The sequence below is a fragment of the Phaethon aethereus genome, assembly GCF_964289735.1.
Source record: "Phaethon aethereus genome assembly, chromosome: 2".
Taxonomy (NCBI): domain Eukaryota; kingdom Metazoa; phylum Chordata; class Aves; order Phaethontiformes; family Phaethontidae; genus Phaethon; species Phaethon aethereus.
In genome coordinates, this window is record NC_138582.1 from 121466531 (window position 1) to 121538619 (window position 72089).

The 72089-nt window shown below is 38.9% G+C and overlaps 3 protein-coding genes across 3 annotated transcripts in view; 1 reads left to right on the top strand and 2 right to left on the bottom strand.

Annotated features, from left to right (window-relative positions):
- Nucleotides 1–5028, bottom strand: part of TMEM42 (transmembrane protein 42) — a gene marked incomplete at its 3' end in the record, with an annotated part of 6150 nt that extends 1122 nt beyond the window's left edge. Inside the window, exons 1-2 of the mRNA XM_081996475.1 lie at nt 4719–5028; nt 1–22 (exon numbers count right to left, since the gene is read on the bottom strand). The exon at nt 1–22 is cut by the window's left edge and continues 125 nt beyond it. Coding sequence (XP_081852601.1) covers nt 1–22; nt 4719–4859 — 163 coding nt within the window. The 5' untranslated portion in view covers nt 4860–5028. The remainder of the gene's footprint in view (nt 23–4718) is intronic.
- A 1414-nt stretch (nt 5029–6442) lies between these two features.
- Nucleotides 6443–45299, bottom strand: KIF15 (kinesin family member 15; the record flags this gene model as incomplete). The annotated part of the gene is made up of 35 exons (XM_082015146.1): nt 6443–6526; nt 6819–6950; nt 7665–7830; nt 9441–9478; nt 10093–10165; nt 12926–13032; nt 13484–13648; nt 13934–14038; nt 15025–15171; nt 16635–16757; nt 17619–17723; nt 18703–18789; nt 19070–19145; nt 19583–19668; nt 20686–20836; nt 22224–22389; nt 22932–23037; nt 23850–23957; nt 25016–25213; nt 25546–25687; nt 28081–28222; nt 28674–28851; nt 29957–30166; nt 32792–32883; nt 34604–34727; nt 35446–35568; nt 36949–37074; nt 37167–37376; nt 37989–38168; nt 38567–38664; nt 39621–39658; nt 40796–40872; nt 41932–42115; nt 43435–43477; nt 45281–45299. 35 exons carry the CDS (start codon nt 45297–45299, stop codon nt 6443–6445), a joined length of 4209 nt encoding a protein of 1402 aa, XP_081871272.1.
- A 254-nt stretch (nt 45300–45553) lies between these two features.
- Nucleotides 45554–54844, top strand: KIAA1143 (the record flags this gene model as incomplete). The annotated part of the gene is made up of 3 exons (XM_082014603.1): nt 45554–45743; nt 47665–47824; nt 54633–54844. The coding sequence occupies exons 1-3, from the start codon at nt 45636–45638 to the stop codon at nt 54842–54844; spliced, it is 480 nt and encodes a 159-aa protein (XP_081870729.1). The 5' UTR covers nt 45554–45635.
- Between the last annotated feature and the right edge of the window lie 17245 nt (nt 54845–72089).

A 72089-nucleotide genomic window follows, 5' to 3' on the forward strand; every position in this document is an offset into this window, starting at 1 on the left:
TGATGCGAAGCAGCACAGGCAGCTGGAGGATGAAAGGGAAAAACCCATGTATTTTAACCACCCGCTCATTCACCCTCACCATTTCACAGGCACTTTGGAGCAAAACCTAATGGTGTGGGCTGGTATTACATGAAGATGAATATATTACATCACAGAAGGAAACAGAAGTGAGGAAACAGCCCTGGGTGGAGTGTGACCCTGACGTTCTGCTGTGAGTCCAGGCTCAAACCTCATACAGCAGCTGCCATGCCAGAAGCCAAACTCCAGAAAGCTCTCCAGCTCACAACATGGTACACACACAATGCAGTGAAATGCCCTTCACCCTTAGCTAGATGTACGGAAAAGGGTCGAGTTAATCCCTGCCAGAGAGGAATGCCAAAGTTGTACACGCTGGTGCTGTGTGTGGTCCAGGACCCACCTGTTGTGAATCTGGGCTGAGACCAGTGTGGTCCCAAACCACTGGTCCTCACCACCTCCCGTGGCCTAGCCTGCCTTACTGCTGCAGCAAGGGCAGAGTGGGGTCGTCTGGGACAAAATGAGAGCTGAGGGGCTTCTGCTCAATAAAGAGCAGAGGTACTGAGAGCTCTCTGCTCCAGCGCTTAGCGGCAACAAAATCACCTGTGAAGAGCCTTCAAGGCCAACCAGGTTCTCAGGAAAGATCTCCCTCCTTACCCAGTCTGATAAGACATGTAACAGCCTCAGCCTGGAAAAAGGGCAGCGTTTTGCCTAAAAAGCCTTCGCTATTCAGTCTCTCCCCATACCCATAGTCTTAGCTGCTGCGGACATCTCCTTAGCCCCTGGGTGTTTGTGTACTTGAGGTGAAGACACCAAGGGAGGAAATTACAGGCAGATCATGACTCTTGCAAACACTCAGGGAGCACATGAGGGCAAAGGAAAGCAAGGCTTTGTCTAAGCTCATAGCGATCATGCCTTCCATGGCCCATAACCTCTCTCAGTCCACGGTAGGATCCGTCTTGAAGCAGACAGAAATGTTAAGTGTGAAGCCACCAACAAACGGAGCTGAGAGGTGGCACCTGCCCCACGGGAACGGTTGCACCAACCACCCAAATCAATGGGGGCCACCCACCTTGTTCCCACTCAGAAGAAATTACTAACTGCAAGCTATGGGAGGCCACGGGGATTTCCAAAGCAAACTATGTAGCAAGTACGAGGTTAAAAGGAAAAAAAAAAATGAAGCAAATCCCTGGTTGAAGGCTGGTGCGAGCTCTTGGAGGTTAACCCCATGCCACAGAGGGACAGTTCTAGTGTTCAGCCTCATTTTGCCCCACTTGTGGCAAAGGTCTCCAAACTTTATCAGGGCAAGGGTAAATGATCCAAAATGATTCCCATCAGTAAAGCACTTTGCTTTCCCACCGCTGCCCTGGCAAACCATGCCCAGCTGCTACTGGTCCTCTGAGGAAGAAACCTGCTGTGCTACAGCTCACAGCGGGATGGGGTTTGCCTCCCGGCTTCACCCTCTGCCTGTGTGACCAGACAGTTTTAACTTGCTCAGGGCAGTTGTGTACATCCACACACACCTCTCGTGGCTAGGCAGATTTAGGAGTAAAGAGATGAGAGGCGAAAAGAATTCTCTGTGTCTCACCTAAATTCAGTATATATCTGGATCAGAAAGAGCCTACCAAGGTATGCTCCTAGGGGAAAAAAGCCTTAAGAAAAAGAGATCTTGTTACTGTCTTCAACCATCTGCCCAAGGATGTAGAGAGGATGGAGCCCAGCCTCCTCTCCAAGGTGCATTGGAATATGACAAAAAGCAGCAAGTAAAGTTTGGAACAAGTGAAATTTTTATCTGATACAAGGAAAAACAAAGGTGATCAAGCACTGGAACAGAGGTCACAGGCTCTCCTGTGGAGGTATTCAAAACCTTGGAGGTATTCCAAACTTGATTGGAAAAGGTCATGAGCAACCTGTTGCAGAACAGGGGTTGGACTGAGATTTCCAGAGGTCCTGCCCAACTTTCATTCACCTGTGTGTATATCACTGGTGGAGCAAAGCTGGTTCCCACCATCACAACAGCTATGCTATCTTCAAAAGTGACCCTGAACCCATGGGTTCTTCTGATCTTCTTCTATCGCAGAGCAGGGAAATCATCCATCCGCAGTGTGCTCTGCAGGTGACATATGCCTAGAAGGAAGGTTTTCCACATAGAGGTCAAGTCCCTCCGTGTCCTGGGCAGAGAAGTGGTCACCGCAATGGCACACAGGCAGAGAGATAGGAACATGCTCAGGTGCTCCCCACAAGGAAGGAGGGAGATAAATTCCTCCCTTGCCAAGGTTTCAGCCGAGCCACCCCAGTGAGTCAAGGATTACTGTTTCGATTGCTTTTCTAAGGGGAGATTAATTTCAGTGTACATTTCAGATAATCCAGAATCCCTCCTGAAGTGGCAGAAGTAATTTTAGATGAAGTTTGGCAGGGGAGGGGGGGAAAGTAAAGTAAAACTTTTGTTCAAGTGAAATGACCCCTCCTGGTCAGGCCACTCTCAGGCTGGACCATGACAACACATCCTTCTGGCCAGGAAATCCATCTTTGTGCTGCTGTCGAGTATCCTGCTACCCTACATCATAACCTCTTAGAACCGTCAATAGACTTTTAACATTTGCTGCCACTTTCCATGCTGCACAAGAGATGGCTGCTCTCTTATACTCATTTTTAGATTCCTGTAGTTCTTCCTCAAACACAAAACTCCTTGAATCTCTGTTGCCTTGTGGCTGCTCTGCAGAAATGCCTTTGCAGCAAGCATGCAGGATTCAAAGGGAGCCCTCTGAAACACACAAGTGTCTACGGTCCTGTGGAACCTAAAGCTAATAGGAAGATTACGGCATTTAGTTAAAATTTGGTTAGTTTTACAGCTAAACCGATTCATTTAGCTCATAATTACCACCTAGACTGGACATGAAAAAAGTAACCGAAGGAACCATTTGTGCAGAAAACAGAAACACAGTTACAGAATCACAGCATGGCTGACGTTGGAAGGGACCTCTGGAGATCATCTGGTCCAACCCTGCCACTCCTAGAAGCAGGTTGCCCAGATCCATGTCCAGACAGTGTTTGAATATCTCCAAGGGTTGAGACTCCACAACCTCTCTGGGCAACCTATGCCAGTGCTCAGTCACCCTCACAGTGAGAAAGTGTTTCCTGATGTTCAGGGGAAATCTCCTGTGTTTCAGTTGGTGCCCATCACCTCTGGTCCTGTCACTGGCACCACTGGAGCGAGCCTGCCTCCGTCCTCTGTGCGTCCTCCCTTCAGGCATTTGTACATGGTGATGAGGTTCCCCCTGAGCCTTCTCTTCCCCTGGCTGAACAGTCCCAGCTCTCTCAGCCTCTCCTCATAGGAGAGACTTTCTGGTCCCTTCATCATCTTTGTGGTCCTTTGCTGGACTCTCTCCAACAGCTCCATCTCTTTTTTGTACTGGGAAGCCCAGGTGCTGACCCCTCACCAGTGCCGAGTTGAAGGGAAGGATCGCCTCCCTCGACCTGCTGGCAACACTCCACCTCAATGATGCGGCACTTTGTCATAACACCTTCAAAAAAAATCCCAACAAATGGGCAATATTGCTATAAATTTCAAAGGAGAAAAATACTCAGAAAAGACGCTGTCAACATTTTCCGTAATGCCATGCTCTGCTTTTCTGTCAGTGCAGAGCACAATCCTTTTTTTGGGGAAGACTGGGAAGAGTATCAAGGTTTAAATTTTTTTATTCTTCTTCCTGCCACCCTTTCTGATATATGGGAAAGGATCAACAGGACTGTCAAGTACTAAGTTTCTGCTTTTTTAACCACCTCTAATAATCAAACAAGTCGATTTTCTTTTTTCCTGATGCAAGGCTGGATTTTTTCACATGTAATTTCTCTTGCGGGTTCTCCTTTGTATTTCACGTCCAAATGTACATTGGGCACACAAATAACAGCCCCTGCTCTACACCTGTATGAGCCTCCACAACGAGGTTTTAGGATAGGTGTATGCTGCCCACCTCAGCATCGCCCCATTCACAGGCAGTCTTGTGGACGTCTCCACCTCTGCCCTGCCTGTGCGAGCGTTCACCTCTGCAGGTAAGGACACTGTATTCCTGAGGTGAAAGGCCAGCAGTCCCATGTAACCTGAAGCACGAGGAGGTTTGAGAAACACAACCGAGATAAAGATCATCCCCTACGAACACCCAAAAAGGAGAGCTCGCTGGGTAAGCACATCAGCTCAGCAGAAATGAACGGCTCCACCTCTCCGCTCTTATCAGTAGTGAACAGAAACAGGAGACAGAGAGAGGCCAACGTTATTAGCAGAGGGCCGAGAACAAGCGTTTGATCCTCAAGCGTACCAACATGCTGCTTTCAAAGGAAAACTGCCACTAAAACCACTGCAAGCGGGCCTTCAGCGCCGGGCCCGGCTGCAGGCGCTCCTGTACCGTGCTTGCTCTTCTCCCCGACAGCGCTCCAGGCTGCGTGCTGCCTGTTCGCGTTGCCGCCACGCACTAACCGGCCCTGCAGCAGCTCAAGGGGCGCGTCACGGCAAATCCCTCTGAAAACAAGAGCAGGGCACCCCCCGGGGGAGCATGCGGAACAACCAGCGTGTTTCTTCCCCGTCACGGAGGCAGTAAAAAAAAGCAGCCCCAAGGGCTGCGTAACGCCGCTCAGGGGAGGCCACACGCAGAACACCCCTTCACTCATGGAAGTCGCTTCCCTGCACCGACTTCCTCCTTCCTTACCCAGCCTCCAGCCGCCTCCCCGCCCGGCCCCAGCGCCAGCTTCGCCGCCGCGGCCGCCGCGGCCCCCAGCAGCCCCGCGGCCGCCGCGGCCCCCAGCAGCCCCGCGCCCACGGCCGCCGCCGCCCCGCCGCCCGCCCGCATGCCGAGGCCTCGGCCGAGGCCTTCCGGGGCCCGCCCCGCCGCAGCACCGCCCCTGGGCGGGCAGGGGAGGGACGGGACGGCCACCCCGGGGGTAAAGAGGGAAAGGAAAATGCGTGCGCAGTGCTGGGGTATGTTCAAAGGCTTTATTTTTATTTTCTTTTTTAAAAGGAGGGAATACGAGAACAACGCAAAGCCCTACTGTAGACACGGAGAAAGGCTCACGATAAGCAGGCGTGCAGCCAGGACCGTGCCTCCCCGCCCAGGGAGAGGCGGGAGCCCCTGCCTGCGTGGAAACGGTCACGCAGGACAGACAGGTGCGCTGAGGAACCTAGAACATGGCAGTAACAATTAAAGCCCACAGGGGACAACAGCTTCGTGGCCCAAGGGCAACCGCTCTGGGCCTGATCGCTAGCTGTTGTTGTTACTTCTGATTTCTACTATTACGTGTCTGCAGAAAAAACCCCAAACCTGCCCAGTTTGAGGTCAGGTTTTTTTCCTTCTATACTTCACAGCAAAGTTCAAGGGGAACGGTTTAGGCAACTTTACCATTCAGAGATAAGCTGGGGGAAATTCTTCTTCCCCTCAGCCAAATACTGAAGAAACTCAAGCAGTATCCTGCCCTTCACTTGACACACATCTTTCTCTTTGTTCCCTTTTGCCCCATCACTTCTGGGCAAAAGTAGTACTGCACAAAGTAGCCAAAAGTAGAATGCGAGGATTACTGACAGTAAAAAACACCACCACCCACACACAACTGTTTAATATTGGTATATAAAAATTGGTGTTTTGTATTCCACTAAATAAAAACTTCAGTTATTTGCAATAAATCTTAAGTGCGATTAAATGACCTTATGCTATGCTCCTAAAACGTTCTGCATATTTTCAGATCTTGTTTCTTAACATTTCTAACTTTTGTTTGATAAGAAAACGGTTGCAAAATACCTAAAGAATTTCCTACAATTCTAATATAGAAGTCTGCTGTAAGTTTATACTGCGGAAAAAAGATTTAAAAAGCATTTCAATTTCAAAATAGAAAAGAATACAAAGCCAAAAGATATTTATAGTACTATATACAAGTCTACTACTAAATTCACATTCATGCTTTATTCTACAAACTTCAATATAAAAATTATATTTAAGCAACCCTGTAAAAACACCCTATGTTTAGCTAAAAAAAAAAAAAAATCACAAAGACATTGTGCTTTTTAAAATCCAGCTCTGGTGGAAAATGTAGCATTTCAGAAGAGGTAGGAACCTGAATAAAAGCACAAAAGGAAGCAAAAATCCAGATGTGTTCCCAGCGAGAATGCTTTTCCTTCACAAGCTACAAAAGTTTCAAGGAAGTATCTTCCAGCACCTATACAAAATCAGTTTTTGAAAAATTACAGGAAGGTGTTAAGATGTCATTGAAAGCTGCCCATGTAACTGGAATAAAATTCTTCACTAAAAGTTGTTACCAGCACAAAATACAGGAACTGAAATACTTGATTATTCTGGGACCACAGCAAGAGTCATGTCTGACAACTGTCTTTTGCTTATTCTGTACACTTTAAAAACATGGCTTTGCAGTTTTATTTGTGTCATTATAGCTGATCATGATGTCTGCATGTGTCACATTTTTTTGATTCTTTCAAAAAAGCATTTTCAACTCGTAGTTTTTCAGTCTCCTGTAAAACAGAAGAAACATTAGTGTATTAAGGAAGTTATACTCACTTCTTTCCTATTTCTAAGTAAGTGGTATAGACACTTGTTCAAGTGTTTTATCCATGATGTACTTGAGGAAATAAAATGGGGTGATTCTTCTCTGGGGCCTGTTAGGAGACAGACCAGCCATGACCTACACAACTGCATAAAATCAGAGGTGTCTATTTATTAGTCTCCAACAGAAGAGAAGAATTTTAGTTTTCATTCTCTCTATGTCAGGACATTACTTCATCTGTATTCTACTCTGCAGCTTACCTCAGTAAGTTTAGCATAATCTTTCTTCAGTTTCACAAGATACTGAATCTTCTGGTTTAGGTTTTGATGACCAAGTAATTTCCCATTCTCCTCAGCAAGAGAATCAACTTGCTTCCTCAGCAAGTCCATTTCCTGTAATTCATAAATACATTGTGTGACTCTTAACTGTAGCCCCTTCTCTTTTCAGAAGAAATAGCTTCTTTAAAGCTATTAACATACTAACATTTAAATTTGTTGTAACATGTTGTAACATCTTCTCCCAAGTAACTAGTGATAGGACAAGAGGAAATGGCCTCAAGTTGCGCCAGGGGAGGTTTAGATTGGATATTAGGAAAAATTTCTTCACTGAGAGGGTGGTCAGGCATTGGAACAGGCTGCCCGGGGAGGTGGTGGAGTCGCCATCCCTGGAAGTGTTCAAAAAACGTGTGGATGTGGCGCTTCAGGACATGGTTTAGGGGACATGGTGGTTCTGGATTAATGGTTGGACTTGATGATCTTAAAGGTCCTTTCCAACCTAGTGATTCTGTGATTCTGTGATGTGATGCAAGAGTTGGTTCGTTCAGGAAAACATATATTTCCTTAGGTACTACCTTAGATCCTTCTAAAGGGCAAAAAAAAGCACCATTTGATTTGTATTAGTAATTGCAACCATGATTTCCGTACCCAGAGTTCCAGTAGTGTAGGAAACAGCATTACAAATACAACTAAACTGCCAGAGAAAGTATTTTCAGAGGCAGTCTTTGATTGCTAATTAATTCAGAATATTGTCCAATTAGCAACAGCTCTACCTCTGCTGACTAAGATTCTATTGTAAAGACAACAACAAAAAAATCCCAACATAATAACCTTTCCAATTCTGTCTCTCTCTTCATACGTTTCCTCCAGTTTGGATCTAATTTCTTCTTTTTCGTGAAATGCTTTTAGCTCCAAAGCTCTTGTTCGTTCCATCTCCAGAGTAATTTCCAGACAAGTATTCTCTTTGATTTTGAGGGCATTTTTGGTCTCTTCTAATCTGCCAATATAAAAGAAACATAAAATATTAAAAAAACCCATAAATGGCATAAAACTGAATTACTGAGTTAGCCTCGGACATGGAGACAGGCTCCTTTAAAAGCATCCTTTTGAGACAGTGTATTTTCCCTAGAACTCTGTGCTAAGAGAAGGATATACTTCATTTTGCTTCACAGCTCTTGTGTTTGATACTACCTCTTAACTAGGCAGTGGTTTGGAGTTGCTCTTCTTTTTGGGAAGTATGCTGTTTCCAATCCAGGACATAGAGCTCCACCCATGAAAGAAAATAGAAGTTTCAGCTATAAGAACGCTTAGATTTAATTCATCTAAGGCATGTAAATTGCCAGATGAACTCCGCTGCTCCTCAAGTTTCCCCTAAATTGCCTGTTTCTATATGGCTTTTCCCTAATAGCCCTGTTGCTCAGAAACATCTCTGAGCAGCTCAGAGATGGTCTGAGCTTGCTTGGCCTGCTAACAGAAGGACCACCACTTTGGACAGATGTCTGCTGAAAATGTTTTAATTCTGTCAGGCTCACAGAGTATTAAACTATGCCATCAAACTTCACAGCCGGTCTACTGATTATATGAACTTTAGTTGTTTTGCATGTTTATTCAAATATTGCATAAACTATTTTTGTCATCGGTTTTGTTTCACTGAAGCCTGGCATTCAAGACCTACTGTATGAAAGCAGTGTTCATTTGCTGCATTTGTCAAGGCATTTTCTTGATGACAAAAGAATCTTTTTCCTCTTTGTACATTATGTTTGTATGAGACATTGTAGCACTGCTTTAAAGTGTATTTCAGAGACCAGACAGGTATGAAAAACCAATGCACCAAATAGTGAAACAGCCCCTAATCAAGACTAGGTTTCTGGAAAACTTAATATAAATTACTTTTGAAATGACCATGTGTATAAAAACTTATCTTTATCCCTAAAAGAAGTTACTTACACAGAAAGTGTTCCATTAAATATAAATAACTCAAATATTAGGAGATCCAGCCATTATGAATCCTGAAGCAATACAGATTAGGAAAAGAATAACAGGAGCAATATTTTTAAACTAATTTTTGTCTACTAATTCAGTATTTTATTTCTTGACTACTGTTCATCCAAGGTGCAAAACACTTGAATATTGAGGCCTACTTGCACAATAGTGCAAGCACAGTCTAGGAATTCTCTAACAATAAACAATTAAAAGCAAAGAATTAGATTATGTTTAAAATTATAAAGTATTTATGATATTAATAAAGAAATGAACAGTATTTCAATTTAATTTGAAAAGGAATGTGCCTAGAATTCACTGCATATAAAATAATTCAAAACATAGATAATTTTAAACAATTCAATACGTCCCTTCCAATTTAAGTTTTTCTATGGTTCCACCTATTTCAGAGTATTTTCCTGATATAATGCTACCCTTTTTGAAATTTAGTAATAGGTGCTACTACCACCTACTGGTGAGAAAGAGTAAGAACACAGTGTGTCTTTCAGAAGTGTAAACATTTCCAAATTACATCTTTTATAGTTTCAGATCGTGGACTTCTATTGCTTAAATGTACCTTTTTGGTATTAATGAGTTTACACTTCAATTAACAATATTGAAACTTACTCTGCTCTGATTTTCAGCATCTCCTCCACTGCTTTATTCTGTAAAAGTTCAAAAATATTAGTTACATTCTTAATGTTTAATATACATATATATGCATTTAAAATTATTTGTCACATAATTTATGCTATGTATCTCATTCTAGATCCTACCAAAATCATCCTACTGCCCAGTAACTCACATCTCTAATATTTGCTATAAGTTCATCTCTTTTCTATATGGACATATTTCCAATTTCATGCCAGCACAAAGGACCCACAGCAATATCTCTGCCCATTCTACACAGCAGAGCTCTAACAGGGTGTTCTTCTGTCTGCGAGATCCATGGCAACCTCTGCAACATTAACTTCCCTTTCCCAGAGCCTTGACATTAGCAAGTGATACAGTCTTCACTCTCCAACTCCAACAAAGTGGAGATGAGTCACATTTAGTGATCTGAATCTGTTTTTGCTTATTGTGCAATCTGACATACAATTCATTGGTGTTAGACCCAGACAGAAACCTTAAGAGAGAAGTACCAGGCTCTGTGTCTGTTAGAATAGACTAGAAATCACACTGATTTCTAGTCACTAGAATTCACTGCTGTGAAATAGAAGAGAACACGTTAATAATTCACAGCAGGGAAACAGCAACTGACATGAGGAGGGTAATATACCTTGGCAAGTCGTTCTTCAGCAATCTCCTCCTCTTTCTCTTTGAGGTACTGAACGTCAGGACGTTTCTGATCACTAGGAAATCCAAGAATGAAGAAAGTTTCTCACAAAGAGGAAACCAGTTGTAAAACCAACCTCTTATCCAGATTAAACCAGTAAATGTGTGTACACATGTACACATGTTCGTACTCAGAATACTGAATGTCATGAAACAACTCTAGAAACAATATAAAAAAGTTCAAACCCAAGATCATCACATTTTCCTTTGTTAGAGTATAGAGAATCTAATGTTTTAATGAAAACAATTAAAAATGTAATAACTATGCAACAGTATGTTAGACAGCTTCGGGATGGAGGTAAATGTTCTATTAGTTCATGATGTTCACGTGCATATAGGCTGCACAAAGCAACTTGTTCCTACAAGACAGTTGCTCAGTGGTCTTGCCAAGTTAAGAAGGTAAAAGATTCCTGTATTCAGAGGACTTGGAAACTTTTTATTTTGTTATTTTTTAATAAGCATGACATTGGATGGAAGTAAGCAAATGCCGTAGAATTAAAATAACCCCAAAACCAACACATCATTGGGAACCACTTCATTCTTGTAGTGTGCCAAAAAGAACGAACTTTATTGATTAACAGTTATTGTAATTTGATGTGCTTATAAAAGATGGTTATTTTCAGTAACTTAAAATCTTTGTCAACATACCTAGCTAGGATGATTTATTTTTCATATCTGGTATAAACAGCCTCAGTGAGAGTAATTGTGTGTATGTGTGGGTGGTTTTTTTTGTTAATGTTAATTAAATGCCAGCTTAAAAAGTCTAACAACTTCTGAGAACTAAAATAAAAATAATATATTTTCCTTGTTAAATTTTGGTACCACCCACTTCCAAAATCCCCCCAAACTCCCAAGCTTATAAGTGGTTGGACAAAACTGCCACACATTTTGTTTACTTATTCTTAGTGGATACTTACATGAACTTAGAAACCTCCAAGTTCAGAATCATTGGTTATGCTTAAGCCTTTCAAATTCTAGTACTGGTGAGCCTGTACCAGCTCCAAAGTAATGAACTGAGCCTGCTCCAGCTTAACATTACAGAGGTGAAGGCTGACATTTCCTGTACAGCTTGTTCTTCACTGCCCTAACACTAAATATCAAAAGAGCAGGCACTTGGTCTCATTTTGTATTCTCAAACATCCTCCAATGCAGTTCAAGATGTCCCATCTCATTACTTTGTCACAGGTGACCCTATGATCAAATCATCTCATTCTCTAACTCTGGGCCATGGGCCACACAAAACATAACTACTACCTGCTGCTGCTATCAGGTGCTCCCATAATGTATGAGGTCTGTGTCTGCTGTGAATGTCTCCACCTGAGACACCTAAACCTGATTTTTCAGAGAGCATGCAATATACGGTTAGCCTTCAATCTATTCAGACCACAACTCCCATCAACTAACAGCAGCTGGGAATTGTTAGTGCATATCCAAATTATATCCCAAGGTCCCAAGTTGTGAATCCAGCAAGTCAGGAACATAAAAGTAATGCTTTCCTGGGAAAAATTGAGTCCAAGTAACCTACTCCATAAACTGTGTGAAAAACAAAGCCACAGAATCCAGTTTTCCATGGGAAGGTAACCGCTTTTTTTTTTTCCTGTGATTCCTGTTTCAATTCACAACACACTTTCAAATGTCTGTTGCAAACTAAGCAGAAGGCCCTAGAGACAACATCATCATTCAATATCCCACCTGATCTATTCCCACTTGTGCACAGAATGTTTTCGACAAATGAATCCCTTCGTAATTGAAGATTACTGCATAATACATACAATGCAAGGACAAATAGGGAGTTGCACAGGCACCTGCAATTACAGCATCTTCTAACTGGAATACTTATTTTCAAAAATTTAATAGTGTTCTTTTATGTTAAACAATTATCTTCCCAAAAAGTCTGTTCTAAAACTGACAACACTGGTAATTCATTGAATAGAGCTAAAAGTTCTGGAATTTTTTCATTTTTAATTTTTATACTTAATAGGCAAAAAAAGATTAAACTCCTGCTTAGCTTTAAGTTACTGTTCACTAAATTGCCCTTAAAAATGAATTGTCATTAAATATCTGAGCAACCTGAGCTAACTGAAGATGTCTCTGCAGGGGGTTGGGCTAGATGACCTTTAAAGGTCCCTTCCAACCCAAACTACTCTATGATTCTGTAAGTATCAACAGAATTAATTGCTGCCAGTTAAGATTTCTTTTCACAAGATGTAAAACAGAAGATTATTTAATTATTTACAAAATTGAAAACAAAGAAAAAACAAAAAAGTTAGCCATGGAACAAAGTATTTTCTGTCCAAAACTAAGCTATACAGATTACAGTTCAAACCAAACTTCGGGATATCTCCAATGTAAGGTGTACAGTAGCATACCATCTTTTCAGAGGAAGTTCATTCATTACCCTCAAAAACACAAGATGGAGAACTGGTTCCATTTGTGTCTATGTTAAAACTTGTGTTGAATTCATCTGGACATTTCCTATCTGCTGAATCCACAACTGCACAAGTGATACGGCAATATATAATACACAGAAATGGCTATGCATGTAATTATCTTATCTTCTATTTCCATTTCCTTTAGAAAACTTGGTTGTATTTAACAATTTGGGATTTAAAGGGAATAAAGTTTACAAGCCAGTAAACAATTTTCATAGAAAAGGCTGAGTCAATTTTAATTATATGAACAATATGTAAGATTGTATTTCAAATAAAAACTGCAATTTATTTACCTTAATTACTTCCTAAGTTAAAACAGGTTTTTCTTGTTTTATTTTACTTTACCTGTTCTTGCTTAGTCTCTGAGCTTCTACAAGGCTCTGTAAATTCCTGTTGTTCTCCACCAATACCTGCATTTCCAAACGCAAGTTCTCCAACTCATTTAATTGTTCCTAAGCAAGTGAAATTTGAAACATTTTATTTGAAGACCAAATTGCAGTTCCTCTTTTAATGTCCAGTTAAACATATTTTTGAGTAAAATAGAAGACACAACTATTTCTTAGAAAACAAGCACAGTTCTCTGGCAAAGATCTACATCACTCTTCCACTTACAGTTTCATTAGAAATGTGATTTAGAGTAAGTCACAACAGTTTCATCAGCAAAAATGATGTTACCATTTGATATTAATGGACATGAAACAACTCAGTCCTTGGGAAAATGAGTTATATGGACATCTCAAGCAAGTTGTCACCATTTGTTACCAGCCTAGGTAAAGAGAAGACCAAGGACCACCTTCCTGCTTTGCTGGACAGACTACTAAGCAGAACTCATTAAAAATCTGAACTCTGTATTCTGTCTTATTTTAACCTTACAAATTGCCTGTAGAGATTAACTCATAGTACCTTCAGCCTCAGAATTTCATAATTTTTAGCTCTTCGTTCTTCATTCAGTTCATGTACAAGGTGCTCCAGATTTATTGCAGAAGCTCTCCGATCAGCTATTTCTTGCTCATGAGTTTCCAAGAGCTTTGCCAAATTTACATCAAAATTAGGGGGAGTTTTTGGACACTGGCAAGTTAAAAGAAATAAAACCCACAAACTATTAGTAAAGACCTGTTTCCTCTATGTATTGGTTACATGTTTTAATACTTAGAGACATACGTTAATAAATTCCTGGGAGCCAAATCATCAAGAATACATTTAAGTTACAAACAAGGTGAATGGGATTTGACCACTCTTGATACATTGTCATTTCTGGTCCCAGCCTGAAGCCATGCCATAAAGTTTATTAGTCCTTTTCAATGAGTTTTAACCGTCATTACAATGAAAATGTTTCTCTCTCAGATGCCATACCTGAGGAAATATTACTGAAGACGAGTCTACAAAGCAATCTATTTGCTTCATTTTTAGTTCATATTCATTCTTCCTCTTCTCCAGCTCTTCTGTCATTTTGTCCAACTATTAGAAATGCCAATTAGAATTAAATTAACTCATAATACACAGAAATATTAAAGAAAAAAGCAGCCAGATCTCTATTTTGAGCAAGCTTAAGTACATCCCAAGTTATTTTAGATTACCTTGGACTTCACTTTCATACTTGTTTTCTGTATTTACCCAATAAGTGTTAATCATTCAATAGTTGCATGTAACAGGCATTTTTTGAAAGCATATATACACTATATACTGTATACTGCGTAGTTAATCTGAATTTTGTTCTTGTCGGTATTTGATTTTTTTTTGCCTTGCTAACACAATCTACCTTTCAAAGGGCTTGCTAGCAAAGGAAAACTTTGTTGGTAAACATTACTGGTCAAAGCATGATTTGATACAAACAAAGATTTTACTACTATGGATTTAATCAGTTTCCTCAGAGACAATAGGCTAACATGACAAGAGGACTCTTCTTTCCAAAATAACTTATCCTTATTAGAGTTTTTGCCAACACAAATCTATTACTTAGCACTATGACAGTTGTGATAACTAGAGCTAAAATTTGGACAAAAACGTAAGATAGCTATTTGGTCTGCCAAAGCTCCAAATGACTCTCAGACTGCATAATTTATAGAGCTTAACAATTATCTCTGTTGCATAATGATATCATTTGCGGGTAAATGTTAAGCAGAATAAAAAGTAATGCCTTAGTTTACACTGCTTATAACCTCAGACTGCTCTGTTATTACAAGTACTGATAATTTTACTCTGCTTTCAGAGTAAACATTTTTGTGATCTCTAGACACCATTTCCAAAGTATTTAAAAGTTATCTAGCCTTTGTTCAGAAGCTTTTGAACTACTGCTTTGCTTTTACAGGAAGAAGCATTGCTCTTCACCAAGAGTACTGTGTACAAGATGCTCTAAAATGACAAGAAAAACCTTTTCCAGAAGCTACAATTATCCACAGCTCCCTCCCAAGTAGCTAATAATCAGAAAAATTTCCTTGTTTTACCTGTTCCCTGAGTTCCTGGATTAGAGCTTCTTTCTTTTTTATGTCTTCTTGCGCACACTGAAGCAATGAATCATGTTTCTTAGAGGCCTCTGTCAGTCTTATCAGCTGTTCAGTGGTATGATGCAAATCTTCACACAGAAGGTCTCTCTATTTTAAGTCATTGGATGAGTAAAGAAAGAAACATTGAAGTTACTCTAAAGCAGCTGTTTTAAGATGTTTTGTCATTGGTGCTAAGATTGCTAATAGCTACAAGCATCTCCCTTCTCCCTCCACTTCATCATGAATGTAGCAAGCATTAATATATAAATTTCTTATTTGAGCATGTTTTCCATATCCCTTGTCTTGGTTGCAAAACAAAAATGAGAACTTTCCCACAATACAGTTACAAATTAGATACTTGTGGGAGATATTTGGAGTCAACCACTGGTTTAAAGTATAATGTATACTTAAAGAGATACAATTCTTTAAATAAGAAACAGGAAAAGAATGTATAGATTTTAATCCATGCTGAATTAATGATTACAGCTTTTTTTAGTACACTGCTATTCTGTAGATACCTCTGGATTTATTCTAGGATCTAGACTCCTACCCTACCCTAACCCCCCTCCTACACAAGGTGTGTTAACATAAAAGGAGAAACAGTATTTTAAATGCCACCTTGGATTAGTAGTTCTTGTCCAGTCAAGAAAGCATGAAGGAAATTAGTAACCGATGTACAAAGTTGAAGGAGAAACACTTGTGATTTTATCAGGAGCCAGATACACCCAAGGATAACACTGTGGTAAGAACTGGTACTTCAGTTTAAAAAAAACCAAACCAAACCAAAAAGTGATCCATTTGGCAGATGATTCAGTTTCGGGTTCCAGAATGTCCAATTTAGGTATGATTATTAGTGAAGACAGTATGTTTATTAAACATAGTGGAAAGCTATCTAAGAATGGTTTTTGAGAGGCAGACACTATTCTGGAAGACTTTATTGGTGCTATATGATTGAACTAAGCATATCTAATATGACAGATGACCTTGCAGAAATCACTTGTAAGGAGAGGCTAGTGGTTTTGACTGATGGACACATTCACCAAAATAATGGTGAGAGCAGTAACTGGAAAAACAGAGTTAAAAAAAAAGAAAGATACAATTTTAAAAAGCAAAACTGCAGTTGACTCAACAATGCATCCTAAAGCTGTTTCCAGCAGGTGGAGCTTTTAGTTAAAATTATGAATAAAGAAAAGCTGTTACTAAATATAGTAGCAGTGGGGAAAGAGATAATGTTAAACATAATATATTCTTCTACCTATTTTAATTTTTCATCTGCATCATCTAATGCTGCCATTAAATTCAGCTGATGATTCCTTAGTGGCCTTAACAAAATTAAACCAGGCTTTTAGCGTAGGTTTTTATGAAGTAGCTTATAAAATATTTATGTCAAGTAACGTGACAATTTAACAGAATTTGTCAGGTATCTCATGAAAAATTCCTTTAAGAACAGCTTAACTAGATATAGTTTGAGCTAAAACGACGTTAAGTTTTACACAAGTATTTTAAGCAAAACCACATCCAATTGGTCTGTTAAACAAATAATCATAATACACCAACATTAATGTTTTTACCTCAATGTTATCGGCTATTTGTCTTCTCTCCAAGGCTTCCCTCAGTTCTTCAATCTTCTTTTCCTGATCCTCTATGATTCCTTTGCTTTCTTCTTTTGCAGCCAGAACAAGATTATACTTGCACTAAAAAAAGCATTAAATTTTAGAATATTTTATGAAAACATGTTGTCAATGAAAGTTGGCAAACATAATACAAATAAATGTATACCACAAATCTTATGACAACAACAAGTGTTTAAAATGTAATTGTCAATGACTAAAATCAGAATGATATATCATACTTGCTAAATTGTACAAATTATGTTATTAGAAATGAGTTGTCAGAACAATGGAAAAAGATTATTAATATAATTCATACTAGTCACCACAGTACATATTAACCAGTAAAACCGCTATTAAAAAAAACAGACAACCATAAGTAGAAATCTGTCTCATGAACATTTTGTCTGTAGGACCTTTTGAATTCATAGTTCACATGTATACATTATCTATAGCATTCTGCATGTTACTCTGTCAGTCTGCAAACCAGACCTATTTTAATAAAGAAGATACATCATATTTATTCATAGTTATTCAAATACATAGTTTTAGTTCTTTATACTTGTTTTCAGATGTAGAACATAGTAATATCAGCAACATAAAAATTCACTCCCTCAAAAATAATTTACAATTGAGCAGCAATCATTGAGGTCTTAAATTGCCAATTTCTGAGAAAATCTAAATGTGACTGTCAGCTGAGCGTAGTTTACAGGATGTGAATAGGTCCCTTTAGAGACACTGCTTTTTACCCACCACGTGGAGAGAGTTCAGTTTTCAAGACAGCCTTAGGCATAAAATGTTCAGAAGATTTCAACATGTCAAAACAAAGAAGTTTCTTTCTAAAATGCTACGGCAAGTTATGTTGTTTGAGACCGATGGCAAGACATATCATTGCCTTCCATTTCTGAAAAACTATACCATGTCCTTCAAAATGACAGAACATACATTTATATCCTCGAGCTCTCTTGTCAGCCCATCTATGGACTCAGTTTTATGATTAATTGAAGACCTCAGCTCCTGGATCTGTCTCATCAAGTCAGTTACAACTTCCTGCAACACAAAAAAAGTTAATCCTGATATGCAGTATATATTTAATATATATTTTATTACTGGACTTTTTTTGGTGTATAATTTGTCAATCCCAAATTTCAAGCAGTCATTTGAAAATGAGGCCTCAGTATGCACATGTAAATGAGTAAAAGGAAATTTGTTGTTCATTCATTGGCTTTTTTTCCAAGCACTTACATAAAAAATTAAATAACCTGCTGTGTTCATTAGACAAGATGACTAGCCCTCTGATTTAGTCTTAGGCTGTAATGGTTTTCTAATATGAGAGTAGAAGTTCCATTGTTTGAGGTTACATTTGTAATGGAAAAAGGCATGTTCAAGAACCACCACTGCACAGACACTACCCACATTCTTCTGACATTATACATGTAAAATTTTTGGTTTTCACATGGAAAAAGCAAGACTTATCATCGCATCATGCTAGATAGTAAACACACTATGTGATTTCTTATGCCTCTTTTAACATACAGCATAAATGCTTGTTCTATGGGAACTTTTACTATTTAAACTTTCAAAACACTGGAGCAGTCTTTTCATGTAAAAGTGCTTTGATTTTTTTAATAAAGATACCTAACAGCCACATTCTTACATCACCTTTCTTACCTTTTCTACTAGCCCATAAGAACATGACACTGACCGGAAGGCCCTATTAATCATCAGGTGAATTTTGCATCATTTATGCATTGGATGTTTTGTCCAGCAGACAGCTTTACCTTGATTTTTTTTTTTTTTTTGTTAAACCTTCAGTTATCTTGTGTTTTCTCTGAATGCATACCAGTTTCCTACCACCCTGCAAACTCCATGCCAGTAAAAGGTAGGATTTATTTTACCTAGATACACAGCCAAGGCTGCCTAGAAGCACAGAATTACTAAGTATCACAGAAAGGCTCTGGGCTTTCAACTCTACTACAGAACATCATTACCTGCAAACTGGGTATCAGTAACAGAAATAAGCCCAAACCTTATCCGTATCATTTGTTTTCTTCAAAGAAACAATAATCTCATCAGCAGCAGCCAGCTCCTGTTCCAATTTCTGCAGTTTTGCTTCCTAGAAGAAATAATAATTGTGAAGGAGAGACTTAATTACTTTTGAAGTATGTTTTGTAAAGCACAAAGCCATGGGAAAAAAAAAAAAAACAGGAAGGAACTAAGTTGTTTACCTTACCAGAAAAATTAAGCAGTAGCTTAATAAAACAATCTGAAACTTGAGAACTCTACATTTATTTTGCTGGTTATCAACAGAACAGTCAGTTCACCAATAAAATTTCTATTAATGCACAAGGAAATGTATGAACACATGCTTTAGACATCCAATTCTGCTGTTGTACCTGCTGCTCATACCATGTCACCATTTCAGAGGATGGTTTCTCCACCTGTGCTTTTTCAAGTACTTTCAAGAGCTCCCTGGAGAAGAAAACATATTTCTAGTGAGAAATATAATCAGAACACAAGTGAGCTTTAACAAGAATCAGGTCATATAAGTTTATTCTTATTTGCACTTCATTTTTTTTTTTAAGAGTTCTTTAACTATCACCTTCTCAGTGCCATACAAGACAAATAATTTAGTTACTAGCCATACACTGCTATCAGTAATGGAACTTTATCTTTGACATGAAGAACTATACTTGGAATTAAATTACATTTGTCATGTTAATTGAATACATTGAAATGAAGTGTTGCTCTAAGTTGGATAAAATAAAAAAGCCCATTATGTAATTATCTCCACCCAGCTGGGGAAAAACACCTCTGCAAACAGGATCCCCATCTGAATACAAAACCTAGCGTAGGACAAAACCAATGAAGTCAGATGAAAATAAATCCCACCACTAATTAAAACTTACTTTGAATTGTTTTCTTTGTCTTCTTGTAATTGTAATGTTAGTTTTTCATTATGTTCTTTTTCTGTTTTCAGAAGTTTCAAAAGGTTCTAGAATATCAAAATATATGTTGTTATAAGAAATTACAATAAGGTCTTTAGAACAATATAAATGAAAATAAAAATCTAAACAAACTCCCAAGATGATTGGAAAAAAACCCCCACCACAAATCCTTAAATGAAAACAGAAAGATCTTTAGCATTGTCCTGGTCAAGTTCAAAAGTAAACTCTTATTCATATTAAGCAATCAGCTGTTTTCACCTGCCATTGATATTAATTTCATATAGCTATAATGTTCCTCAATATCCAAGGATTAGAAGGGAGAAATTAGAATTTTCAACTGTAGATTAGTTTGGGGGATTTTTCAACTTCTAACCAGCAGTTCAAGATATTAGACTATAAGGAATTAAAAATAATAATTTTCAATCTGTCAGTATTCCTTTAAACACTAAAAAGAAAAACTTACAGCAAACTTGCTGAGCAGGCACAGTGTACACTGCAGAAAAGCAGGCAAAATCATTTGCAAAAGCCCTTGAGCAACCTTAATGCTGTTTTGCAGTCACTGCAGTCTGACAGGCTTTCAAGGACAGCATCAACTAAATTGCAGGACAGCGATCCACCACAAAAAGCCATAGATCATTTTAACAAGATCACATCCACTACGAAATTTTTTAAGAAACTGCTTTGTAAAGATAGAATAAGTAAGCTAGTCTTACCGAGCACTGACGTGAAAGGTCATCAGCATTTTGCTGTCAGGATTCTTTTCCAAAGCAGTTTCTTATTCCTTTACTAAATTAACCCATCTCCTTCCACATTTCCAGAGCAATTTATTCAGCTGAAAAACCTACTACTACATCATGCTATTGGATATTTCTTGTAGCCTCTGGTTGCAAAAATCTTGCACTAAGTTTTAAAAAAAGATTCTGAGTACATCTTCCACATGAAATCACCAGGAAACCTATTATTGCTGTGGAATCTATTATCGATGATACAATAACAGGAATTAAACAATCTGGCTACATGAGTAATTATGTTATAAAGTTCTTTAAAAGCCTTGACTGTCTTACACAAAGCTCAGTTTTCATTGCTTCTGCTTCTTGTTTTCTGTCCTCAAGTTGTTGCTTCAGTTGATCTGTCTCAAACTTTGCTACTTCCTGCAAATTGTCATAATCATCCTGCAGGCTTGCTTTTTCTTCAAGAATCTTTTCGTGTTCTAGCCTTTATTAAAAAAAAAAACAACAAACAACAAATACCACAAAACCCACCACAATATTAATAAAAGGGTTTGTTTCATTATAAAAATATTCCAATCAATTGTATTTTATAATATTCAGATAATATACAGAGTACAGTTATTTTAGAAAGCAGTGACTGACCTAAATGGTAATTTCTTTTTTAAGTAAGAAACCCCAAATTTATGAAGGGCCCAGGAAATTTAAGTGGCATTGGTGGAGAAGGCAGAGTACTCTTTCTGATCCCTAGAAATAATTTACTTCTTACAAAATTCTATAGAAATTTCAGTCAATGTGTCTTGATAATGGCATTCACACTTTTTTTTTTTTTAACCAGTTGTTGGACAAAAGACTCTGCTAGAATGATCCTCAGTACCTACATCTGCATAGTTGATATCTAGGTTATTTATCCCATATAAAATCTTTATATATTCTGGGAAAGTCTGGGTTATTTCCCTCTAAATTGTTGCCCTGAAAACTTACTTCATTTGATTATTCACAAAAGGGAAAAGCAAAGCAGAGTAAAAGAGTTGCTAGACAAGTACCATGAATCATGTTATTAACAGAGAGTCTACTATAGAGAGAATAGCCTCCAAATAGTCAGCACTTCTCCTAACACAGAAAGCATCAATGAAACCACAACATTTAATTTCAATTCCAGGATGCCAGTCTCACAACGGATCACTCAAAAAATGACTTCACCTAAGACATGACCTGTTATAATGCAATAACATAGTTAAGCTTTCCAGGGAAAAAACCTCACAAAACCAAAACCCAACAAAACAAACAAAAACCAATAACAAACCCCAACATAATTAAGTTACGCTAATGATTAAAAACCTCACTGATTTTCATCGGCCAATAATGGCAATTATTGCATACAACATAGTGAGCTTTTCAGGCTTCAATAATGAAACTTCAGTTTATTTTTATGGTTTCTTTCTGCTTTTATTTTTAGAGCAGCATCATTATGTCATCTGCTTCCTGTGACTAGACTGAGAGTAACAGTTAAATTTTAAGACTAAATTAGAAAAAAATCAAAACACCCCAAACAAACTATACCTTTTCAGCCACTTAACTTTTAGAGATCAGTAAGTTTATAGGCATATCCTATTTAATGGGAAAATGCTATAACACACCAAAATTAAAGAAGCCTCATTTTATTTTCTTTCTGCCAATTTCACCATGTGCCCCCTTATGGCTCTGAAATAAGGCATGGAAAGAACTGAGAAGAAAAAAAAAGCAAAGTACATAAAGACAAAATGGCAGCTTTAAATAAGAGATGTAAAGTGCAAGTCACATGCAGAAAAGAACTGCATCACTGGATGCATCCAGAAGGGAGGTTAAGGCATTTTACTACACTGTCAACATACCTGACGCTGTCCAGCTGGAACTGAACATCCATATGTCTAGCAGAGAGCTGACTCATTTCTTTCTCTTGCTTTTCCCTAAAGACATTATATTCCAATTTTACAGCAGACAGCTCCTTGTCTGCAGACTGCAGGACAATGCGCAAGTCATAGACCTCACTTTTTAATACTGTCAAAAACCAAACAAATATTTTACATGTTATTTCGAAAACTGTGCTAGATACCGGGCACATAATACTACAGAATGTCCTGGAAAAGTCTCACGAAACTTTACTTATTTTCAGTGGAATTAACCTTAAAGGTCACACACAAGAAGGACTTTTAAATGGAAAAGGTCAACAAAACACTGACTTTAAGAACTAAAGAGTATAGGCAGAAATAAAAACATTCCAGACAATATTGCTGCATTTCCATATACCAATAGAGGATTTTCCCTTTTAGTTAATATTTTCTTTTTAAAAATGCTATATCCTGTAGTCCCTTCACATTCAGAGTGAATAGACAATTTTGAATATTGTATTCTGTGCAAAACTGGGCAGAGAAAAGCTATTCTGCAAGTATGAGAGATCTTTTTCTATAGAAAAAGATTAAAAAAAAGTCAAACCAGTATGACTAACAACCTAAACAGTTACTCAGCATGTGCTGTTTTTGATTCAAAACATTAAGACACCTCAAAACTTCGCATGGAATTTCAGTGTTACATAGACTTACTATCAGTCTTGCTTTGACTGTCTTGAAATTGTTTTTCAAGTGACTTTATCTGTTCAAGGAGCTCCTGGCGCTCTTTACTCCAGTCATTCCTTTCAGATGAAAGAAGCTTGAGAAGAGAAGTAAAAATTTTAAATGAAAGAAAATGTAGGAGTGGCTAAGTCAGAGCTGTAACAGTAATGTAATAACATATTAGAGCATAACATATTTCATCAGGTGATTACAAATACAAGACGCATTTGTCTTGTGCATTCAGTGTTTGGTGAATCTGAAATCTATAGGATTCCAGAAAAAAAAAAATTGATATAACTGAAGACATTACCTTATCTAAGAAGTTCACTTAGAAGCAACCCACAGCTTAGCAGCTGAGATCTACTTCAGAACAGAGCTAATAGAAATGAGACCGATCTGGGAAGAATACAGGCCTTATTTACTTTTCTATGTTAAATCAAACCTAGCGATTAAAGATGACCTGTAAATATTTTATGGAGTAAGAACATTTCAGTTCCAACTGAGGCAAGGAATATTTTCAGCATTCCAAAGTTTAAAGTTTCCTTGTGACTACTGCTATTTTCCAGAAATCATGAACTTGTCCAAAACCAAGCACAGACATCTTGAGTGCTTATTTGTTTATAGTTAAGATCAAGGAGGCTCAGAATCACAACACTCAAAACAACAAAAACAAAAAAACACCCAAACCTGCTGTGTTAAAAAATTGTTAAAAAAATCTGTGTTAAAAAAAGTTAAATGGTGTCCTTTCCTTCCTGCACAGCCCTGAGCTATGATGCTATGTAAATTTTTCAAAAGTCAAAATGCAAATAACACTGCAGAGCTCAGTAGGCAACACAGTAGTATGAGTGTGGTAGATACCACCTTGTTATATACACTCATATATAGCCCTCTATTATATTGTTCTCTCACCTCCTGTATTTGTGCAGAATGATGCTCCAGTTTATTAATATGCTGCTGGAGTCTTATATTCTTGCTTTCCTCTTCATCCAGCTTTGTCTGGATTGTGCTCAGTTGCTCCTGTGACACAACAGACACTCAAAATTAGAGCACCCTTCTTCCAGTTATTCTCACATGCCATATGGCAGTCTGTGCATATTAAATATAAAAGTGTCAACTACTTACTTTTTTTTTTTTATGACCTGAACCAACAGAAAACAGAACATTCAAAAATAAGCTGGTATTTTAAGTAGCTGATTTCTCCTATAGCTAACTAAACTGCCAGAACACAAGAAAATCTGTCAGGGAATACAAGGACTGAATCCAATAAACACTTAGTTTTCAGACACATGTTTATCCTGGAGAAATAAGGCTTTAAAAAGAAGTTATTCAAAATATACAGTAGCTAAATTCCTTATAAGATCTCTGCACTATGGTAAGCATCAAAGAGGGGGTTTGGCTGTTTTTGCCAGGGTTCGCCAGTTGAACCATCTGTCCATAGCAAACAGCCAGTTCTCCAAAATGATAAATCATAGTTTTATTTAAAAAATAATTCATTGGAAAAATAAATCTGCATAAACATACGTAGTTATTGCTAAGTAGAAGCATTAGATAGTATAGAACAACTTATTAGAACTGCCATGCACTGAAGTTAGTTCCAGCTTCTAGAGAGTAGTTCAGATAACTTTGGAGCACTCTGTGACAAAAGACCTTCCCTGCCCTTAGGAAAGATACATGACAATTAAGGTATAATAGTGGACAAGCATTATTTGGCAGGTTTCTTCAAATAATGTGGTATTATATATTAAGCTTGGGTATTGTTCCAAATGTAGCTGTCACAGGGACTTATAAAGAAATTTCCTCAGAAACAAGTTATCAGGTTAAAATAGTAAAAGTTTAAGTGCCCTTAAACTACTTAAAATATTAAACTCTTAAAACCCTTTCCATATTTTCATTTTAAATCCTCTTAAGTACAATCTATAATTAGAGAACTGTTTAGTGAAGCCTTAAGTATTCATCAAGTGCTTCAGTTTCCCATGCAAATTAAAATATATTTAGTGAGGGGGAAGTATTTCATGCCAAAAGCCACTTTATTAGAAAGTTACACATACACTTCAGCTTTTATTCAGAGCATTCACCTGTGCCACTTTGAGCTCCTCAGCAATGGCCTCATATGCTTGTTCATTCATCTCTGGGGGAACTGGCTCTTTCAAAATGTCATCCATCATCTCTTCGGAACACTGAAAATCTTCAGAATTATAATCTAAGATTTCTGGGCTTATTCGCGGCACTAAGCGAGATCTTAGCTGGTAAGCTTTTGTTGGTGTGGTTATGTTCTGTGATAAAGATTACAAAGTAGTCTTTATTTTAACTGTAAAAGGAATGAAGACTTCGTCTGGTATTGTTTTTCATAGTTCTATAAGCAGAATAATGAAATCAAATGCTCAAAGTGGTTAGTTCTAAACCACTACACTTTTTCAGATTTGTCATCTGATTACAGCAGCAGTCATCCATTAAGTATTTCAGAACAAAAAAGCAGCGTATCTGGTTTATCACATATGGATTACATACCAGAACACTAGTTAGGTTAAGGGATCATACAAATGAACGTCTATGTTCTCACACAACTCGGGAGTATTTGTGGTTTTAAATAAACTTATTCTCATACCTTAAGAGTTTCTCTATGTAGCTTATGTAACTGAGACACTTCTCGGCGCTTGTGTGCTTTGGTTGCCTCCAGAATGTTTTCAAGATGTTGGTTTGCTTTCCGAAGAGATTGAAGTTCTGATTCCAGTTCCATATGCTTTTTCCTGTTTAGGAAGTATTTTACTACTGTCAAAACCACTCCGTCAGTATGCCCTCCCATCAGTAAGAATAAGCTGCAGTATTGCCAGCGAGCAAACTTAAGCTGAACTCTTGCCCAAACATTGAAATACATTATTTTGAGAAGAAAGCCACCACTGCTGTATTAAAAAGTTAAAAAAAAAAATAAAATTGAAAAGCTAAGAAGCTTATTTGTGCTTGCATAATGAAGCAAGTAGATGGATAACTAAATGTGTCAGAAAAAAAAAAAAAAATCCATTACATGGTAAGGAATAAGCCGAGAGCTCTGCAATTCCTTTTATGAGAAAGTGATATCACCCATACCAATATGGTTTTAAGCTTTAAAAATGTTATCCAGTTATATGAGAAGTCTGAACTGGTGCTTGCCAGGATTAAAGGAAATCCTTTATTTTTTTTTTTTCTGAAAGTGCTGCTCTGTTAAATTTATTTTGTCCTCTAAGAGTACTTTAACTGAAATCCAACAGCTGAGCAGAAATTTAGGAATAATTTTCATTTGGTATTTTGCAGAGCTACAAGCTGTTACTGTGATAGTTAGCCTTACTGACATAACTGTAGGGTCAAATCTACAGACAAAAGTAAATATACTATTTAATCTTTTGGCATTTTAATGCTATCATTTTCCCTTACATTTTTAGCATCTGCAACAAAATTTATGGAACAGAGTAGAACTTTAGTTCTGACTGCTATTGGACCACAGAAAAATTAGCATACATTGATTTTGTGAAATTGTTACATTTTGCTCTACTTATTCACTTACAGCATATAGTTACAGTTGCATGTAAAATTAAGCATACAGTGACTCTGAAACCGGAAACAAGTTTAAAATTTAGTGAACTCCACAGGTGAATCCAGAGGCTGAAATGCACAATTCTGTTTGACTGCACTCCACTAAGAAAATGTCAGTAATTAATAATAAAATTGCATACATATAAAGACAGACATGCACAAAACATGGAATACATAAGATAGAAATACATTGAATGGACAGGAAAATAGGGAATTAATATATGAAGTTATAAATAAACCATTGTAACTAATGTTACAGGACAATAGATGGATTGCTGAATTGATAAACTCAGTAGATCCTAAGATTATGATTTATAAAGTGGATAGGATTTAGATATTATTGAATAGAAATCTGAGAATAAAAATACAGATTTGTACAGTTGCTTGAAGGAGCAAAAAGGACATTACAAAGTTACTTTGCCAAAAAAAAAAGTGGGGAGGCAAAAATGGAACTATCTTGTGCCCAGTGCTTCTAGAATTACACTCTAGGTTCACTGAAATCAATAAAAAGCAGCAATGTTAGGTACAAGCTAAAAATAAATGTAATAAAAAAAAAAAAAAAAATCAGGTCCCTTTCGCCTTCCAGGTTTACATTACATTAGCTGGAAATGCAATTGCTTTTCTTGTATCTCCAGTAACAGGACCTGGATTTTTCAGAAATAGGGTTGATGAAGTAAAGCCATGTGTTAATCACTTGCAAATTAATATATATACACTGAAGGGTATTTCGTATTACCTTGTGCTGCCCTCAAGAACAAGGGCAGTAAATTCTTCACTACATTAGTAAGGACAAAGTAGACCCTTATGTCATGTTTCGATGCCATAGCAAATGGACATGAATGAACTATTGACACCATATCTTTGCTCTAATTTGAATTAAATCTCTGTGCTAATAACAAGTCTCAAGGTAGTGGTATTATTGCCTTCTTAAAAATCTTTGAAGTGGCAAGAAAAATTTAACCAACAGGTTAGCCAAAATTTTCTGGGGTGCTTGGATCCTACATTTATGGTGATTCAAACTTGCAACCTTAAAGAGGTTACATTAAAAACTACTGTTGTACTAAAATAAAAACAAACCCTAAAATACCACCCCCAAAACCCACCAACTCTTAGTTGCTGTCACTGCTTCCATCTCTAATATTTCAGTTACGGAAAAATACTTGCTCAACGTGCAAACTAAGCCAAACTCTCCCTGTCCCATCAAACTAAGCCAAACTCTCCCTGTCCCATTAAGGAGGTGACTATCAGAATTCCAGGGTATGTGCATCTCCTGCATGTTGTGAAGCACTGTTTTGCATCTTAGCATAAAGAGCTTTCGGAAGGACAAAGAAGTCTGCAGGAGTACAGACATGCCTTCAGATTGTGTCATGGTTGTTTCCTAGTCTGGGAGTAGCTGAGTTCAACAGGAACATATTCTGTGTGCATGGCATTTTTCTTAACTTGTCCCTCTCTTACATACAAAGAACATACTTAGACTGCATATTCAGGATCTGAGACTAACTTTTAAAAATCAATAGAAGTAATTATTTAAAAGACATTGAATTAAAGACATTTGTATACTGTTTTGTCTCACTTTGTTAACTCTTTAAATTCTTCATATTCTTGTTTTGAACTTGCCAGTTCACTTTGAGTCTGTAAAAGCCGTGCTTTCAGCCTTTCAACAGATGCCAGTGAGTTGCCTTCCACTGATATGGTGGTGGAATATAAATGATGACCTAAAGAACAAACAAATACCATCTGAAATCACAGTGTAGCTCAAATATCTTAAGTTTTTACTAAGTTTTAACTTTTTTTTCTTAAAATGAAAGTATTTGTACACTTTTGAACAGCATAGCAGCAATTGAGATTGAAGAAAATGGGTATTAGCAACAGTTCACATGAAAGCCAGTAAAATAATTAATATTACTGCTCTGCATGACAACTAAAGGACAACAAAATGAGATTATGGATGGTGTGCACAAGATGCACAAGAATCCAAATTCCCTACTGCTGTATTTGCTTGAAGGCCAACATGAATAAAATGAAGTAAACCTGTTTTATCAGTTTTCAGGTACCACTTTGAAGAAGGCAAAAATACATTAAGACAGACAACATTTTCAACACTACACTGCACACAACAGGAATACAGTAAGCTTATTTGTCTGAAAAACATTAGTATATTTTTACCTCCAGTATTCTTCTCTGTGGCTGAAGCTTCCAAAAAAACTTTTTCTAGTTCTGCAATGGTCTGAGCATCAATTTCTTGAGCCTTTTTAACTGACTGTAAAGAACGAAGTTTTTTATTCTCCTCTCTGAGGTTGTGGTTCTCCATGGCATATTTTGCAATTCGTGGGTGTTGTTCCATCTGTGATAAGCAGTATTTTATTCAACAGTTTTTTCCAGACAATGCTATACATATCTCGTTGTTGCTCTACTACATTTAATAAGCATTAAATTGTAATGGTATAAGAAAAAAGGTATTCCCTACAGTGGTTAAAACTGCCCTGATTTTTTTTTTTTGTTAGTTTTCTTACTCTCTTGGAATCTGCTCAGAAAAAAGACAGTGGTTTTACATTTCATGTGTTCACTCTTTTGCTGGTAATAAAGCAGTAAAGCTTTCCTTGCTGCTCTTGACATCCCTTTTCAGTTTCAACTTTGAGCTTTGGCTTTCTTAACACTGTCCCTGCATGCCATAGTAATGTTTCTGTAATCCTTTAATGACTGTCCGAGCTTCTGTAACTTCCTCCACACACTTTGGAGCTCAGTTATGAGCTACAGATTCAAGCTGGTCTTCTAATAAGTCTGCTCCTTTTTTCCTACTTGTACTGGGAGGAAATTGTTTTTAAAGAATCTGCCTTCTCCCTCGAGCTTCTTTGTTCTTCAAAACTGCCTCACAAATGATACCACACCTACCAGATATCTGAATAGCCCAAAGCTTCCTCTCCTAAAGCCTTAGGCATGTACTTTGCTACTTGCCTTCCTCAAACAGCTCCAGGACCCTGTTACCCCTGATTGGCCCATCTAGCATCTGTGTTGTTAACCTTCAGAAACCTGCTGTATCACTTGCATCCTGTCTTTCCCTTTCAACAGATGTCATTGAGGTTAAAGTCTCCCACAAGAATGAGGACTTGTGATTTGGAGACTTCCTTGAGTTGCTTAAAGGAGACTTAGTCCTCTACCTAAGCCAGATTCAGGTTGCCTGTAGCAAGCTCCCACCATGCCATCACCCTTACTAGCCCCTCCTCTTATACACACTCACAAGCTCTAAACCCACCCATTGTCCCTTCCATAGGTAAACTCCACACATTTGAGATGCTTCTATAAAGGAACCCACCACCCATGCTCTTCTCTCCTGCCTGTCTTTCCTAAAATGCCTGTAACCACCCATCACAGAACTCCATCACATGAGCTATTCTCACAAAAGAAAATTGTTCTAGAAAGGAAAAAAAAAAAAAAAAAAAAAGACTTACCTGTTCTCTGAGTGTCTGCAATTCTTCCCTCAATTCACTGAGGAGATCATCTTGCTCTTTTGGCAATAAACTTCCACCAGCCTCTTTATGCAATCTCTCCAAGCGAACAATGTGGTCTTCACGGAATTTAACTATCATTTTATTAGACTGAATAAATTTCTCCTTCTTGGCACACAGATCTTCTAGTTGAGCAATTTTTTCTAATAGATTCTTAGGAAGTACATATACAGATTGTTGGAAAAACGACTGTTAGACTAGATAAATTTTAAGGTGCACATATCACATACATATGCACACATAGACACATCATGCAAAAACTCAGTTAACAGTAATTTTGTGTATACACAGACTATCATTTGGAGCAGATTCGTATAGAGTAACAGCTCATACGAAGAGCCCAAATTACATACTATATCGCAAAACCCTTACTTAGAAACTCCAGTATGATCCAGTAGACTAAGTATTCAGTTAAGCACATCAGCTGCACCCCTAGAGTGCCTGTTTCAGTTAATTTTCTTAAAAACAACAACAACAAAAATCTATTCTGGCTGATTCAGTACTGTGCCATGACATGAACCAGAGAACAACAAAATAGGATGACTGGGAGATTTGCTTCAAAAAAACCACACTGTTGATCCAAACCCTCAAAGATGCGCTCAAAATTAAGGAAATAAAAATTTTGGTTTTCTGTTCAATTTGTAATTAGAAAACCCAATAACAACCCACCTCCTAAAACTAAACATACTATGAAAGCTAGCCTACGGCTTGTCTGAATTTGAAAGACAGTATAGAATCACAGGTTTAGCTTGGAAAAGACCTTTAAGATCATCAAGTCCAACCGTAAACCTAACACTGCCAAATCCACCACTAAACCACGTCCCTGAGCACCACGTCTATAGGTCTTTTAAATACCTCCAGGGATGGCGACACAAGCACTTCCCTGGGCAGCCTGTTCCAATGCTTGACAAGCCTTTCTGTGAAGCAATTTTGCCTCATATCCAATCTAAACCTGCCCTGGTGCAACTTAAGTCCATTTCCTCTTGTCCTATCACACGTTACTTGAAAGAAGACTGACACCCGCCTTGCTACAGCCTCCTTTCAGGTAGTTGTCAAGAGCAATAAGGTCTCCCCTGAGCTTCCTCTTCTCCAGACTGAACAATCCCAGTTCCCTCAACCACTTCTCATGAGACTTGTGCTCTAGACCCTCCACCAGCTTCGTTGCCCTTCTCTGGACACGCTCCAGCACCTCAGCATCCTTCTTGTAGTGAGGGACCCAAAACGGAACACAGTATTTGAGGTGCACCCTCACCAGTGCTGAGTACAGGGGGGCAATCACTTCCCTACTCCTGCTGGCCCCACTATTTCCGATACAAGCCAGGACGCTGTTGGCCTTCTTGGCCACGTAGGCATGCTGCCAGCTCATATTCAGCTGGCTGTCAACCAGCACCCCTAGGTCCTTTTCAACCAGGCAACTCTCCAGCCACTCTTCCCCAAGCCTGTAGCATTGCATGGGGTTGTTGTGACCACAGTGCAGGATCCAGCACTTAGGCTTGTGGAACGTCATACAGCTGGCCTCGGCCCATCGATCCAGCCTGTCCAGATCCCTCTGTAAAGCCCTCCTACCCTCAAGCAGATCAACATTCCTGCCCAACTTGGTGTCATCTGCAAACTTACTAAGGATGGACCTCATTCAGATCATTGATAAAGATATTAAACAGAAATGGCTCCAATACTGAGCCCTGGGGAACACCGCTTCTGATCAGCTGCCAGCTAGATTTAACTCCATTCACCACAACTCTTTGGGCCCGGCTGTCAAGCCAGTTTTTTACCCAGCGAACAGTGCACTCATCCAAACCATGCACAGACAGTTTCTCCGGAAGAATGCTGTGAGAACCATGTCAAAGGCTTTAGTAAAGTCTAGCCAGGCAGCCTTTCCCTCATCCACTAAGCAGGTCACCTTTCTCATGGAAGGAGATCAGGTTAGTTAAGTAGGACCTGCCTTTCATAAGCCTAAACTGACTGGGCCTGATCACCTGGTTGGACTGGACATGCAGTGTGGCACTCAATATGATCTGTTCCATAACCTTCCCTGGCACCAAGGTCAGACTGACAGGTCTGTAGTTTGCCAGATTCTCCTTCCAGCCCTTCTTGTAGATGTGTGTCATATTTGCTACCCTCCAGTCAACTGGGACCTCCCTGGTTAGCCAGGACTACTGATAAATGATTGAAAATGGCTTGGTGAGCATTTCTGCCAGCTCTCTCAGTACCCTTGGGTGGATCCCATCTGGCCCCATAGACCTATGTGTGTCTAAGTGGTATAGCAGGTCACTAACCATTTCCCCTTGGATTATTGAGGCTTCATTCTGCTCCCTGTCTTCCAGCTCAGAGGGCTGGGTATCCAGAGAACAGCTGGTCTCACTATTAAAGACTGAGGCAAAGGGAGCATTAAGTACGTCAGCCTTTGTCTCAATGTTTCCCCCTGCATCCAATAAAGGATGGAGATTCTCTTTAGCCCTCCTTTTATTGCTAATGTATTTACAGAAACATTTTTATTGTCTTTTATGGCAATAGACAGATTAAGTTCTATTTGGGCTTTGGTCCTTCTAGTTTTCTCCCTACATAACCTCTACAACATCCTTGTAGTCCTCCTGAGGACAGATTTTATTTTAAATGTCATTTGACTAAGGTCCCTTGTTACCAAACCTTATTATCTTTCGACAGAGTGTTTTTTATTCAAAAATCAAAGAAAAATCATGAAGAGAGTCAGTCTCAATATGCTTACTGGTCTCTCAGAGAATACACAGAATACACTTAGAAACATTAGTGTTTTCTTACCTTCTTTTCACCTTCTGACTTTTCCCAGAACAACATTGCTTCAAGAAAATTGTTCATGTAGTTTATGTTGTTCTTCCCTTTTTCAACAGCACCTGTAGGGTAAGTCAAAGAAATAAATGGCATATTTATTAAAACACCAGTTAACCAGGATTTCCTACATACATAATGTGACAATTGTTGAAAGAAAATTTATTTAAACTTTTCAAACAGTATAATTCTTCTGCAAAGATCATGTGCCATACCCAAAGCAAAGAAGTTTAGATAGTAATTCCTAGTCACCTGCAAGTGCTGATAAAGAACAGAGTCAATATACATAATTGCATAATTAACAAAGTTGTTCAAGCATTAAACAGGTTTATGATGAACTTTTATTAAAATAAAAGAATCAGTCTGTTCAGCTGAGTATATCTATAAAATGCAAAACCCCTCTGAAATTAATTTGATAACACTAAACCATTATTGGCATTATTACTACAGTTTGTACGTATTAAAAGTGGACTAAGTGGTTTATGAGAGGGAAATTCAGGAAAATAAGCATGAATTAAGTGGACAATTAGTGATTTAATCACTAATTAATGTAAAGTGTCCACACAAGCTACTAAAAGGGCTTAACTGATCTACTTCAGAAATTAACTCAAAATAGCTTTTCTGAATATCCTCACACAGGCAAGACTACTTATTTATAGAATACTAATCACCATAGTATCTAGGTACATAATAACTACCCTATTGTAAGATACTAAAAAATGCCATCACGTTTCTAAAGTAGCTAGCAAGCAGATTTCATATTTGTGTGATGGAATATTACAAACATAATTTAACTACATAGTCTAAACATATCTCTAATGTATTAGGTTCTGCATAGTGTTTAAGTCTTAAATTAGTGTTTAAGATTCTTAGTGTTTAAGAATCATCACTTGATTTCCCTCAGAACTTTATCACAGGTCTAAACATTTTTGAGCCCTCTGTCAATACTCGTGTATTCATGGACAGTGATTCAGTGTCCCACATAATCACACTTGTTTTAACTGGTTAAACGTGTATGCTAACAGAGAGGTATTTTTTCCTTAGGAAAACTCAACCACAGATGCTTTATATTAGACAAGTCTTTCTAATTTCTGTAGTAACTTCTATTGCTGTATCTTCTATTTCTTGGCAAGGTCAGGAGAGTTGATTCAGGAACACAGTAAGTTGCAAGACCATGTTTACTACCTTGTAATCAAACATGAGGTAGCTTATTGCAGAGAGATGCATACAGAGTAGAAAACTATGCCAGGATCTGTACTGCAGATACAATGGTCTAGTGAAAAGCTGCTGGAAGAAAACAAATTACGTAAAAACTCCATTACCATCTTACATTGAATTTGATCTTTTATTGAAAGGTAAACATCCCTCTTAGAATCTTCCTGAAGGTGCAAAAAAGCGGGGTGTGTGGGGGGGAAATCCAGTCCTGTGCTTAAAAAGAATGCAGCGTTATCAACACCTTAGTGACCTCTGACCTAAATGTACAACCAATTGCATGTAAACTTTTGGTTACTTAAAGGATTAGGCAGCATAACTCCTATGAACTGGAAGACTATTCTAGGTATTATATAATGAAACCACAGCTCCGTACACAAACTTACGAGAGGAAGAAAATAAAAATCACATTAACATTTTCTGCAAAACATTAGGTACAAATAGAGGCAATGGGATCCCTAAGACACATGCAACCTCTGTAGGTCAGTTCCTACAAAAATATTAATTGTTCAGAAATGTAATGAATTACATAAGGCTCCAACACTCTAGGCTCACCTCACCCCCAACTCTTACCTTGTGATACAGAAGTATCATGCATAGACGGCACTGAAGTAAGTTGAGCAAGCTGCTCTTTCAACTTCTTAACCTCAGCTTGCAGCTGGCTCACATTTCCTTGTGTGTCTTCATTTACCACAGCCTTTCATAAATATGTTAAGAGAAAATTAGGAAAAGGTACAAATAAAAATCTTATATTTTATAAGATAAGAGAAAACTCAAAGACTGCAAAGCAGCAAAACTACCGAGAAGTCTTTCCATGTTAGGAAAGGAAGAACTCATGGGAAAAGCAATGTTCCATTTACTGAGAAACCAGTAAGTTGCACTTTAGCTAAAAATATTGGTTAAAGAAAATTAATGTTTTCTGCAAAATTTTGTCTGGCGCTTTTTGACCAACAAAGAAGTATACTTTAAAGACAGTAGTTTCCAGCCAGATGCCAACATACTTTCAAAACCTTGAGAAATTTCATTTTGGGTATTAGCATATATAAAAACTAGATGCACTGAAATACCATTGAATCTAATTTTTTAATGACAATTTTAATTTTTAGTACAGATTTACTTACTTTTTACTTTTTCTAGGGTAGTGCTCATAACAAGCAATGAATTCACACTATTATCAGCCATTACCTAGTCCCCAGCTGTTGTACGCTATTCATAATGAAAAGCCAACAAGTCCTTTTCAAAAATCATTTGTCATAAAAAACAGTTAGGAAAGCCAATTTAGTATTTTAAAATAAGTTACATTCATTTAAATTGGTGAAAGCGCAGGAGTATTTCAATGAAACTACCCTGTTTGCAGATGTGTAGTTTAAATGACAAATTGTTGCAACAATAAAGACATTGAGTAACATTCCTACCTTGTTTTTAATCAACTTTGCTCGCTGAGCAAAATTAAGAGTGGACAGTGTTTCACCAAAACACCTGGATCCTGGATGAACATTTGCGATTATACATGTTTTTGCATTACCACCAAGGGAATCCTATTTAAAAACATGGAAGTTAGCCTTTTTTGCATATTTTTGGTGACAGCAGGAAGCCATCACCTAAAGAGCTACTATGTATCAACAAATTGCAGAGGGATTTTATTTAACAAGTCTCCATGCCAGGTAAGCTTCTGAAATTTTATTTCAAATGTGAGTATAAAGGATGTGACTAAATACTTCACTTGGGTTTTCAAAACCCTGACTCTATATTATCAACAATTTGTGATATTTTACACCTGAACAGTGAGGAAAAAAAAAAAAGCAGGAAAAAAAAATCAGGGAATAAAGTAGATATTTCACTTTAATCTTAGTAATTAGCAGATTGGTGTTCGCACTATCTTGAACATCAAGTAGCCTGTTGATTGTTCCAACCTATCTTCTGGTGGGAACTGCCAAATAAAGAAAGATCACAAAAGGGTATAAGAGGAACTTCTCCCTTTTACATGCATATCTTCAGATATTTCTGTGCTGTTAAACAAGTAGCGCTCAAATCTCTGGAGAGGGCAGCAGTTACACCTAAGACTAAAAGTCTAGTACTACAAAATAGCCCACAAGCCTCAAAGGCATTCTCTCTCTCTACTAAAGAGAGAGTGTCATGTTTTGTGGACTTCTTTACAGTACAGCCACCTAAAAAAAAAATTACCACTTAAAGTAACAGCTCATACAGCTGCAGTTCTCTTCCAATTTCTATGTATTTTGAGTTGCGTGGGAAGAAAATAATTCTTTAGAGGTTCATGATTGTAATATATACATAGAACGGGAATGGAATGATTGGGAAATTTTGCTGTGATCACCATAATACTGTGTTGTACATAATACAGTATGTGTGTTACAAGTACTATATTACAATACAAAAAATATATTACAGGTATTATTATTATTACTGTACACAGAATTTTGATGAGTGCTGGCATCCAACAAAACTTTGACTGCTTCCATCTTTCTTTTCTGTTTGTCTTGAAAAGAGCCCATAAGCAGTCATGTAGCTAATTCTTAACATCATACTAACACTTCGCACATTTATGCTAATTCTGGAAATCCTGTCAAATATTTGAACACATCTCTAAATATTACATTGTGATACACCGTATTTCCCGAATTATAGGGATGAAGACATATGCTTCTTTTTCTTTAAAACTTGCAAATATGTCATAGGAGTTTATAAGCATAAATAAATTTGTCTTCAGTTAACAGCAATAAATCAACTGCAACTCTGTTTAGGTAAAAAGGTATTTTTCAAGCTTTCTTCTACCTGCCCAATATTGAAACAAATTTTTAATCTACCCGAGTTCCACTTTTTAGAGTAAAAAACCCAACCCAACCAAGTATTTTTTCTACATCCCAAGTAGCATATAAAATCCAGAGGATATATATTACCCGTAACAGAAAAGTGAGCTTGGAATCCCGGTAACAAATGTGTCTTTGTTTTCCATTACCCACATCAACAAGTGCTGTGATTACTTGGCCCAGGCAACTTAGTGATCGATTTATGTTTCCTGCTTCCTAAAAAGAGAACAAACATGAACAGATTTGGTGGATGGAACAGGGCACTACATGTGAAAGGAGAAAAACGCCAAAGATATTACAGAACTAACCTTTAACCTCAGTCCTTCTGTATGGGTGTCTTTCTGTCTCTCAGATCCTGCCAGGTCTACCAGGTTGAGCAAGGAAGATCGAATGTTAACAGTCTCATTGTTTTTCTCCATGGATTCCACTGTGATAGTGAAAACTGCATGTGATCTTGAGGATTCTCTGTTCATTGAGGTCGACGCTACACGACGGTTTCTCCAGCCCATAGTTAATACCTAAGCATGAAAAAGACATCGAATAATATAAAGTATCTCAGACTGTTCCCAGTATTTACATACTGGTGACAAACAATAGGAAGCATATTTCAATGCAACAGACTTCAAAAATCTCAAGGACAAAAACTTTTTTTTTTTACTCATTTCCAATAGAAGTATTTCAAAAACGAAAAAATAGAGCTACATTCAAGCTTAATAAAAACACTAATTATAATATTCACTTCTTTCTTCCAAGAGTGCTATTGCTGTTTGAAAGCACAATATATGGAATATTGGTGCATGTTAGCACCAGTACACAAGGAAAAAAAAAAAATTTAAGGTCACAGAAATACTATATGTATGTGTCTCATTCATGGAGAAATAAACCTGACAACTTGTGGAACACACACGCTGCCTAATTAGCAGGAGATGTAGTTTTCTGTTGTTATACAGAGATGTATAGGGCAAATATTAGGGAAAGATTACTGTAATTGCAATTCATATATTCCAAACTCCAGAACTATATGATTCCTTACATGTGTGAGATAATGGAAATGCTTTAATCAAAGAGGAATATTTACCAAATAAGCATCAAGATAAATAGTCCAAACATTAAAAAGTGACAAAAAATACCTGGTATGCTTCAGCAGCAGATGACAACACCTGTTCAACAGCACCATCAACAAAGACTCCCTTCTTGATGTGTTCTCTAAGAAAGAGTCCAGCTGAAGCAGAATCTAGCAAGTCAAATATCTGTTCATTGTAGATTTCAATAAATGAGCATTTGCAGAGAAAACTCTTTCCACTGCCAGCCTGAAAAACACAGTAATTTACACTATAAACAGATTGGTTTTATTAAGTCTGGCATTGTATGGCAGTGAGTCTGTTTTTACACATTTCTAAAGCTACTAGTCTGCATATATATACTGCATACTACACATCTCTGATGCCCAACAGAGATGCAACACAACAACTACCAACATCCAGTAACCTAGATGCTTTTTTTAGACTCAACATGTAAGCACACTTGTGTCTGAAGAAAGTGTACTATAATTTGGTAAAGTACTAGATGCAAGTGTTTTTCATTAATAAATTTGATGCAAGATGGCAATAATCCTGGAAACTTCACTGCTACACACCTACACAGTCTTAGCTAATCTTTAAGGAAAGACATTACTTTCACTGCAATAATAAGTATAAAAGAAATGTACCTTTTCCTTTTCACGTTCAATTAGAAAAAATAAGTATTCAAAGCTCCGTGGAATTACACCTCTCAGACTGTGAGTGAAATTATCAGAATCAGATGGTCCTAAAGAGATTTTTAATTTAAACAGATAATTAATTAGTACCACTCAAGAGTAAGGTTGACCTTTTCAAGATGTCATTATAAAAGATTTCAGCAACGAGGTTTTAGTCAGTTTATGACAAAACCACAGAAGAAATGCAAAAAAAATCAACTTTCAATATCTAAGATAATATCCCATAATCAGATTTATATATAGTCTAAATGATGCTTGCGAAAGTTTATTTTACATGTCTATAGGTTACCCAAGTCTCAAATAGTATGAAGTACTTGGACTTCCATAGGAAACATGCAGGTATGCCAATACAGCTACCTTCATCCCGATTTGAAGAACTAGAAAGATGGGGTGGATTTGTCCCCATGTTTAGTTAATTTCTATGTAGTCCTCAAAAACATGTTGGCCAAACTGATTTTGGTTATTTCAGTAACTTTCTAATGTTAAGCACAATGATTCCGTGACTAATGCATTTAAAAACACCAGTGTATGAAGAACAAAATTACAAGGGGATCCCTTCATATACAGGGGCCTTAAATTCCTAGCTGGGTAGGAAGCGGTTATTTTGAAAACCTCAATATATTTTAATACAGAAGACCCTTGCATACTAGAATATTTTTCTACATATGCAAGGGATACCAGCCAAAAAAGAGAAACCAGCAGAACACTAATTTTTAAGAAAATTTACTAAAAGTCTTTGATTTAATTGAACAGCTTCTCTCCTGTTAAAAACAGGGGGAAAAAAAAAATCTACATCTTCAAAAAGATGGAGGGGAGTACCTATATTTCACTCTTTTGATATAAAACAAGAACAACTGCACTGAGCACTACACCATTTCTTAAACCTTAAAATTGTCTGCAGAAGACAAAATCTAAATCATCCCTGGTGTTTGAGCAAGACAACAGTTCAAAAAAAACCCCAAACATTAAGAAACTACTGAAAGATTAAGCTTTCTCAGGCACTTACCCATCATAGTAAAGGTTTTTCCTGACCCAGTCTGGCCACTAACAAAAAAATCAAATCGAAACAAAAAAGTCAGATAAAGCTTTATTCTGGCTCTGAAATTTTCATTAATCTGCATCTTTTAAGGAGAATTCACAGACTAAAATGGAGAAAAAAAAATCTTCTAATCCAAAGATAGAGACAAATATAAGAAATCAGTCAGCTAAAAAGGTATAAAAATAGAACAGCAAATTTGACCATGAAATTTTGTAGATAAATCACCTTTTCTCTCCCCCGCCACCCACCACTTTCTTCCTTATTTATGTTGGAAAGGGATATGGTGGAACTTGGCATGAAAGTGAAGGCTTTCAAATATATACTTTATATTAATTTTTGGGTCAATCTTTCAAGTTTTGTATCACTCGGTAGTGCACATAAACACAAAATGAGAAAAATACTTTTAAGTTTAATATATCGTGTTTTTTAACTATAGTTACTAAACATGGTAGAGAAACTTCAAGGCAACTTCACTTCATTTTTCCATATTTGTATATTGTAAAAAAGTAGACCTCACTTCACAGTTTTGCAAATGCTGTGCTAGGCTAAAAAACCCAGTAAGGTTTTGATTAGATCAGTCCTTCAAGTTGGCATTTTTGTCTAAAGTGCCTACTCAGTTTTCAAAATGAAAAAATATTGAGAGTTAATATAATGATATTCATGCTACTAGTCATGGTTATATTTCTACCTTGAAAACATTTTGAAACTTAAAATTATCATTCATGAGTTTTCCCACAGGCAGCTATGACTCACTCAGAGTTGAGCTGGCCAAACAGCAAGTTAAAGCTATTTTCACTCCATTTTACTATGGACATACTGAAAACAACTAGCCTTCTCTTTAACAGTACAATAAAACTTCTCGGTTTTTAGACAAACACTAGTAAAATTGAAATGAGTTTGCAATCTACATTGTTGGCCTTAAGTATTAGAAGCATAACACCTACAAATAGATTCCTCCGAAAGAGGAGTAAGAAGTACTCTGCAATGTTACAAGAATATTCTCTATGTTGTGCTGCACTAAGGAAGTACTTTAAAAGTTTACTGTAACATTAAGCAGGCTCTGGCACTTAAAACTACAACTACTCATTAACACAATCTCCTCAAATGTTGCAGTTGCTATGAAATACCATTAAATGACTTACTATGCAAAGATGGTTCCATTGTAGCCATTCATACAGGATTCAACAATATTTTTGGCCACACTTGAGAACACTGACTCCTGGGGACACGGGAAAGAGAAGGCACTTGGCACCACTCGTTTAAGTATCACTTCTATCAGTGTTTTCTATGCTGTAACTTTATAATGTATAAAATAGACGCATTCCTTCAGGTTAGACATGCACCATGACCTCTGGAGTTCTCACAGCAAAACAATACATCCTAAGTGACATAAGTCACTCCCTCTGAAAAAAATTTATTCCTTGATAAACTGAAAGAAAAACAATAAAACTCAGCATGATAGTAACAGCTTTCAAATATGTATTATATTAATTTTGGTCCAGTGTTTTTGCTTACATTATGTGGTTTATACCACCAGTAGGTCAAAATTGTGCCTATGACACTTATCAAATCTAGCTAAGTGTCAATGTTTGTCACTGCACAATGGCATATTCAACAAATCTGCGCAACTGTAGCCTCATCTGTTTTCACATATTTCTCTTAGACCTGCAAGAAGAGCTAGGTACAAATAACAGGCTACAGTGGGTGCGGTTTTATGGGGGTTTTGTTTTTTTTAAACAGAAGTTAAAGGTAATTGAAGTCTTAGAGGAATTAAAACTATGTTCAGAATTTCAAACACAATATTATAAAAATTAAATTGAAGGATTTTCCTTCCAGTATTACCTGTCCCAGATGAACAATACATCTGTTTAAAAGGCAAATGTATAAGAAGGAAATAAAACAAATAGAATATAAACTCATAAATTCCTAATATACAAATCATATCTTTAATATCAGCTACTAACTGCCAGTTATTTTTATATGTTTGTCTCAACAGGGGGCGGAGGCATATTTTCTGTCTATGGTGTTACTGTAAGAATTAGAAATGTCACTTTTAATGCAAACTTTAATTAAAGAAATTAATGGTTAAAAAAATATATTAAAACTATTAGAGAGCAGAATTTAGTGCAACATTTCTGTACTGTAACTACATATTACGAGTCTGACCACTGCAAAAAATAAGACCTAAGGCATTACATCTTTAGAAAGGTGTAGTGTAGCAGTTGCTAAAATTTAGAGAAAAACTGCAATACCATTACACGATTCTGGAAGTTATTACCTGTGTTGTTTCCATATTTGCAACATAATCAAAAGTGAAGATCTTTGGCTCGGGCTTTGAATGCAGACGGATGGTATTTGATGAAAGAACAGATAAACACAAGCCTTGATCTCCATCGGTTAATGCAGTTCCCTCTGAAGGGGGACGTACCCTTACGTAAACTTTGATAGCATCACCTTCAACACTAAATGAACATTTATGCGTTAGATTTCTTTGAAATAGATGTACAGCTGTTTGATAAAATGAAATCACAAAAGTTACATCAAGCACATGAAGTTATACAAAGGTGTCTCCTTCTAGCTGTGCACATCAATTCACTGTATAAGCCACAGATTTATTAAAAGTAACAATATGGCAGATTTAAAAACAAAGAACATGAAGTTACTGGAATTTACTGCTGTTGCATGTAACTTCAACTCTAAAAGAGCACATTTCACAGTGAACTTGAGATATAAAATCAGTGTTATAATAAAAGGTTTCAGTAATTTCTAAGACTATGGGCTTCAAAGCATCCCTCTTACTACTGGAAGTTATAAAAGACTTTACAAATGGAGCAGACGATGCTACATTCAAGCAAGAAAGTTCCTACCATTTTTCTTTGCTGCTCAGAGGAAGGAAAAGAACAATCAATTCTTGATCCATGAGTCCAATAAAGAATAGCAGTGCCTACATCTAAAAGCTCCCTAACCTGTTTCATCACACTTACCAGTGGATGCACAAGTAAATTTAGCTTGAATAAGTAACTGTGCATGACCTATTATATTAAAGGTTTGAGGAATTCTGGCATAAATACCAATATAAAAATATAATATTAAAGAATTAAATTCTTACATGAATTGGTAGCAAACTTGGATTTACTTTACTTCATTCTTTCCCTCAAGGCAGATATAGCACGACAGTGTTATAACTGTTATTGATTTTTACCTTTGGTAAACAAGATAAGGGCACAGAATAGGTTTAAAAGTGGGGGAAGGACTTCGTGATGGAAATGTGGCACTGGGGAGTGGCAGAGGACAGGGCGAAAGAAGAACAGGAAGCAGCTGAGAAAGGGAAGATGTTATACTGGATTTAAGACACCACACTAACTTGCCAAATATGTTTTCATTACATAATATTATTCTAAGTTGTGGCAGAAACTGTTTATATTTGAAGGAGACCTTTTTGTTTTAGCTTAGGACTTCCTCACAGAATTAAAGTTCCTTGTGGAATATCTCTTCAGAGAAATTCTAGTGTCCAGCTGCAGAGTTTGTGGACAAAATAGAATTCACTGCATGGCAGCATTCCAAGAGGAATCTGACACCTCAGAACAAAACTTTCATTAAGAGAACTTTTTTTTAAAAAAAAAAACTGTAAGGAAATTAGGAAAGAAAGGCAACAATCATGTACACGAGAACATTGAAAGAAAAAACTTTTAATTATTTCACAAAGTCATACTAGGCTTTGGTGACAGTCTTTGTGCAATGTGATTATTCATATACGGGAACTGGGCTGATACTACTTTACCTAGGTGAGTTCAACAAAGGTAATGCAGAGTCACGCAAGTCTCCTACAAAATAAAAGTGAAACACACACAAAGATTAACTAAGATAAAATAATAGCTCAAAAAAACCCATTTACATAGAAAATACTTTAAGCAGCACTGAGGGAGGTAAATGAAGAGCCTTATAAATATCTGTTTCATGCATGAATCAGAACTCCGCAAAAACATTTAGTAACTCTCTTCCTTTGGCAGAAAGTTTGCAGTTTCTTGCAAAGGTAGAGAAAGTTCCAGTCCTGCAATATAAGCATGCACACACTTGTGCATGAGTAGTCTCTTAAATTAATGCATATATGGTTTTGCAAATGTTTTGGAGAATTAGGAACTGTGGTGATGCATTTCCCCCCTGATATGAATAAGTAATAGAGTGGACTCTTGCCATAGAATTCTGATAAGTTATGCCTTTTACAAATTCACATTAAAATCATTTGCTACCTAATTATCTTTGGTGGTGGTTCTTTAAATGACCTAAACTACTCAATTGTGACAGGAACATAAGTGTTAATAGTATTATATATTCCCATTATATTTTAAAAATTGCCAACTCACTGCAGATAAAACAACAATACAGCATGAAATAGTTTTACTGGTAGGACTGCAAAAACTCAATTTCATAAACCTGCACAACTGAGTAGCTATATTGCTGTCACTTTTATGAAGTAATATTCAGCACTCTGTAATGCATAAAGCTCTCCTGTGTGTATAAACATCACTTTGCACAGTTTCACATTTCAAAGAGATGACACATATTGCTCTGTATGTAGATACATTTTTTACTTAAGGGTGAACCTGACATGCAATTATTTCACATAGGTTAGTCAAAAATATTAACTAAGTAACATAATCAAATTTAAAAAATAAGTAAAATGACAATGAAAGATGATTTACCAAAATATTCCAATAATAAAGACCTTATAAAGTCTCTAAAAGTGCACAGGTTTTATTGTAGGAGGATTCCTTTAAAAGTAGAATTAATAAAGATGTGCAAAGGTACTAACCTTCTCATTAACATTCATGCTACATAACTATCCTGCTGCTGCTATGCCAGCCTACCTGCTTTGATTCACAAAGTAACATTTGAGAAATATGATAGCTTCTAATTCAGTTATTTATTCTTCAAATGCACAAGGTAGCAAAACGAGCTGGGACAAGAAAAGCAGTGCATTTTAAAACTGAAATCAGACTGACAGGTACTTGTACAACCTTGTACCTTGGGAAATGACCGACTCAGCGAACCGTTCTTAGCTCCCCTTTTAAAGGGCTGCTTTCATTTGAACGTTTATAAGACGCTGCAGTTACAAACATCACACAGCTAATTAAAACTCGTTAAAATTACAGAAGACGAATTGATAAACGCAGGACGGCTGAGAGCAACAGGGTTTGTAAAGCCTTCCAGCCTGGGAGGGCTGCGTCCATGTATCCACCCCGAGAAGCCCTGGGGTAGATCAGTGCCAGAAGTGCTTCTGGAAGCGCTGGGGGGTCACCCCGCTCCGTGCCGCTGCTCCGACCCCACCACCCTTCCCCGACATCACTGGGAGCAGCGCGGCTGCTCTGCGGGCACTCCAGGATCGCACCCCCCGGGCACCGGTCCCTCCGCGGGGCACCGAGCTCAGCCAACACGGCCATACTTCTACCTGACCCTCTTTGTTCTTACACCTGGGGGACACTCCACCGGAGGTGGTCGGCCCTACAGGGCTGAGCCATCCCTCGCCCAGCAAAGGGCACATGCAACGCGGCCTCCCTCACCGAGCCCGCCGCGGTCTCACCCTTCTGCCCGCACAGCCCCTTCACGACCACCTCCTGCCCCCTCACCTCTCACGCCAGGAGCCATGATCCTCGCCGGCCCTGCCGACCCCAGCGTCTCCCCGCCCAGGACCACCTCTCCAAAATGGCGGAACGTTTGAATTTGGCGCTAAGAACCACAGGCAACATAACCCCACCCCCTCCTCGAAGCCAGAATGGGCACGGCCATTTCACTCTACATCCTCCTTCCCCGCTCCGGCTTCTCTCCTGCCATTGGCTTAAAGTGCTTTCGCCCCCCGCACGTGACAGAGAGTTACGGAAGGGAGGCGGTGTGTTAGTTATGTTCCACTACGGCCGCCGTCCTCTCGCGCCCGCTCAGCCCGGAAGCGGCCGGGGGGAGGTTGGCCCCCGGGGGCAAGCGGCCATGAGCAAAAGGAACCAGGTCTCCTACGTGCGGCCGGCCGAGCCCGCCTTTCTCAGCCGCTTCAAGCGGCAGGTCGGGTATCGGGAGGGGCCCACGGTGGAAACCAAGGTAACGGCTTGGCCCCGCGCTCGGGCACCGTGGCCCTTCCCGCTCCGGGCTGCCGCCGGCCCCCTGCCCGTGTGCTCGTGTCGGGGCCCTGCTTCCTTTCCCACTGCTGCGACCGGCCCCTCCTGGGGGTCGGAAGGGGCAACGCCCGCTTCTTGGGGCCTTCCGTGCCATGAGCACCCCCTTCTCGGGTTTGAAACGAAGGCGGGGGAGAGACCGCGTCGCAGGCGGTGGGGAAGCAGCACTTCAAGGCTTTGTCCCTGTAGGGCAAGGGGGAACAGTAGTTACCCACTTAAAATTATCTGAAACTGCCTTTGTAACTTGTTTTTGCTTCTGTGTTGGAGATCCAGAGCAACAAATTGCAGTACCCCTCCCCATGGCTGTTCTTCATAATTGCAGCCGTGGTGCCCTTTGCAGAGCAGCCAGTGCCCCGGTCTGTGGGCGCAACGGGGGAAACAGCAATGACGTCCTAAGCTAACCGGCCTTACAAAGCCCAGGCAGGGGAAAAAAAAAAAAAGGTTTTAAGAGTATAGTAAAAAATATATATTCGAAAGGACTTAACATGATCTTAAAATAGGTCAGCATATACAAACTCTGATGTGATGGCCAGGAAGGCAGGGCAGAGGCAGTGAGGTTTGAGCCAGCTTGTTAAAAGGCGAACTTTTCTGAGGGTGCTGTTTTTTTCTGTTTCCCATGTGCTCTTGCATGTATTTGTGGCTAACTAAGGATTTACAGGATGCCTTAAGAAAGAGGCCTGTCATTATTGCAATACAGTACATGCAAAATTAGTGTTTCATTTTCATGACCAAGGAAATTTAAATTTAAGCTATGGTTTAACATTAGCTGGTAGTGCTGTTTATGCAGTTACGTTGTTACCTAGTTGTACTTGCAGAAGTGTTTGGATGATCCCACCCTGACCTGTATGCAGCTGAAAACTAACGGAGCAAAGAAAGCCCACTACCAGTGGTTCATTGTTATAGCCTTGATTTGAATCATACTTGTGCCATTGTGGATATACAAGTTACTTGTGAAAACATCTTTTATTACAAACAATCAATGTATTGACTTTCACCACTTGCTCCATTTGTCTGTATTGCCTTTTAAGGTTCAATTCTAGTATGTTGTAGGTCTTAAGCTGAAGAGGCCATTACCACCTAACCTCTCCAGACTTCTCAGCAAAGTAATACTCACAATAATTTGTTAAAAAAATAAATTTGTGACAAGCTGGAATTTGAGATAAAAGTATGCCTTTAGTAAATTTAGTACGAACTGTTTTACTTCCTGAGGAAGATTGCATTTTGCCTGTCTCTTGGTGAATTCTATAGATCATTCTAATACTGTCTATACTTTTCCTTATAAGATGAAGTTTCAGTTCCTCTAATACTGCCAAACTTTATGTTTCCATGCCAGAAAGTTTATTTTTCTAAAATTTTGTCCCAAATGATTCTTCTGTCTCAGAGCACAATTTTGAGAGAGTGGGAACAGGGACATGGTCTTCCTTGTGTCAATAATGCTTACAGTGATTTGGTTAAGCAGCTTTAATAACAAAGCGACCATGGACTTCCCTTCCCTTTGCACTGTTTTGAGTAGAGCTTAGCAGATTCAAATTTGGATCCACACATTTAAGATTCTTTTAGTGTTGCACGGCAGACAGTGCTTGTACAGTAAAGATAACAAACAAAAGGAACTAATTTATTACCTTCCAAGTTCCTACTGTTTTGGTCTGTAACTGAAAGAGCCTGTACTGCTTTTTTCTAGGGGACTTTAAGTCTCTGGAGTGTCATTTGGATAACGTGTGTTGGGAGCTGTGACAAGTCTCCTCACTAACCTTGCTGCAAAAGTGAAACCAAAGTGAACTAGCCCACCCTTAGCAGTTGTGATTTGCTGTGGTGATCAGAATTGCTTTTATTTCTTTCCTGTCTAGAGAGAGCAGCTTCCACTTGCAGATGGTGATAGTGAGAATGGCAGTGACAACGAAGATGAGCAGCCTCAAGTGGTAACACTGAAAAAAGGGGACTTGACTGCTGAAGAAGCAATGAAAATTAAACAGCAAATCAGAGAGGCCTTAAAGTCAAATGAATCAGGTGAATTTCAAACTGCTAATTTCTTGCTTTGTATAGCCAAAGAGAGATAACCCATAAAAGGGAGCTTGATATTTGCTCAGTTTTCTACCATTTAATATTACCTTTGGTTAGTTGCTTTGAATTTTTCAGCTAAATAATTTGCACTTGTGATTCTTAATCTGAAATTGTTAGGTACATATCCAAGCTGTCTTTATATAGTATTGCAGATCTGTGCTTCTTGGTTGTGCATCATCCTACCTCCAAATACCACCTTAAGTCTTCTTGTTTGTTTGTTTTTGTTATGTTGTGTTATTGTCCTGGTACAGAGTCTTTTGACATCACCTGTGATGATTTTTTAACTCATTAATTAATACAGCCAAATTTGACAGTGGAATGGATGTCTTAAAGGTAATTGTATAAGTTCATGAAAGAGAGTGTCTGGACAGAAGGAGGAAACCCTGGTTAGTGCTTCAGTGGAAAGAGTGGCAGGTGTGTAAGTTAGGTAATGTGTTCATTTAACTGACTGGTCCATGTTCTTACTTGCTTAAAATCATCCCCAATATGTGTTGTGACTTGCAGATATATTATGCAAAAGTAAATTGATTAGTTGAAAATAACAGATGGTACAACAATGCCAACAAAGAGCAAGGTATAGAAAAAAAAGTTTCTTTGCTACAAAGAACTAGAAAGCTTTATTTAAGTTATTTAACAGGCTTTTCAAGAACAGAAAGATGGAAGTGTTGTGGGAGAGGTTGCTTCAGTTAGACAATAAAGATGTGAAACTATGGCTGATGAGTACAGTTATGTTAAGAATTTCTGTCAGTATTCATCAATCAAATATGGTTAATGTAAGTGCTTTGAGAGTCCAAAAACTTCCATCATCTCACAGGTGTGATGAAATGTAGCTTTATTTTTATTTTTTGGTGACAGGAGACTTGATAGATTAAAGGTTGCTATTAATGTCTCTAGTGGATATGACTTGTCAATTTAAGACTATAGAACTAGAACCTCACAAGTATAAAAGGGAAAGGTCATTCATTGAAGCTGTGGACCTTTTCCTCAGTTAGCCATTGTGGCTATTTACAAAGGCCGTAAATTGAGTTTAGTGCAGATTGAGAGGCTAGCACATGACTATCAATATGACATCCTTAGCTTCTGTCTTTTTCTGCCATTTGGATTCAAAAATTCAGGTTTGTGCTGAATGCTTCCCTATGTAGAAGTACGTGTTAAAATTTAAACAGTAGAAATGGGAGAAGTTGATTAACAGTAGTAGGAGAAAATACATTGAGAATCTTCTATTTTTGAAAAGCAGATTGATGAAAAATTCTTAATTTTTATAATGTAGGTTAGCTTGAAGCTAAATAAAAATACGTCTGATTTGTTTCTGCAGGTAGATATATATATGTCAGGTGTAACCAGGTGGTGGACTGAGGGCTGTGTTTATATAATTTGTACTCCTCTGAGAAAATGTATTCAGCTTCCGGCTTACTTCCTGGTCTCTTGTTATTGAAGTGTAATGCATATGCTTAGTGTTGCAGTTTGTAAAGTTGTCACATGATTTCTTTTCAAAAGTGGGATCACCCTCCTCATATTGGGAGAAATTTCAACCTGTTGTAAAGAAATGGTATGATTCTTTCTGTGCATTGGTTTCCTTTTCATATAAGCAACTTGAATTTTGAATGACCACAGTAGAAGAAAAAATTATTTTGTAAGGCTGATGGAAAAGTAGTAGTTGTCCATGAGAATCTGTTGAGGTGGAGCCCATGCTGTGAAAAAAGTCCAAAAGAGCTACCAAGCTGAATATATAGTATGAAATGGAAGCGTATTTGAATAGAGTAACTGAACTTCTTTGGTGGAAAAAGACATTCCTAAGACATAAGTATATGTATAGAGGATGATAGTATTGAGTCCCTGTAGGACTTTGGCACCTCTGCTTATTACCTCTTCAGGCCTTCAGTAATAACTTGAATTTGGAGGAAAAAAATCCACAGTAGTAGGTAGCCAGGAGTGTTGAATCACTATGCTGTGAGCACTGCTGCCCTCTGGTCTACATTACTGTGTTACTATTCATTCATCTACTTTTGCTGTCAATATGAGGTCTTGGCCTCCTTTTCTTTTTTTTGGCTTGTGGGAATAAACAGGTAAGTGCTACTATGTTCCTCTGCTATGGAGAGGACCTGGTGTGAAATTTTCAGTGAAGGTGTGGGTGACTGTGCTACAGCTTGCTGAAGGCTTTTTTGAGTCTTTGGCCATCTTTGCACTGTCAGTCTGACCTCTAGATTTAAATTCTGATTTCTAGTCAGAGGCAGGTATTTAGACAACTGGTTACTTCCAGTTTAATAAAGAGAGTTTTGAGTAACATGTTAATTTTCTTTTTTTTTTATAATTGTCAATTCTGAAAATGGCAAGTATAAAGTTTGACGCTGCATGGTATGATTACATTTCTTGTTGCTTTGATTTTCATCCCAGAGTTGAAAGTGAAATTAATTTAACAGGTACTAGACGATAATATATCCCCAAATCAGATCATTAGTGAAATTAAGCAAAGCTGAAAAGGTAGCAGGGAAGTAAATTTCCCAACTGATAATATTCCTTTCTACCATGCATCAATGCTGAGGCGCTTTGATAGATCATAAGTAACGTGCTGCTAACTATCTGTTGTGAATAGAAACTGTTAGTTTTCAAAAGTCCGATGGAAAGTACTCAGTTTTGAGGTTCTGCCCTCTCTTTTATATCTGTAGTCATTGTCTTCATTTGAAGATCCTTGTCTCCAGGCTTTGATTTGGGATATTATTCTAAGATTTTCCATATCTCATTTGCCTCCTTTCTCCTTCATTTTCTTCTATAACCAGTTTGACACGGCTACACTTTTTTATTTCAGGCACCAGCAGTTCCTGTGACTTGCATTTTCTTTTACAGATAAGCAGCCCTTCTGCATTAATACAGCAAAAACAGCTGATTAACGTCCTAGCTGAGCTTAGTTGCCTCCTAAGGCAGAAAAAAATTTAGTGAAGCTTATACGTTGGCTTTTGCAAGTATAGTCACAGGGAACTTTTTTATTTAGGACTGAACCTTTCCTATATAAGAAAATGCACTTCCATACAATATTTTTTTCCTTGGAGTACTGACTTAGAGGCTTTTTAAAAAGAAGTCATTTGTTTATCAACAGTCATTTTGCTTAGTATTTTTAGGCAGCATGTTATAAATTGCTACTGTTGGTTCAGGGACAAAGAAAAATGATCTTATGAGAAACTAAATTTGCACAAAAAGAAAAGATGGCAGTTACCGCAAGATACTTTATTCCAGCATTCATTATAGTCTATGGAATTGATTTTTCGACTGTTTTTCTAGTTCATCTGGCCTCTGGGACACTCTGATACATGCAGATGACCAAATTTGGCAAAAGGTGTCCTTATTCATTCAAAGTCTTTTAATACTGTTCTTGTCTCATTCTATATGCGGGGGTTGGAGGAGGGCAAGAGAGGAGAGAGGCAGGGAGAATGCAGTCTGTGCTGTCTTGGGTATTAGAGCTCTTTCCTTAGCTGAAGCAGCTGTTACATCAGATACATATCACAGAGTTCATGCTGCTCTTCATCATGTGACAAGCAGGAATCTAAATCAAAGATAATTTTACACTACTTAAGTAACAAAAACTTTCCCAAGTGTCCTCATAAACAATTGAGACTGAATAGCTGAGCAAGACTGGCCTTTTTCTATCTTCATGATACCAGTGCGTGGAATTCCTATAGTAAATGCTTCCAAAGGCATGCATAGAGATGGGTGGCCAGAAGGCACTAGAAGGAGCAACTAGAATGGCTGTCCCGAACTTCTAACCTTAGAAACCATTAAGAAATTTGCCAGGTTATCATATTTTTTTCCAGCCTTTATCATTTTGAATAGACATATATCTTGAAATATTGTTTGCTGTGCTCCTCCTGTTGTTTCTGCCAGTTTAGTGGCATTTGTGTTTCCTGTTGTTGCCTCATTGACCCATGTGGACAGAAACTGCTGAAAAATGGTGCTGCTAGCTACGCAAATGACTAATAAATAAAAAATACAATAAACTGAAGAGCAGTTTCTTTTTCAGACTCTCATTTCTACTTCTCTTGTAATATATAACTTGCAATTAAAAGAGAAAAAAAATTCTGAATTTGTGGGTTTTTAAATTGATGTAACTTGTGAAGTTGAGTTTTCAGCTGACCATCTGATTGTGCCCCTCTTAGTTGACCAGTGTAAAGGTCTGTGATGCAGGTAAAAGCAGCAGTGACTAAGAGCAGCCAGAACTTGAACTGCTAGTGTAGTTTTTTGACTCTCTTATCAGAAGTCGATTTTATTATTTCTCTTGTAATGCTTTCATGTTGGTTGTATTTTACTTTGTGCGTTTCAGTGTGTTTATCAGAAATCCTGCTTTCCGTAATTTGTAATACTGATACAGTCTTTTATCAAGGCTCTCTTTCAAAAACTACCAACACTGAGATTGTTTCTTCATTCTTTTCTTTGCATTGCTTAATACAAGTCAGTTTTTGGAGGTCATCGATCCAAACAAAAAAGACAGCTGACACATAAGAATTAAGTAAAATTAGAAAGGATGAAGTGAATTTTTTTTTACCATCTGGAAAAGACAATCTTAACAAATCATCACAAATTTCTTGAGCTGCTGCATCAGATTCTTTCAAAAAACATAGTCTGTCTGTCCTCTCTCTTGCCACAAGTTGCTCAGGTAAGGCTAGGCCTACTGTGTTTCTTCATCAGCTTCATTCTTTGTCAAGCACTGCCAACACGTCATAGCGCTCTGAAGTTGGCCTGGGCTTCCTGCTGAAAGGAATGTCCTTGAGCATGTAATGACATTTTGACAGTGTTTAACCAGGCCAAGAGCTAAAATCTTTTCCTTTGATGCAGAATGATCCGCAAATAGTATTGAGACCCTGGAGGTCAGAGCTAAGCTAGTTGCAATTTTGGTGGAGTTTTTGAGCTTTGCTCTGTTTATGCACTTTGCTTATTAGGCATTTAAATTCGTATTGCAAAGATACCTATCAGTTTCTCCATCTGGTAGACAAGATGAAATTATTTTGTGCAGTTCAAAAAGTGGTTAGCAGGAGAGTTGGGAGTAAAATTCAAATTTGTGACTTCCATTTTTCCATGCAGTATGAGAACATAGCTGTTTATCTGATTTATTTTGTGGATATGCTTTCATTATGTTTTTAGGGGTTTGGTTTTTCAATTTAACATTCTAAAAAAATGTAGTAATCACTCTTTTAAAGAGTGTCCAATGAGGATATTTTGATGTTCCTCATGCTTACGCAGTAGCTGGTTGTCCTATTTCCACAGCTGTACTGATACTGTATACAGTCTGTACACTTATGGGCTCAAGTACATAGGCAGCTGTGTCTACTCATAAGTGAAATTTTTCTTATAGATGCATTTTTTTGGCAGATCTTACTTAAGTTAGAAGATCTGTGTTTCGAAATAAACATTGTAGTTAAGCAACAATCAGTAAGGGGAATTATTTGATGTTAAATTTATGAGCCCAAATACGGAGGCCCAGCTTCTGAGAAAAATGATTCATAGTGCATTTTGATTGGTTGGGTGTAACACACTTTCAGAAATAGTTGTTTTTCCCTATTTTTTTAAGTTAGGTTTCTTCTTAAAAAGGGTCTCTGAAACTTGAGGAACTGTAAGTGAAGTTTCCTAATGAAGTTGATGTCTTCATTTGTACCATACAACCCTTAAGACACCAGATTTAACAGTTGTGGTGTTTGGAGTATACACTGAAGAGTTTTTCAGCCAGTGCTGTGTATGGTAACACTGAAATGTTAGTCTTCTGCCATAATGCTTATATACTGAGGAAAGAATTCATGCTACATACAAAAGGTATTTATTGGTTATAATTAAATAGTACATAATCTTGTCAAACACACGCATGTTGTTAGGAAATTTCTGTTGAATGATGAATTACACAAAAGTACTTTAGGAAAAATATCTTGCACAGAACCTATGGTTCTTTAATATCCTGCCACATATACGTTATAAAAATTGCAAACTACTGCAGCATGAGCCTTTGTATCTGATTCATTACAATTACACTTTTTTTCCAAAAATACTGCCTTGATGCTGTTACTTGTGCAGTAGCTTTCCTCCTGTGCCTGATAATCCTGGAAGGGACTTTCTTGGTTTTAAAATTGTTATTTGCTGTAGTACACGCAGAGGAGCAGGAGCAGAATGAGTGAGTTGGAGTAGTTTGGTGATTTTTCAGATACAAAGAAACCCTAAAACTTTCATCTATATGATAATAAAAGGCAGGTTTATGACCATGTGATCTTTTTAGCTGTCTCAGCAGGACAGGGTATATTATAAGAAAAAGAAAAGCTTTGTCTTGTGTATGTGCCATTTTGTTCTGTGAAGAGATACCATAATTCTGAAATAAGTGCATTTGTTGTCATGGATTTTACAAATAGTGAAGTGGAATTAGAGGATCCTATAAAGTTGTCCTCTCCATTTTGATAAGTGGATGCAGCTGGATGATGTGGGAAAAGCTCTACTGCTCACAGTCTCTCCTAAGTTAAAGCCTCCGGTTAGTGAGAACCCATTTCTAATAGGAACTGCAGGAGAACTGTCTTCAAGGGCTGGTTGCCATGGAGCAGATGCGTGTGCATGAAGGACATTCATTGATACAGACTTCATGGCTAAAAAATACGTTGTCATGATTGTTGTATTCTATCAGAGGTCTCACTGATCTTGGTTCTAGGGAAAAAGAAAAGATAATAGTGAAGGTCTGTATGTGTGTGTGAACGTGTGCAGATGAGTTCTGATTTTACTCTCTTTGTTATAGATGGTGAACCAGAACCTGCTGATGGAAAAATTATGTTCAGGAAACCAGCCAAACGTTCATCAGAGAAATTTTTGGACTTCAATGTATGTTCAAGTAAGAAGATGAAAGAGGCAAAGAAAACTAAGCGAGAAGCAACTCCTCCTCAGAGTACAGCTAAGCAAATAAAAAATAGCAGTCTTCTCTCATTTGACAATGAAGAAAATGATGATTAGGAGTTGTAGTTTTTCTATTTTACTTACCCTTCTAGGGATCTGAGTAAGACTGAGAGTTTTCCTAGAAATTGAAGCATGGTATCTGAATCTTCTCTTATTTGTTATAGTCCAACTAGAGAAGCATAGTATAAAACTAGCAAGAGCTAAGTCTTTGCAGTTCAGATGGAGCTGTATGAATAGTATGTCATGTCTTTATTTTAAAAGAGAATTTAAACATGTATGTAAAAGCTATTTGAGGTCACAAATGAGTAGCAAAATATAGCTGTACATATGCATTATTTTCAATCAATACATTTTAAAATGTCCTCCATTACTAAAAATTTATTTCCTCTTTATTTACTGGCCTTAGTTGACAGTTGTATGTTTTTTACCTGTTACTGTTGACTTAACATTCAAAAGAGAGAGACTTCATTGCTGTGGAATAGAGATTCAAGTTTTCTGTCACATACCTTAACACAAGTTTGCACAGTTTTTGCATATGTGGTTTGGCAGATTAGCTCTTTGCAGAGCCCTTGCAGTAAGTGAGCCTGCAGTTGCGAAAATTCTGTAATCTTAATCCTGTCTTTTGGTGAATGCAGTCTAAGAATCATCAAATTCATTTCAGTTGATTGTGCTAGCAAGATATAAAACTTTTGATTGTAGTTGGTGGTATCAACTAATGCAAAAGAAAGATGCCTAAACCCTTGGAGATTGTTCACTTTGGTCATCACGCTGATGGGCTCAGTGGTTTGATTTTTTTTTTTTTTTTGGAGTATATTTGTTCCAGTTAGTTACCTAGGTATTCATAATTATTTGGGATCTCAAACAGCTTATTTTTAAAAAAAATTAATTAATCTTTAAGTTGTGGAAGAGCATTATTTTGGTTTTCTTCAAGTAAGAAATTGTAAACAGGAAGTTTAAGTCAACAAATGTTATAGCTGTGATACAACGTTTTAAAATTTTTCAGTTGCCCATGTACAGTACACAGAAAGTGACCATTTCTCTACTATTTATGTAACAGGATGTGCTGAAATTCAAAATAACACTGAGAGTTGATAGGCTTGAGGAGAACAAGGTGGTGGAAATGGGGTTAGTGACTTTGCAATTATTTGGAAGTATGGTGTGTTCTGTAACCACATATAAGCAAGACTTGAGACTGCTGCAGAATTACAGGGTGTGCGGCAATGAAACCAGTTCTTCTGCTATGTGACAGGACATTGGAAATTGTTTGGGCTATAAAGCTTCACTGAGAAGCAAATTTAAAATTTCTGTATAAAGCAGCTGGTTTTAGTTTGTTAATTTGGTATTAAACAATAAATTTTGTTTTCTTTAAGTGGTTCAAAGGTATTTTAATGAAAATTTCAGTACGTAAAATGGCATTTTTTTTGTCACCTGATAATGAAGCCTCTTATGACTGCTGCCTGTCTCCGTACGTACCAACTTCCTGCAGCATGAGATCAGATGCAAGTCTGCATACTATTTCACACTAATTGTGTGAGTCCATGTTACCCTGATTTTGAAAATTAGTAGCTCTGTTGTCCTTTGGGAAAACTAAAACCAGATCTATAAATGGATATTACAGTTTTGTTGTAGCCCTGGTCTGATACTAGAACTGCCAGAGATGTGCAATGTGACAACCTGATTATTCCCGTGAGGCCATGTTACATTTGTAAATACATAATTTGTCTGTATTCTGCATATATAAAAAAGAAAATCAAATGTAGGAAGAAAAAATACAGAATCAAAGGTTCCCAGGGATTAATCTTTCAATTTATTTTGTATACTTAAAAGTTGTTTGAATCCATTTAAAATATATATATCTCCACCCCTGAGAACTTGTAGCATTACAGTATACTGAAGGCATATTTCAACAACTGAGTAAATACTCTGACTTGCTGAGACTCATCTGAAAGAATGAATTAACCATTAACTGCTTACTTAAACTTTTCTGGTTCTGTTCGTCAGCACAAAAATATACTTGGTTACATTTTTCTTGCACAGCCTGAAAGCTCTTCACTTTAGCTGTGAGGCAGTTTAGGAGACATGGAAATCAAGAGATAAATGCTTGCCAAGGATCAGAGGTAATTTGGATTTACCTTAAAATTGGAGAGGGCCTCCCAAATATGCAGCTGATTTGGCATGTTGAAAATAAGATTGAGGTCTTGTTTGAATCTGGTTAGTAATTGCATTTAAACAAAAATTACTGTTTCTAGTGAAAGACTCGGGAGACTGAAGTCCAGTATAAAGAGACTTACCTCAAAATATTGGGTGCAGTACTTTTGCTTAATCATGCTCCTTGCTCAACAACTTCATGACAGGTGTCTGGAATGCAAATAAATTAACTGAGTTTACTTGGAAATAATGTAATGAAAGGTATGTTGCTCTTCGGGCAACATGGCAGGGGAAAGAAAGGTGGATACAGAAACCCAGTTTCTTTCTTTTATTCTGACTCTGGTTTGTAGTGCTCCAACCAGGAGGAGACCTTTGTATTCATCATGTTTCACTCTCAGTTCACCTAACAATAACTAATTGGATATATTTTTTAAGAGGTGTGAGTGATGCACAAAAGCATTTTAGTCAAGTAGTCATGTGAAAATTCAGCATTCGTAATGTGACACACCAGACAAATTACACACGCCATCAACTCCCCATGAAACCTGTGACTAAAGAGAACAATTACTTGTTCATTTAGGAAAGAAATGTAAAACTGCCTTAAGCAATCACCTGCCTTAAGCAGTGGGCCATGGAAAAATAATAATCACAAGAACTTTCTAATAAAGAAGCCAAATAAGTACATGGAACATGGGGCCAGGACTGGAATGGACAACTCTCCTGGCTTTTTCTTTCTCTCTCTCTTCCCTGCCCCCATCACCAGTCCTTTTCCCCTCCTGTAGTGGGAAATGTATATGTATTTTCTTTTTCTTGGAGCTTGCTCAGCTAAGCGTGAGAGAAGCGCTGTGGAGAAACAGGTGAAAGTAGCTGAGGCTTGTTACCTAATATGGGGATCTTGGTCAGATGTGGCCTGTTACCTAATATGGGAATCTTGTACAGTTTTTATTAATAAAATGTTTGACGTTTCCCAGTTTGTTAAGACTCCAAAACATTTATTGATGGTGGTGTTACTTCTTGCTCTTCTTAGCTGAGCAGTAAGCCAGAACAAACCAGGTGGACTGTGACAGCATTGCAGCAATGGATGCTTATAGTGGAGGCTTTTTACCTTGCAAAGGTGCTTGGATGTCATCAGGAAAGGTGAGATGCACTGTCACCTTTCTTTCTTTTGAGGAAACAGGATCTTTCTCTAAATGATAGGAATCAAGGTGAATCATCATGAATGCTGCATGAGAGAGAGATATTGCAAAGGCATGGGACAGAATAAGCAAGAAAATGCACGAGTGGGCAGGTGGCCCAGGAGTTCTTATCCTTGGTTGTATTTCTAGCCTGTCTGATAAGGTTAATTTTTTTTTTCTCAAATGAAAACAAATTTGTTGTACTGCAAATGTTCATTTCATTGGCCTAAACAGGAAGTGATGAGTCAGAACTCTATTTTGATGCTTTTTGTGTCCGGCACTTTTCCAGGAAATACCATTTGGAGGCTCAGAGGCTGTGTTTTGCAGACACTGAGCACAAGAAGCCTGTATTTAGCTGTTTTAATTACACATTTTTTAAGTTTCATCACAGGACTTAATGTCTTTTTTTTTTACAGTGCTTCAGTATATAATCCTGTTAGGAAGCTGCAGATTTATAATGAAGCAGGAAGTAGCACTGTCATCATTTCAGCTGATTGTTTCCTTTGTGCTGTAGTGTATTAACTAAGTAATGCTTCACTTGGCTGTGTAGAGCCAATTGCATTCTCAAGGACATCAGGCATGCCTGAAGATGAGTCATTACCTTTGGTACAGCTCGAGAGGTATGATATGCAGTCTCAGCAAGTGTTTGTCCATTGAAGTTGGTTAATAACCTATAGCCCTCTCCCGTGACAGGACACCATAAATCAATCCTTTGTGCATTCAGCAAACAGAAAGGCTGGTGTATCAGCTGACTCTTCAGTATCATCCCTTTATTCCCATTCCTAGAGCGAGGTGTTAATCTGCAAAGCAATTTTTCATGTTGTAGACCTCCCCTTCTGCTCCACTTCCTTGAGAGCATTCCAGAGGCAGCAGTCACAAGGGTAGCCATTAAAACCAGGGGAGAAATACCACAGGGTTTTATGTGAGTGACTGCAACCTCCTGTAGACTTCCTCAGGATTTTGATAACCTATAAAATCTCAGAGCTAGCCCCTGGGCAGTAACTTCCTCCTGGGGAAAGTGGATGGGACCAGTGAGGAAGATTACACAAGACTGAATTTTACAGTGTTTACCCTACTATCACTTCTTAATTTTTGTTAGAGGTAAAGTCAACAGCTGGCAAAAAAGGACATGTAAAGCGGCTTTGGTGCCATTCCAATCCATATGGCAAAGGATTCCTTTTCCTTGGCTCCAGTGGCAGTCCTCAGTGCAATGCCTGATTAGTTAAGGCCATGGGCAAGAGGGAGCTACCTTGTAATAGGCAGAAGTTATTAGAGGAAGGTGTTGTCAAGTCTCCGTGGGGTAACGGTGATCACTGCACACTTTTAGTTTTGATATCATGAAAGGGTTGTTCCCTTAGGGACAACACTGTAGCAACGCACTTTAAAAGGGCAGATTATAAAACTATGAGGAAAATGGTTAACAGCAGGCTGAAGGGCAAAGAGAAGTACTTAAAAACCATAGAGATCTGCCTGGAGGCTATTTAAGAACATTGTATTAGAGGCACAGATGGTTTGTGTACCTCTGAGCAAAAACAGCGTACGAGGAAGAATGAAACTCACAGGGTTACGTGGGAGAGAAGCGTTGAGTATAGAAAGGTTGAAAACACATCCCTTAAAGATGACGACTGTCTGAATGACAGAGTAGGAAACGTTATCAGGAGAGTGGAAAGAGCTGGCAAGTGTCAGTGCTAAGAAAAAGACTATAGCAGCTGCTGACTTTGGATCCACAGGACGAAACACCAAAAAGAGTGATTCTAATAACATCCTGAGCACTTTGCCTTTGAGAACTGGGCTGCTCTAGATGAGAATTCACCAGAAAAACTTAATCTGAGTTAGCTAGCACCAGCCAAAATCTCAGTAAAGTCAAAGCAGTCTGCAGTTTTAATATGTGACTAGGCCAAATTGAAGAATAAAGAAGCCCATTCAAACATAGTTTCTCTATACTAGGACTTTAATTTCACTGTTAGATTCAGTGCCAAAAATAATGTTTTTAATCTTTGCCAAAGAAGGTAGAGATTAAAAAATATCAAACACTCCTAAAACTCTAATTTTAGTAAAAGCAAAAACCTACGTTTGTTCTGGTACAGCTTTGGGCTGAGTGGGAGGCTATCTAAAAAGGATGTAGTGAGGTTTGCAGAGCTTTTTTTACACCAATGTGTAATTGGACAGATGCGGAATTTTGTTGCCATGTATCCGAGAACAGGAGCACACTGATTATAAATGAGAAGAGGAATATCTCAAGTATCACAAATCTGATGGTGTGTGCAAAAAAAGTGTCCTTGTGAAATCAGTGGAAGTTATTTTCTGGTTTAAAACCAAGGAAAGGCAGGGGAAGGTTAAAACAACTATTTTGGCAATAAAAACTTGATGCACACAGTCTCAGTGGGACTACAGCCCTGGCATGTAGGCTGTTTTATTCTGCCCTCTTAAATTGAAACAAACAATTCAGCTGCCTGAGTCTCTTCTTTTCCCCTCTGCCATGCCAACTATCTCGAGAGAAGAGATTAAGCATTGTTCTGATCAGTGCCACAGCAGCAGCAGCAGTTTTATAATTTAAGTGCTGCATAAAATTTATGGAGCACCGAGAAGAGCTTAAATCAATTTTATGATTTTCATGAATTATTGCAGGCAGACCATGTTTGTGTAGAAAGCCGGTGATGTTTGAGCTGCTTATCCAATGGACAACAACATTTAAAATAGGGATTTTCAAAGGCACCTATGGGAATTACATGTTCGAGTTTGATGGGAGTTAGAAGACTTGTTCTTTTGAGCTACTTAGTATTCCACTATTAATTTTTAATCATGCCAAATTGTTTCAAATACTTGGTAAAAATAAAAATTCGAGGAGGTCAAATTCAGAGCCATTTTAAAATCTCATTTAAATGCTTAAAAATGGTGGGTAACTTGTAATTCTATTTCAAAAACCACTTTGGCACTTGAAGAGTTAACCCCTTTTTTACCACAGTGTATTTTTGGGTGGTTGTTTAGGCCTCATTTCTGTGAGGAACCTTGTTCTGTCTCTGCTTGAGGCTGTACCTGCAAATTACTCCAGCTGATACAGAGAAGGACCTGCCTGTAGAGCAGAAAGAGAAGCAATACCTGGCTCCTTATAGCACATTTCAAGACTATGTAATAAGACAAATATAATTCCATACATTACAGATATGAATAGCAATTGAACATCCCTTCCAGACAACTAACGAGGGTGGAGCTGATAAGATACAGTTCCCATTTTATCCTCATCTGGATATTATCAGTGATTGAATGAGCTTTCCACTCACAGGGCATTATGTGCATCAGGATACAGATAGGTTGGAGACCTTTCATTGTATTGGTGTACCTCTGAGCTATAATATTTGGTGTTTAATTTTCTGTATTTTAAACTGCTCCAACTCCTCTAAAATGAAATAATTGTGTTTCAGATTATTGGAGACTGAATATGCTAAACATGGTACTAATGGGAAGAACCATTGTTGAATTCCTCTATGCTGGATGGGCAGCTTGGGCTAAATTATTTTCTGATGTTACTCCATTGCTCTCAATGAAATGACATTGATAGATACATGAGCTCCTTACTAAACCTGAACAAGGTAGTCTGAGGTGAATAGGTTTAAATTCAAAGAAGTTAAGCATTGGATATTGCCACTGAATTCCTACAGCCAACAACATACATAAGTGATGGGAGTGACTGCCTCAGTGGTCATTCTGCAGGAAGGGATCTGTTACTGCTGTGAATTAAAAACTGAACACAGGCCATGGTGTGAGGAAAGCTAATGTGATTTCGGCTCTGTAAGTAATATGTCATGGAGAAGAAATGTGAAGTAATCTTACCCTCCTTATTCTCTGCTTCAGACCTTAGCTGGAGTAATATGTCCACTTTTGTGCACTATACTTCAAAAAAGAAAAATGTAGACCAGTTGGAAAGTCCAGCAGAAAGTAGTGCTATTGATCAGAAGTCTAGAAAACATGACCTGCGAGAACAGATTGAAAGAAGTGGGTTTATACGTCTAGAGAAAGGAGGTGCAGAGGAGGGAATAAGAATGTGATACCAGTCTTCAGATATGTAAAGCTTGCTGCACAGAGGAAAGTAATAAATTGTTCTCTGTGTCCACTGGGAATACAAAAAGAACTAATGGATTTAAATTGCAGCAAAGGAGATTTAAGGAAGACATTAGGACAGGCTTTCTAGCTGTAACGGTACTGAAGTACTGCAACAGATTGCCTGGGGAGGTTGTGGGATCTTCATTGCCAGACATTTTTAAGAACAGGTTAGACAAACATCTGTCAGGAATGATTTGGGTATAATTGATCCTGCCGTAGGGCAGAGGGCTGGACTAGATGACCTTGCAAGATACCTTCCAGCCTTATTTTCTATGGTTCTCTCATTAGGAAAGCTGATGTGATATTCCTAGGACCTTATCGTTCCTTTTAAAAGCAAAAACATGCTATAGCGATGCCAAGAGTCAGATTTAAACTGACAATACCTGGGAAAATTAAAAGTTTAAGGCTGCTATCCCACCCTTAATTATTAACACTTGAATGCATGTAACACAGTTGGACTTGTTCAGAGGCTAAATACTTGGAGGTTACACAACTGTGAGGCTTTTATGACCAGACTGATCTTTTTAATAGCATGAGAATCTGTTTCTTCTAACATGTATTAATCTTACATATTGCAACTTCCATTTTGTCATGTAAGTAACCAGCCGTGGTCTTTAGCATCTAACGTATTCCAGGTGGGGTCACTCTCATTTCACATGCTGGCCATGTGCTATGCTTCCACTCACTCCAAAGCTCATTCTTCCACTCCAATTTATCATGACGCTAGTGCTCAGCTTCATTACGTGGCTACATTTAAATCACTAATACTGCTGTTAATGTGCTTGGTACACTTCTCTCTATTCTCAGACACTGGATATTCCTCCTGCTGCTTTCTGCTCACATGTTCTTTTATTCCTCTTGATAAATTTCATATTCATCTGTCTTTTGCTGCTTTCCCTTCAAGCTGTGCTTGCGCTACAAACTGGGTTCAGCAGTTTAGCAATTGGATTACATCCAAGTATTACCAAATGCCACATCTTTTAATATCAGGCAGAGCAGCTTGAATTTTCTTCCTTGGAGTGCTGTAAAAGACACACTGGCATGTTTTCTGTGCAAATGCCAAAAAATAAAAAGTTTAACAAAAAAGGGGGGGTGTGAAGCAAGCTGAAATGTCTGCATTCCCAGAATTTTGTGTTTTCCCTGATTTCAGGTTTTAGTTCATGACCCAGCTGCTGATTTATGTAACTCAGTAGAACTATGCCAGTTTCGAGCAGCCAAGAATTTGACGCTGTCACTTTGGTGACTGGTGGTACCTTAGTGTTCAGCGATGTGACCCCGTATTTTTTTTCTCCAAAGACCATGCCTGGCCATTGCCCAGAAGCCCTTGGGTTCTAGAAAATCCTATGTCAAACCATGAAGTGGGGTTATAATATATACACATACACATGTATATATAGGTATGTATATATTATATTTATATGTTTGATTTGAATTTGAGTTTGGCCCTTCAGTATTCATGGCTTTTGACATTTTCTCTACAGCTACATGGAGAATAGAAACTGAAGTAAAAATAAAACCAAAACCAGAATAAAACTGGGCTTTTCCCATAATCACAATAATGCTTCCAGAAGCTGACACTTGAAAAAATTCAACATATACCATGAAATCTGGTAACATAATAACTGGATATTTGGCTATTAAATTGTTTTACTGCATCCAGCAGAGAGAAAGAAGCTATCAGTTGTTTTTCATAATGGTGAAATGCTCATCAGGATGCTGTAAGACACCCTTTGCTCTATGTATCTTTGATATTTCCTTGTTACAGACTGTCCATATTCACTGAAGCTGTGGGTACTGCATATGGTTTGCTGTAGAGGACTTCCCTTGATTGCTGTGGGCTTTGGATCAGAGTCAAGAGTAGCTTTTGCCATATTTGCTCATCTGTTTCACTCAAGAATTGTCCTTCACATGTTTTGTAGATAGGTGGACAATGCAGATGCTCTGGCACATCTAGATCACAGCTACCTTCCTTGTCTTTGTTGTGCATTCTTTGTGCATATTCCCCAGCTTCTGCTGTGGTTGTGTACGAGGGGATCAAGTGCACCTCCAGATCGGTGCTCCAGAACCCATGTGCCCCCTAAGTTTCAACTTAAGATGCATTGGCTCAGCACAGGCTTTTATCTGAGGGCAGATTTCCCCCATGTCACTTGTTTCTACTTTGTGCTTTGCATTGCTCAAAACACTCATCTCTCCCCTGTGGGTACAGTCCGTGGCAAGGGATCACTTGACCTTGAAATGCAGTTTCATTCACTTTCCCCACTGGTTAATGCTGAGATTGAGAGGAAGGTAAACCTTGTTATTTGGACACTGCAATGGGGATAATTTCCTGCTCCTGTCACATGTTTCCAGGGTAATATACTGCTTCTTAATGTCTTGTTTTCCCATATTGGCAGTTCACCATGTACCATACCATGAGGAGAATAATACCTTTCTCCTACTACTTTTGTGTCTAACTTGTCTATTTACATATGGTGGCAATTTTTTCAGGTTGCAAGTGCCCTCATGCATTTTTCCTTGTACCTCTTGGGCCATTTGCTCTTCAGTTCTTCTCGCCTCCTACAGCCCCAGCACTGCGGCTTACATGTCACCCAGCAAATCCTCCCCGTGGGGAGGGAAGGGGCCTTGTTCTCTGCACCTCCTGAGCAGAACCAGTGTGAACATTTGCCATGCGAGATCGTTTCCCAGATTCAGTGAGGTAAGGTGTTTGCATGCTACCGCAGCTCTGCAGACCTCCTGTGTTACTCTCTTTGCCCTCAGCTTTGGGTTGACACAGGCAGAGGCTGAAAGTGCCTGTGAATGGCACTCCACCATTACCCCAGCTCCTCTGCACCTCTAAAGAGTTCAGAGTCCATGGTGGCTGCAACACCAGCTGCGTGTGGGGTTTGAGCAAGTTAAAGACCTTTGTGTGTGGGTGCTGGCTTTTTTAAGGCACCTTTCAGTGCTTGAGAGCCTTTGTAGGCTCTAATAAATACTTTTACCTCAGGTGTTGGCTTTAGTGCAGTCATTCAGTACCACACGCACAAATACATACCCATGGACCTCGTTGAGCTGTGTGGTTTAGAAAGCCAGTTCCTGGGTGATGGTTTGAAGGGACAACACTCTTGTATTATGAGTTTACACAGCACCTACCCCAGAGGAGCCCTAATCTATGCTACAGACTCTGGGGTGCTACTTTAGTACAAAAAATAACAGTAATTTGTAAATGAATCAGGGAGATTTTAAAATCAATTTTCTTCAGCAAACAGCAATTATTGAAATGGTTGCAGTTATCGCTGAGGACTGAGCATATAAAACGCTTCAAGATACAGAATTGGAGTCTATAAACATATAATTCTTTTATCAATAATTCTTATAAGCAGGCTTCTTTCTACACTCTTCCATTTGCCAAAACTCTCCCCTCTATTATATACTGAGCTCATTTCCCTCCGGGGTAGCTGCAGATTTGTTGGTATACAAATTAATTTTGTTATTGACTAGAATGAACATTTGGAGGGTAAGAATGCCATTGCTATTCATACCTAAAGGTAATCAATACAGGTACAGAGGAATAAATATTTTCTAAGTGAGTAAGCATCCTCTCTAGCCTTATTTCCTTTTTCTAAAGCCCACAGGACTGTATCCTGGCTGCTGCATGTGTGAACAAAGCAGTGAGAGGCAATAGCATTTACATCTTGTTACCAAAGAAGGATCACGAGAGGGAGAAACTTCTTTCCTAGTCTTGGCTCTTCCCATGCTCCAGCTCAGCAGTCACTCACTCATAACAACCTGTGCCTACTCTTTGACTGCAGTGGTGGTAATTATTTGTCCGTCATCAATTTATTACCCCAAAAACAGTGGAGAAGAAATAAATCCCTACTTGAAGTGGCTTGACACGTGCTTGGGAATGGCAGACAGCAGTCTGTGGCTACAGCGTTTGAGAGGGAGGATATGAGGGGATATTATGATGATGTGGTGTGATTTGCATCAGCCTGGGATCTGTCTGGGAAACGAGTATTATTAGCACATAAGAAGCAAAGGAAAGGCGAAAGAATAGCAAAAACTGGTGGGGTTTGCTCTGTTCCTGGCCTATTCCACTGGCCAGTTCCAGCTATTCCTGACCGATCGTTGGTGCTGTTTGTGGTGTTTCAGGCTTCTCTTGCTCAAAGACATGCAGGAGATTTGTATTCACTTCTAGCCAGATTCTTCCTTAATTTACACCTGACATCAGTCAGGGACTAACAGAACGTCAGAGCTAAATTTTGCTTCGCTTCTACCAGCTGGTCCTTTCACAGGATTTGCAAAAGAAATGCCGGAGTGAGAGGGAGGAGGCCGCTGGTGCCTCGCCAGCTTCAGGCAGCATCCTGTGCGTGAGCCACGGTGCTCCCAGGACCCCAGCGGCACCGAACCGATTTTGGGGGGGCCCGTGTGGGCCTCGTCCCCTTGGCTCTGTCAGACAAGCAGGCCCCGCGCTGAGCGAGGGCCGATGCCAGGGCCAAGGCCGTTCATCTGCTCCAGCTCCCGGCTTCCCTTCACAGAAAGGCTTCCTTCAGCGCATTTCCTTCAGCTAACAACCCGGCCGAGGCCGCTGTGCCTTGCCGCCTTTCCCTGCCGGGGCGGCGCGGCCCGGGCGGTGGCGGCCGGCTGCAGCGCGGCGGCGGGACGGCAGGTGGCGGCCGCGCCTCAGGCAGCGGGGCGGGGAGGCCGCCGCCGCGGCGGGGCGGGCCGGGGCGGGCCGGCGGGGCCGGATCTGTTTTCCGCGGGGTTACCTCCGGCTCTGCCGGTACGCACGGACCCCGACATCTGGCGCTGGAAGAGGGCGGCCCGGCGGCGCTGCCGGCTCGCAGGACCCGGCGCCGGAGCCTGCGCCCCGCCGCCCTTCCCCGCCCGACCTTTCATCGCGGCGGGGGGCCTGGCTGGGAGGCAGCGCGGTTTTCCTTAGGGCTGTCAGCAGAATAGTTGCATGGCGCAGGGCTGGGATTTTTGATGGGTTTTTTGTTTGGGTTTTTTTTTTCTTCCCTTAGTCCCCCCCCGCCCCCGTCTTCCCTTTTTTCTCTTTCGCTCCTCCCTCTCCTACATATCTAGGGTAACACCTGCTGCCCCTTTGGTGCTCCTGGCCGCCATGTTGGCTCCTGCCATGCACTGTGCCACCGTGGGTGAGCTGGGTCCCGGGGTGCCCTGCTGAGGATGTTGGGGCCTCAAGGCTGGCCGGCTCCGGGGTGAGGATGAGGCACACCAGGGCTTGCACACTGCTCTGGCCAATGACCGCCATGACCCAGGATTAGTGGCCTAATTGATGGGCAACGCTGAGTCAGGCCCCTCGCATTGGTTGGGCATGAGGGGAGATTAACTGTGAGGAGTATGGGGGACTGCCTGTGGAGCACCCAAAAAAATACCAAAAATAGGGCTTAGCAAGACAGCCTTAAAATTCAATGAAGAAAAAACATTGTGGAAAATATTCCCCTTTCCAGTGTAGGGTACTGGTTATGGGCTGTATCTTGCAATTATTATACACAGAGGTGGAAACTTAGTTATGTGAAAGGTCTCCACTGGCTTCAGCGGCAGCCACCCTCACAGCCCCATGGGGCGTGAGGGAGGCATAACCCAATTCTGTGTGCCACTGTTGAAACTTTAATATCATCAATGTGTGAATCTTGCAAGTTCTCTTTGATTTGGCTGACTCTATTTGCAGCACCTGACCTGCCATCTATTCATGTTATTTATCAGTTATCTCCCAGCACAGATGTGCCCAGAATTTTATATAAAGCAAAACAAACAGGTTGAATATTTAGGCTGAAGTGGAATCTAATGCAAAAGGAGAGGCCCTAGTAAGGTGTGATTTCTAGTATGTCATAAAACGCAGGAGTGGTCAGGTCAATTAATTGGTATTTGTGGAATTGCAGAGTAAAATTTCCAACTACTGGATATTTGATACAGGGATATTTAATCATTAGACCTTTTATCCTTCCACTGAGCCTGTAGATGCATAGGCAATGTCTTAGAAAAGCACTATGTGCTGGAGACATAAAAGTAATTCTGGAGGTGAGTTAGGTTTTCTGGTATCTGTGAGTCTGACCTGTTATGGGAATAGGACCATGCATATATCAGGTGATGAAACTTGCACAGTAAAATACAGGACAGGAGCTTATTTAAATGGATCTGCCATTTGGTGGCTGCCTGACTACTCACAGCTTCTCCCAAGTGCCAAGTCCCGTTCTTTCTGAAATGAGGGCAGTAAGATAGCTGTCCTTTTAAAAACATGATGAAACCTGCTGGTGAGCATTTTCACATGCTGTTTTCTCTCTGTTTTGTACTTGTATTTTTAAATAGAAGTGGGCAGCAACTGAGATTTTGAGCCAAACAGGAATGTAGACATAGGTGGAAAGCCAGTCCTATATCCACAAGGTCCACCTTAAAATACCAATTCCATAACCTTGAATGTTTTTTGGAGGCCTCTGTAGACTTAACTGAATAAAACCAAGGAATAAAGAAGCCATTTTGTTTCTCAAGCAAATACATGCGTCTATATTATTAAACATGAATGCCTGAAGTTAAGCAAATTCTTATTTGGCATCTGAATATCTATCCTCTGTACTTTCATCTTTTTTTAGGTGGCAGCTTTTTAGCTTTCTGAGGCAGAGGCCAGTCCTTTCTCCACGACAACTTCCAGTTTCTCAGCAGTGTACACAGTGCAGGGTGCAAGGAAGGTAAAGGAGACCATCTCACCTGCACTGGGGTTCCTTTGCTGCAGCAGAGCAATTTCTTTAAGCACCATTGCTCGTGAGCATTTTGAGGCATTGAGCACAGGTTCCACAGGCCCATAGTTGGCTGCTGTGGTCCTACTGATGGGGTTCCACCAAGACATCATTGAGACATATACCAAAGAGCAGGGAGAGGGGAGGAAGAAACATGGTCTTGTCTCTAGACACCTTTATTCTGTCCCACCTTCATTTCCCTGCCACCGGGACACATAATTTCTATGTAGGCAGTCTGTCTTCACCCATGACGGAGGGAGATAGCGGTAAGCCAGATGCCAAGGCAGCAGAGCCATCGCTGCTCATTATTCCTCGAGAAGAATAGGACCTGTGGCAATAGCTATGCCGTTGCCACTGAACCAGTGCAGGCCAGGGATGATGCCATGGCCAGGGCAGTGAGATCTTACTTAAAGCTGCAATTTTACTTCTCTCCTTTCTCTGCCAGTCTGGGCCACTGCTCACCTTGCTAATATCTCCAGTTGGCCCTCTTTATACCCCCAGTGGTAACAAGGGACTCCTAAGTGCAAATTATTACAAATAAATGGATATAAATATCTATTAAGCATTACAGAAAGTAATGCTACTGAAAATTAAATTGGCAACCCCATCTGCAGTGCAGCTGACCAGGGTAAGCTTTGCTTTACTTCGGCAGCTGTGTCCACACTGTCTTGAGGTGAAACTTAAGTTCCCCCTTGCCTTTGTCAGGCAGGCAGTGATCCTGTAAGCGTAACTCTTTGAAGCCAGGCCTCTTTACATGGCTGAGCATGTCCAACATGCTCCAGTGCCACCAGGCACACATGGGGAGCCGGGCCACAAACTATCTGTGGGGGCAGCGGAGCTCGCTGTAACTAAAGCCACTCCAGAAGTTGCTCTTTCAGAGAGGTCCAGATGAAACCAGAGAGGCTGCTTACTCCATGCAAAATAAAGGTTTAAAAAGCTCAGGCATCCTTTCTAATCTATAGCGAGGGGAGCTCTGTTGGTCGTATCATGGATATTGCTCTATTTCAGGAAGTCTGAATGTGGGGCTGTTGTACCCCCTCCCAGTGGGGGATCACAAACAGGTGCCAGGGTTTTATGATCATCCAGGCCTTCTCAGGTTGCTGAACGGGTGGGGGAATCCCTTCCAGATCCTGCCCAGCTGAGAAGGGGATTCCAGGGGGTTCCTGCTGTGGAAAAGGCTGACAACCCAGCTCTGCTCTAATTATAGCATCAGAAGGAGGAAATATTAGAGGTGCAGATGATGGAGGGTATTTACTGCCACCCTTCTTCCTCCAGAAAGCACTTTCTGTTCTTTGCACCCAGTTTTAGCAGCTCAGGAGTACTAAAAGCTCAAGAGCTCCCGGTGCTTAAACCAAAAATGAAACAAAGAAAGAGTGAGAGGAGGTTGATTCAGTTTCTTGTATAACAATCTCCACCCTTCAAACTCCGGGATAAGTGTTTACAGAATGAGACCCTTCAGTGAAACACACGCTTTGAATTTCAAGCCCAAACTTCTACCACCATATGCAAAGACTTTGTCATCACACTGATCCTTGTCATCACATCTGCTTGATCAAAGCGTTCCTGGACGGAAAGTGGGGGTTGCAATTGCCAAGCAGAAAAAAAAAATAGTAGCTGTACGTCTTATCCAAGCCTGTAGTTGCTCTTATATAGGTGCTGCCTTTGCTTGCAGAGCCATTATTTAACACCTTTGTTTACAAAAGCTCCAGATAACCTCCTCTGCAGAAGGTGCTACAGAAGAGCAAGAGTCTCTCCTAGCTTATTCAAACAGAGCCCCAGGGTTTCTGAAGAATGTACAGGAAGCCCTGTCCAGGAATTAATATTCCCACTACCCCTTGCCTATTTGTCAAAACTTAATTTTGTTTAATAGGGTTTTTTAATTCACACAGTCTTTTTTACATCCTTTCTCCTCCACCCTGTGGTAGTTCATTCCTGGACTATAAGCATTTGCACTGGCCAAACGTATCAGTGGATTTAAAAAAATGAAACAGGTACTTTACATGTAATTAATTTAGTGATTTGCTCAGCTGCTGATTCACGTGCATAACCTCAATTAACATTAATGGGAGTTATGTAGGCTTGTCAAGGGCAGAATAGACCCCTAATAATCTAACATGGAATGTTATTACATTACTGCTGTAATTATATCCTGCACACACATCATTTCTATTTTGCTTCATGAACTGCTCTTCAAATGCAGTGGCTACTCATCTATTATGCTGTATGTGTTAATGCTGAGGTTACACAAGCATTATCCTTCCTTCTTTATTGTTCTGCTGCCTGTCCACAAAAGATACACGTAGCTAAATAAATAACCAGCTAGTTGGTGTTTTGCAAAGCTACAAGTTTGGGGTTTTTTTGAAGGTGATATTGGAAACCAGAAACAATCAAAAACCAACAAACCTCAGCAGAACAGCATGTCATCTCTCCTTCAGCATTTTATTTTTATTTATTTTTAATTGGAATCTGAGCAAGCATGGCTGAGACACCTGTAGCCTCATGGTCAAAGAAAGTCGGGCGTACATGAATCATACCTCTCAACGATGTGTTGAAACAATTCTGCTGTTCCAGAGGTTTTTTGGTCGTTGTTAAATGTTTCCTCTTTCAGGGGGGACAAAGAGAGGGAGCGCTGCTATCCTGGTGCACCAGTTGGTTGTTACTGGAAGCTAAAGAAATTGAGAAAAATGAACCTTATCTAACCGGTATAAATAACAATTTTCAGGTGATAAAGCTTAACACAGCTGGCTCAGTCAGTTTTGTCTCTTGTTCTGTCCAGTGAAGTTGTTGTATATGGACAACTGCTTTCCAGTTTTATCTGTGGGATATATTCTGCCTCTGTGTTTGTACCACCGCTCTCTGAACTGTCACACACATTTCAGTAATTTTGTCTCGAGAGTCTCTCCTGCACTTCTGCAGAAGATAAGGCCAAATACATTTCTGAGTATGTGGGCTACCGTTCAAACCTGTGTTATTTGTAGCAACTAATCGTCCGGTCCCTGTGGCCATCTTGCCGTGACAGTCGTGCCCAGTACCTTGGACATTACACCGCCGTGGAATCAGAGGTACACACAGTTCCTGCCTGAACCTTTGCAGGATCACACAGCTAAGCCAAGTAGTTCAGATTAGCTTGGCAATTAAGGGATAGTG